This window comes from Echiichthys vipera, assembly GCF_963691815.1.
Source record: "Echiichthys vipera genome assembly, chromosome: 6".
Lineage (NCBI taxonomy): Eukaryota > Metazoa > Chordata > Actinopteri > Perciformes > Trachinidae > Echiichthys > Echiichthys vipera.
In genome coordinates this window covers 14,268,533-14,340,621 of record NC_139831.1, presented here as the reverse complement: position 1 = coordinate 14,340,621, position 72,089 = coordinate 14,268,533, and the positions used below count along the sequence as shown (strand labels likewise).

Below are 72,089 nucleotides of genomic sequence, written 5' to 3'. Positions count from 1 at the left end.
TGACAGACACAGAAAGTAAACAGGAAGCAGATAAAAAAAAACTGCTGAGCTCCAGGGTTGACATCATCATCTGCTTTTCCACCTCTTTTCAAAGTTAAGATGTGTGGAGATGTTTCATCTGTTACAGCAGTCAAAGAGGAGGCTTGATAAACAAAAAGCTGTATTGCTCAGCAGAATGGGCCTGTGATTGAAGAATGAGCATATCCTTTCTCTTTCTTTCTCTTTATGTGTTTATTTTCGTAGCCCATAAGATTGTCATCAAAACATTTGTGGCAGAGGTTGCCGGCTCACATTACAATCAGCAGAATGTGTTCCTACAAAATGTACGTATGAATGCTGAGCTCGCTTTCATGTTCATACCTGTATTTTTGGATTTCTACTAGAACAAGCTTTAATGTTTTCATAATGTCTGTCTGAGTTTTTGTCTTAGGGCGACACGGTGGGGTGGTGGTTAGCACTGTCGCCTCACAGCAAGGGGGTTCCTGGTTCGAGTCCCTTCTGTGTGGAGTTTGCATGTTCTCACCGTGTCTGCGTGGGTTTTCTCCAGGTTCTCCGGTTTCCTCTGACAGTCCAAAGATATGCTTGTGTTAGGTTCATTGATGACTCTAAATTGCCTGTAGGTGTGAATGGTTGTCTGTCTCCGTTTGTCTCTATGTGCCCTGCGATAGACTGACGTCCTGTCCAGGGTGGACCCCGCCTCACGCCCAATGTCAGCTGGGAATGACTTCAGCCCCCCGTGACCCCAACAGGGACAAGCGGTTAAAGATGAATGAATTAATTAATATTTGTCTTCACCCTCCGTCTAAAGAACTCAATTTTAGCTCAATTTTAGCTTCTGACTCTTTAAACCAAATCAAACTGTGAGATCACAACTGTACAGAAATGTAAAGGCACAGTTTCTGAATACAGGGTGTGCATTTCTCTTTAAATTGAGAGTTTTGATACTTTTGTATGTATTTATATAGCACCTCGACTTGCTTTATAGTCGTAAAAGATAAGGAAATCTCACATTTTATAATATAGGACCTTAAGTTACCTAACACATGATATTACTTGTTGTTTTACAAAATGCGGATAAGGAGTTGTATATGTCTAAACATGACTAAACATTAGTCTCAATATCCATTTAGATTGTTTATAATTCAATGTATCAGAGATCTCCCAAATTCCCAGGCTTTTACAGGTTTTTCACTCATTGAATGTTACCATTGTTGTCCAGTCTAGCTTTGCAAAGTTACATTCCTGGGATTTTCATTAGGTGTTGAGGGGAAAACTGCCTTGTAAATTCTTCCAGAATATTAACTCTCTCTTTTACTCTTAGCTTACCTTGTTTGATGAGCACTAATAGATCCACTGAAAATGAAAGAGATACTGACAATATGAGATGTTAATGAGAAAAACTCTTTAGATTGTAGGTGGTTTTACTGATGCACATTTTCTCTTGTCTTGGATTTGTGGATTTATTTTTAAAAGAGAGACCAGTTTCAGATAGGACAATATCACATCAGGCACAAAAATAATACAATGCTAAAAACTAGGTAATAATGTCATGAAGGCTACAGAGAACAGGAAAAACTACTATACAATAACACAATCTCACACATAACAAGGTATATAATCTCTCAAGGGACGTTTTTCAGTCAAGTCCTCATGGTCAAACTTGTCTTTCTTAAATCAGACACACGTGCCTGCAATGTAATGAATATTGCCAGGCGTCCCATATATCTAAGTGTACAAGAACCCCTGGGAAATCCCTTGATTCCCCCTCAATTATCTTTGATCTGTTCCCCTGTGGTACTATGATGTGCTAAGGAAAAGATGAAAGGATTTCCTAATCTATTATAATAAAAAGAAAAGCCACACAGAGGATTTGACCTTCTCTCATGGAGGGGAATGACATCTCAGACAGCTGATGAAAGCAACATTCACTTTGAGGCATCCTCCAGTAGGATGCCTCAAACTGAATGTGAGGCAAAGAGAATTGGGGCATTCAAAAATGTATTAGAAAAGCAAACAGGAAAATGGAAAAAAGAGAGGGCGGGGTATTGAGTTGAAGAGGGGTGGAGTTGTGAGAGTGAGATAAGTGTAAGAAAGGAGAGCCATGGGAATTTAGTCTCAGGATGCTGAACAGATATGATAAGAGGATGCTTGAGTCGCGTTTCACAGTGACAGTGACTGATTTCTTGGAGGTTGTGTCTCCTATTCTTTTTCAGAGACTACGGTGCCTCCTTACATTTGCAATGTAAACTCACAACACCCTGGGTACACACAGTTACCATGGAGCAGCATTTTTGTTGGTATTGGTAACCGGGTGTAGAAGGAGAGTACAACACCGGCTGTGTGACTCATACAGAGAGTGACTATTCGCCTATTCTTCACTGCCTACAAAATGCTGATAGACAGTAGAGATGATGCACAAGACGTTGTATCAGTGTACACATCACAGTTTCTGCCATAATATCCAACTTAAGTTACCATAGTGACAAGCAGTAATACATATTGCGGTTGTATGGAAATTCTGCGGTTCCTTTGAAATAGGATGTCTGACAACTTACTTACTGTTCGATTTCATTATGCAATAAATAATCTTGCCTAAATCGTAGTAAATTGTGTCTACTTGTCTGAGTAACTCGACTAAATTACTAACCAGAGGAAAGAACAAACCAACAAATTTGAACAATATATAGTACCTCAGTGTTATTATAAGTAATTTATGGATGTCACACAGGAACATACGCTTATGAAAGAAAAACAAACATAACACACTTGTGGATGTCACCTACCAATGCTGAGCAGAGTAAACAGTTCCAGATGGCTCTGACATGCTACCGGCGTGGGCAACGACCGGCACTTAGAACACTTACAACAAAATTAGACGTGACCAGGAAACAGACTCTTAAACCCACGGCGAGGTCAACTTGTCATGCTGTGTTACCGCTGCTGCAATGCTGCATCCACAAGACATCAACACATGCTGCTTAGCTCTGCTATTATGTCTCTACATTTACTCCTGGAGTTTGTTCTGCCTGTGTTTACGGAGGAGTAATTGGAGTGCCGCCTTGCATTATGTAGCGGTGAGGGCTATATGCTGCATAGTGACACATATGACACTGCTGCAGTAACAGCCTCACAGTGTACTACCTACATAATCGCAATGTTATCTGTCACAATGTTCCACTTCAAGTAAGCTTATCAGAGTGGTTGAACGATGCGGTCTGCTTAGGTCAGCCACAATATAGGGCATTATGCTATAAGCTGTTGTATTAATGAAGAAGAGAGCTCATATTATGTAGTAGCCTAAACCACGACTGGAATGTTTCATTTTGTCTTGCAACCCACAGAAGAAAACATTTTCTGCAATTTCCTTTTTAGTATTTTTTTCTTGCCAGCACAGTTACATAACATTGTATCTGCTGCATATGTTTGCATTTTTATTTCATGTTCTATTTGAATCTTCTGTCTCGATTATGTCTCGGCACAGGGCCTTTGTGTTATACACCACATAACTGCAGGTTTCATAAGGCATGGGAAAGGATAAATAAACAATGTTCTGTTGTGTGTGTGAATGATAAAAAAAAAAATAAAACACAAAGGAAGGGAAAGTTTTGTGTCAGTTGTGCAAGTAAACATGCCTGTGATCTATCTGAGCTGGGTATGAGGCTAGCTGCTTCTCTGCTTGTGAGGTTGTCATTACCTAATTACCCATTCATTCCTCCAAAAACTAAAGGGGCTGAAACCGCAACCTCTTTCACAAACCCTGTGTTTTTCTCAAGCCAGCCACAGTAATCCTGTTGTGTGTTTAGTGTTAGACATTACCCTTGTGTGTTTACATTCCCATCTGTTTGCAGTCAGACACACCACACACAGGCATAGACCAGCTCAAGGCCATGTACTTTGACAAGTTTGTCAGTTGCATAACTAATGGCATGCCAAGCAGCAGTGACACATATTCATGCTCATCTTACTGGAGCAGGTGTATTTTCGCTTATTTACGAAAATGCCTTTCACATCATTGTTGTCTGTTTAAATTCTGTTAGGTAATGTCACAGCTTATATAAGGTGATTCACAAGGGAAGAAAACAGTACTGATAATCCTGATAATAAAGAGCATACACATACACACAGACAGCATGAAGCATGAAGGTCAACTGATAAAAGGAGAGAAATATCATTAATTATTTCTAACGTGATTAGCCTTCGGTCTTTGGAGGGAACTGTTATATAAAATGTGTTTTGCCCCCGTACCCAGCTGAGATATCTGAAGCTTCATGTTACTAATAACCTTAGCATGTGGGTCAAACTCAAACGTTGTTTAGGTGCTGACAGTAACTATGCAATCAGAATCAACAAACAGCAGAATCGACTGTTTGCAGATTACGATTACACTAATTCATTATCACTGTCATACTTCGGTTGCTGATGAGCCCACTTTGCATGGAGATCATATGACTGGAGCATGGTTAAGGGAATGAACTGAAGAGTGGCAGTTTGTGAATTCAACTAGCGTAATGATGCAAGCCATTACACTGAATACTCGCTGCATCACCAGCTGTGGTTTTTCTACTTGGTAGCCAGTCGTGTGTGTGTGTGTGTGTGTGTGTGTGTGTGTGTGTGTGTGTGTGTGTGTGTGTGTGTGTGTGTGTGTGTGTGTGTGAGAGAGAGAGAGAGAGAGAGAGAGAGAGAGAGAGAGAGAGAGAGAGAGAGAGAGAGAGAGAGAGCGCTTTGATTAAACATCCTTTGAAGGGGAACCACACCCATTTTCAAATGTATAAAGGGTATGTTATTCTTATGGTCTAACAAAGTCCAACAACTCTCATATCACAAGTCTCTCCCCAAATCCAAAAATCTGAAGTGCTAAAACTCAGTATAAAGTGTGGAGCTGCTCTGTAGGCAATGAATTGAGAAAGACGTTTTAGATTAAACTGAGAGGGCCCAGGGGAATGTTCTGTGTACATGGGGACATTGCTGCAAAACTGAGAACACTACAAGATAATACATCTCATTTGGGTACTATATAAAAATAAATCAAACACACCCACTGTCTGTGGAGCAGCTCCTGACTCTATAGTTGATGACATCTCAAGTTTGAGACTTACTTCTCTGGTTTCTGGTTTTAAAGAATTTCTTACCTTTCTTGCATGTCTCACAGCGGTTCCCTCCAAAATCCCACCCTCTTCCTCCTGCCTGACCTCTGACACTCCCTCCTTCCCTGAAACGTAGGGTGAGAGAAAAACGCTGCGTTCCAGTGCCATGGGAAGTTCGAAGTTTCAGACCTAAAAGTAGGCAAAGTGCACTGGAATGCCTGTCAAAGTGGAACCTCCTATCGGATTTGGAGGAGCTCGACCAAACCCCAAATTTTCTAGTTGGAGGTTCTACTTTGACAGGCATTCCAGTGCACTTTGCCTAGTTGGAGGTCCGAAGCTTCGGACTTCCCATAGCATTGGAACACAGCATTAGCAGCACAAGTGAAAAGGAGCGACGGATGACAGGCAGGAATAAAATAATTGGTCAATGTCATGCTTTAATGTTGTTCATACAATGGGTCTGTGCTTCACATTAAATAATTATGTCAAACTACTCATGAAATGCCATTCAGAGCACATGTTTATATGACTGTATAAGGATATGTGTAGTATTTTGAGTGGGTGCTTTGTAATGTCCGTAGAAGCAGCTACTGACCCAACATGAATGTAACATTGGTTTACATTTAGAAATGAGCTCATTGCTCTTCCTGTTTAGTAATAGGCAGCCATCCTCCTATCTGTAGAGCAGATCATCCCAGGGGAGCACTTGAAGTGGAGCTGTGGTTTACTTCGCTCTGTGTGTCTGTCTATAGAGCCCAGTTGTTGACGAAACACACCCAGGGAAAAGAGCAATCCTCCTGGGATGAAAACATGTGTTTGGGTTCCTTTCCTTCATCCACACCTAGTTTCAGCGTGTGACGGCGAAAACTCATTCTGAGCTATTTTAAGACTAATGACTCTGACAAGGATGAGGCGCAATTTCCTTTTATTTCTCACAACGCCAACCTTGTTTATATGTCTCGGCTTGCTTCGATCTCCATGGTAATGGTGGTAGAGGGAAACCCATAATCAACACTCAAAATATGACTAAGAAATTCCTCCACGGCTCATGACGGCAAACCAGCAGTATCCAAGAATAGAATCTACTGAGGCCCCTAAGGCTTGGTTTGTTCTCTCGTGTACTGAAGTACAGAGTGGGAAGGGAGCAAGTGGATGTGCTTAGCTCTTGTATTTAACAATGACATGATTAAATCAAACACTTTTTCCCCCAGGCCTTGAGCACAGGGAGACATAAAAAAAAAAGAGAAGGAAGTGGGTCACACCCTGGTCAGCTGTGTAAATCCAACTGAGCACAGATGTGTGTCACTGGGAGTCCTGGCACGGCTTCTTTCGGTAGAAAAGCTGGACACACACTCAGTGCCTGGTGGCTATTGTCCAAAGTGTGTCGGTAAGGCTTTTTCTGGTGAGTAATTCCACTTAGGCTCATTGAAACAAGCAGATGGATTATCTCCATTACCACAATGAACCTATGATAAATAAAACCTGCCTCAAACTGTGCCCATGATCAGGTGTCTGTTATGCAATAAGCTATGAAAATGAAGTGGATTTATTTAATCTGCTATAACCCTGGAGTATCGTTAAGACCAGGCTGATGTGTGCAGCTGTCTAAATAGCCGGTGAGGCCTTGAAGCAGTCAGGGAGGGCAATTTCCCTCTGTGTGCCACTGCAGGGGAATGTACAAAGCTGCAGTGTGCATGGGAAAAAGAGATGTAACCGTACAAAGTACATAAATGGAGCACCATTTTTGCTTGTGGAAGCTTACACGAAATCCACACAGTGACCGTTAAATCCACAAATAACAATTTAGAGACAACGCGACCTCTTTTGGTACTTACACTGCTTCTATTCCACTAACTGATTTCAGATACTGAAATGAAAACAAAAACATGCATAGGTGTATTAGTGAGCTTCACTTTTGTTTTACACAAACTTATTTTTTAGTACTTATTAAGCAACAAAAAACAGTTATTAAGATGCCAACTGGCTTTATTTGTATAAACAAAGCTGTCAGGTGTGGATGCTTCACTCCCTGTGAAAAATTAAAACTTGTGCAATTGCTAAACTGGATCATGCAGCGTTACATCACCATGGTGTAATTCATAAAAAGATTAAAGACCGGCAGTTTGTTAAACAGGAGGTGCACTTTACTGTACTGGTGTCACAGTGCATGATTTGGGGGGTTTTAAAGGCCTTAAATTTCAAACAATTAACCTGTCACTCTTGTTTTGGGCCACCAACATGCAAAACACGAGTGAAGTTTAAAATGAAACTATACCATTTTCCTTGATTACAGATCATTACGTTTCTTAATAGAACTTTTATCCCCGCAAGATCCGAAGATCCAAAAGATTTTGTTTTGAAAAAATATGAACCAAAAATAACATGCTGTCCTACTGCTGTGTATGTGTGAAAAGATCATCAGAGCCACAGAGACAAGGTGTCTGCTTTCTTCCTTAAAAGTTGTCGATTCATTCTCCCCATTCTCACTCCTAAAACCCCCTGAAGGGAAAAGAAGATAGAGCGCAGCAAGACCTCTGCATTTTATATTGTGTTTATTTGGGTTTTGGTCTTCTTAGTTTAAGAGTTTCTGAAATTTGCAACACTACACAGAATGGAAACTTCAAGCTCAAGTGTTACCTGAGTTCAGTGATGGGGACTCGAGTTTGAGACCCGGACTTGAGTTGCACAGAAATGTGACTTGAGACTTAACTTGGACTTGCCCCCAAAGGCTATTTCTGTTCTTTTTTTAGCATTTACATCAGGACTAGAAAGTCATTCTCTCCCACAGAGATGCGCGAGCGGCCACACTCTGCGATGACACGGAGAGTACATCACCTGCAGCTGCTGCTGGGGCGAAGTTAGTTTCACTCCGGTCTGCTGCTGCAGTTTCATTACCGTGTCCTATTGTTTGGCTTTAATAAGTCTGTGTATGTCTAGCTGTACCATAGCTGCTATTGCCGACTCATCATTGATCATGTTTGTCATAAGTATTATCATTTTTATATTCTATCACCTTAGCTGTGCTTGTTCCTACTATTCTGCTGTATTACCTTCCATAACATATGAGTCGTATTCACATTACTATAGATATTATTATAGTTACAGTTACTCTTTGGTTGCTTGCATTTCTGGAAGTGTCTCTTTCACTGTCTCTCTGTCTTTTGTCTGTCTTTGTCTTTCCATCTTTCTCTCTCCTTTTCTTCGTACCCAACTGGTCAAGACAGATGGCCGTCCTCCATAGAGCTGGGTCTGTCTGACGTTCCTGCCTGTTATAGGGTTTTTGTTGCCAACATACTCTACGGGGGAATTGTTGGGTCTATGTTAATCTTAAATAAGTCATAGAGTGTGGTCTATACCTACTCTGTAAAGTGTCCTGAGATAACTTTTGTTATGATTTGGCACTATAAATAAAATTGAATTGAATTGAATTGAGTTTAATAACTTCAGGCACAGCCGAAACAAAATAATCGGGAATCCAACGTCTGTGTTAAGCTCAGCTGCAAACTATCAGCGTATAACTAATAAACTAATGTTAGCTTTGTGAGAGATTCATTTTTAGATTGGCGTTCATTAAATTACATATTTTTGAAAAGTGATTTCTTGACGGTGCTGCCTACGTTTGCTGGTTAACGCCGTTAAACTGGGAAAAATAGTCGTTCATTTTAATGTCAGCTAAAGGAAAATTTACGTTACAGGTTTATTATTGACCATGTAACGTTAATGTTACTGCATTTTTAGCTTCAACCATTATACTGCGTTAGAGAGGCTGGAGAGGATTTTTCTGACAACGTTACTGACAGACATAATGCAACGAGCAACGAAACAACATAGCACTGAGCAACACATGCAAGTTGAGGGGATGCTTGGTCCATTTTGAAACAGGAAAAGAAAATGGTTGGGTCATAAACTTAATCGAATTACAGCAAAGCACTAGACTAAAATTTGTTTCTGAAAACATTTTAGGAGAGAAATAGGCAATACAGTAACATAATCTTGATTCATATTTGATCAGTGCTTCCTAGTTTAACAGTTTGATCAGTTTCGTGAGCCTCTCTTAGTCGTTGTCTTAAACCCTCGTGAGATAGACCGCTGTGATTGGCTCCCCGAGGATCTTTCCAGCTGGAAATCAGAGCTGTATGTGCCAGAGCAAATTAAACACACAACACAAAAGATTTGTCTGGTTCTCTGGGTAAAATGTTACATTCAATAAAGCCACATTCACAATTTCATAATGGATTATGTTTGTCTGTGACGTATCCCAAATAACGTCCCTAATCAAAATCCATGAAAGCCAAGAAAAATCCACATTGAGAGAAGGTTGGGGTAAATGGATGGGTAAAACAAACACGACTTTCATCCAGGAGACTGCAATTCATGTCCCATGTGAAAACAAAAATAAACAGCATAGACTTGTTTACATAACATTTATCAGCAGGACAATGTACTTAATTTACACAGGTAAAAATCTGTAAATCACGTAAAAAAAAAAAAAACATACTTATTTGAACCCAGACCATTTTCTTTTTCTAAACATATTCAAATACATTGGATTCGATTCCCCATGTTCACCATATGACAATGTGTGCTGGTCAGATAGTTCTTTCAGCCAGAAAGTCCTAAAGAATAATTTCTCTCAGCAGCCTGGAAAATATGTTTCCCTTACAACTTCATTTTAAATACAATTATGTTGCATGGGAATATATTTTTTGCTCATTTTGAGAGAAAATAGAACACATTTTTGATTATAATAGCAATGAATCTCCACGCTTATCCAAATCCATCTGGCCCTGGCAGTCATTTTTGGGCCAAGCAGGTTGAACTTATCCAGCTGGTGGTGAGGCAAGCCTTCAGTGGCCGCACACGAAAGAGTGAGCACAAAAACCCTGACACCACCAGCCACTGACAAACACCCAACTAGTATGAGAGAACAAATTAAAAGATTTGCTTGTTTGACTAATCCTCACTGCTTCAAAGGTAGAAATACAAGCTATTATATAATTGAACAAGGTTATATTCTACACTGAGCCACATTTGAGAATAAAGTAAACCTCCTAAAATTGTCAAGAATCAATGTAAAAAGGTATGTTGAAGCCTAATTCGGGTGTAAAATCATCGTACAGTCTTTTTCGTCAAATTCGGTCATCAAATCAGCCATCGAAACAAATTATTTCGTGTATGAACGATTAACGGAGATATCACGAAGAGTCGCTAACAGCCGGCCGTGGCTAACACTATTTAGCTCAGGGCAGCACGGTGGACGCATTAACATTTATTTTTTAACCACTAATATTGCTCCGAATAACACCAAACCTCTGCAGTAGCATGATAAGTCTCCTTACACATAAAACGAAGCACCAACAACGAAGTTGGTGAACCCGGAGTTTATTAAAATAGTGTAAATCTGAGAACTGCAGTTTTGGGCACTTCCGTATTGGATCAACCAGGAAGTTGCTGTGGTGGGGGCTTCGGGCCCAAGCTAATTAGTCTTAGCCATGGCCGGCTGTTACCAACTCTCCGGGATATCTCCATTAATCGTTTATACGTGAAAAAAAGTCTCAATGGCTTATTTAGTGACTGAATTTACCGAAAAATACCCTGGAATGATTTTACCTAGGAATTATGCTTTAATGTGGCACTACAATGTTTCAGCAACATGCCAACCAGCCTGCTGAAGTTTGTTTTCTCTGACTTTTTAAGATGCCCTTTGTCCTGTTACAAAATCCTATTTGTTGATATTGTGACCAAAGCAAATGCTTCCCTTGTTCATTGTATTGCCTTTTTGTTTGTTTATTTGTTTGATAAGATAAAGCTATTTCATGCATGGTCGACCAGTAACTCATCCTGACTGACGCAATGGGATACTTGACCCATCCTTTGACATTATCAGACCACTATCTCTGCCTCCCGATGATGCAGTTGCAGACACTATGAACAAGCGCCTGTACTGTTGTATTATAAAGCCCCCCCATATATGGGTAGAGACATTTTCCATCAAGTATGACATTGTCTGTCTGTGCACACTATGAACACATTTGGTCTTTAGCGTGACAACTTTGCATCAAATCCCATCAGCATCTTCGATGTAGGTCACGGTAGGAGTTTAACAAGGATATTTTTTGCACTGCAGCAGAGTTGGATTCTCCATCTCAATTTAGATTCGGCAATTAGTTATATGGTGGATAGTAAAAGAGCTGTAAATTGGATGAGAAATTACACTTTCACCACTGCTTAGACTTACACACAAACCCTTTATACTGTGCACGTGTTTTATCCAAGATCCATTAAAAATGCTTTCTGCCAGTTCAGCAGCTGTTTTCATTGACTAGCTTTATAGCTATATAAATGGGATGCATATCAGTGTGTTTAGGGCTTTGAAACTTTGAGGTTGTTTGAGTTAAATCCAAAAGGCATGATGTCATCTTTTAACGTCTGTTGTGTTTCTCTTCACAACCAGTAAAATAATTAAATGGAGGTATAAAACTCCCCATGCATTCTATGCCAAATTAAACCAGAACGTTTTCCCCTTTCATAGTAGCATTTGTTATGCGTATAAACAGAGTCCATTAACTGAAGAAGTCTTCAGGACATGCTTTTAAATGTGAAATATTTTCAACGGTTTCATCATCGGGGTGTTTGTTTTAAAACAGATCCTTCTTCAAGTAAAACCAACAGAATACAGACAAGTGTAGAACTACCAGATCAACAGTATTATGCATATTATGCAAGTGTGTGTACATGCTTGTGAAGGTCAGAATGTTTGGTCTGAACTGCAGAGAAAATGAAGTGCTGCACAGAACTCATAAGCACCGCAGGAAAGTGTCACAATTATTTACAAATGACTCTATTTGCAGTGATAAGCACATTTGAGCATCTTGCACAAGGTCTTAGAAAGCAGAAACATTGTTCTGATCCGCTTTCAAGCTTTGGATCAGATTATGCACAGAAGCACATAATATAGGGAATAAACTCCTAACCCTAACCCATGCTGGTATATGCCAGCATATAAGTGCAGTCCCCAGCAGCAGTGAAGCTCAAATCCATATCAGCTGCTTAACATCAAGTCAAAATGTTTGTTTTAACTGAAATGAACTAGTTTTACCAAGCAAAATCTGGATCTGGAACAAAGTCAACATACAGTATAATTTGTCCATAAAGTGTACTAGCAATATACAGTATCAGGCCGTTCTCGTGAATTTTTTGTAGGGATAACAATGAAAAGTATTATTTTACATATTTATGTCGTAGGTATTCAACATATTAAAAGCAGGGAACGTAAAAAGCAAAGATCATAACTCAAACCCTTGGTTTACAGTTGAAAGCAACCAATGCTCAAAGGTGCCTTGTGTGTTGGTATCAAGGAGGCATAACAGCTGTATATATGCCCTGGGAATGAGAACGGGCTGGAAAAGGTGGCTGCAGAGCAGGTATAAAAGGCTGTAAAGTATGAAATATTCAGTGAGTTTGATGATACATAGGCTTGATATGTTAAGCCTTCTGTCATCAGTTATGAGTCAAGAATGAGTAAACTGTCCAGACATTTTGTCTGTTTTCACACATAAAGTGTAGTGGGATAAGAGATTCTGACCTCAGCTCTGGTAAATGGATTATTATAGTCCGGAGGCCAAGACTGGGCAAGCATCAATTCTAAATCCAATTACTGAAAAAGTTTGACCAGAGCAATGGAGTGAAGAAATAATGTAGGGACACTGGAGGAAGACAAAAAAGAGCAACTTATGAAACCATGACCTTAATCTGTCTTTTGTATTTGTTCCATACATAAGAAATCCACTCACCCAGTCTACACTGCATTGGCGCCCTTCAAGCACATTTCACCTAACGATGGTCAGCAGGAATGTTCTCTCATCTGTGATCCAACGCCACAGAATGTCACGTGCCATAACTTTAAGTGGAAGGGTAAATGTTTTTTTCTGGGATCCTGTTTGGATTCATGCTTACTAGAATTGACTTGCTACAGCTGTGAGTATATAGCTCACATGTGTTAAATACATAATGTCCAAGCTCCATTAAGTCACTGCTTCTAGCCAAGAAATAGGCTAACACATGACACAATCATAACTTGTCAGTTTTACTCTTTGGTTTTTGTACAAGTCAACAAACAAGGTATAAACTTCTAAGATTGACTGCGTTACATTTGGGAAGAGCCAAGCTCTCTGTTTTCCCTCTGGTTCCAGTCCTTATGCTCTTGAGAAAATATACAATTTCAGCAATAATTTAATTTTGCCCATCTAAAGTCTGGTTAGTCCTTTCCTGCCCCCAGAGGTTTTCCCAGCCAATCAGCCCCCTGCCTGTACTCCCGTCTAATTACCTAATTTCTCTCACCTGAGCTTCTCTGGCCTTCTCTCCGCCTGCACTTCACTCCCTTTCAGATTAGTTTGTATTTAAGTCTTCATTTTCAGAACAGTTTTTGCTCTATCCTTTGATTCTTTTGAGACCAGTTTGGTTTTGCCTGTTTGAAACCTTGAATAAATAAATAGTTTCCTTCAATTTCCTGTTGTCAGCTGTCTCCTGCATTCATAACAAAATGAATCTGGCCAAAAATGTGTCAGATGCGTTCTCACTTACTGTGGTTGGTTAAGGGGAGAGGTGGCACCTGGGCAGGACATGACATGGATTAAATCAGTGTCATTTAGCCAGTTCATAATTTGGACCTAGACAACCGAGTTTCTTGCCGTGCCTGGTGGGATCACAAGCATTGACTGGAATGGCCGTAATTTGCCCCGGCAGCCATGGCATTGCTGAAACGTGGCGTCCTCGCATCTGGTGGAATTTCTGCTTGAGGCTCCATCTGCAGAAGATACAGGAAAGAGCTGGATCCTAAGCACAACTCTACATCTGCATAACTTCACATAATGTATATATATATATATATATATATATATATATTTATATACAGTAAACCCACTCTTCAGGTGCCTTGACAGATGAGAGGAAATTATTCTGAACTTGGCCAGTAATCCTTCCTGTTCAACTTACAAGAGAGAGAGAGAGAGAGAGAGAGAGAGAGAGAGAGAGAGAGAGAGAGAGAGAGAGAGAGAGAGAGAGAGGAGAGAGAATGTTTGTCTTGTCAGTCGGCCAGAACAGCTTCCCTCAGGAAACTCCTTTAAAAATCCAAAGTCAGGCCTGAATAGTGCTTTGTGAGTCCAATACCACGGCTGAGGCAGCACCAGGAAAAGACAGGAGGATTTCAAACCCTTCCTCAGTTTATTTTCATCAGTGACACTGTGGAAACCTGTTATTAGTGGATAGCTTAAATAGGAGGGAATAACATGAATAACAAGCAATGGAAACATAGTTATCCAGCACTGAGGACACCATTGCTTTATATTGGCTACAAAAGTGTTCTGGTTAAAATGTGTCTTTTATTTGAACACCGACAGTTACAAGAAGGCTACAACTCAATTAGGGCACAGATGTTGGCTATTGGAGTTCATCCATACATAAAGTATGGTTGTTACTAAAAACAAGCATGAAAAAATATATCCCCAGATATGTGTGGGCCACCAAAACAAAGAGCAGGAAGCAATAACATTCCCTTGACCTTCTTTGACTCTGGAACAAACACATCCTATTCCTCAGGGTATATGACCAGCTATTGTATCTCCCCTTATGTTGTTTTTGCTGCACATGCAATCTTTTATTGTGTGTTAATGCTTAACAAACATTACAAACTTGACTTTCCTTCATTCTATTTTTGTATGAAACCCTCAGCTCTCACCCACATAGAGTAGAAACACCTGAAGTGTTGTCATATGGTACTTCATGTTGTGGTTTGGGTTTCTGCAACTGACTGTCTGTTTTCACTGACACTGGCACCTCCAGTAAATGATAAAGAAAAGATTCCACACACTCATCCAATGAAAATGCTATCCCGTGGTCACTGAATTAACGAAAGTATTTATTAACGGCCTCTGACATTAGTCAGGAGGGGGAAGGTGTTGTTTTTAATAGATTAGTACAGGGTGTTAACTAAGGGTCTACTCAAGCATGATTTATGCCTAAAGTCTAGTTCGTTTGTAAGTACAACTGGCCGCAGTCCGGCTGAGAGAGGCTGGCTTTAGTAAAGATGTATGAGCATGCGCACATGTACAAGCACCAGGGTGAGCATTGACGGCGGTCCTGAGACTATTTATATACGACTGTTCCCCATGATGTACATGTAAAAAGATGTCGCCGAAGGGTTTGCGGTGGTCTAATGCGGAGGTGTAGTGTTTACTGCAGATTTGGTCAGATGAAAATATTTAAAAGCAGTTGGACAACAAAAACACTCTGAGGGGTGATGACAAACAATCAAGACGCACTCATGCTGCAGCCTGGATCTTTTCAAGTAATGTGAGTGCAAGCGGGTCTGGGCCGTGGGGGGAGGAGGGATGAGGAACAATCACGCTAAAGCACGGCTTGGATCATCTGGACCAAGTGTGAGTGCACCATAAGATGCACTGGTCTAATGCTTTTGGGTCTGGGCAGGGGGCTAAAGTGTTTTGTGGGTTGAACTTTATTTTGTGTTCTCTTACCAACTGCAGTGGTTGCTTTGTTAGTTCATTTAAGTGACCAGATATCCTTTTTTGTTTGTTTTCGTCGTTTTGTTGTGTGTGTTTTGCTTTTCCTTTGTTTGGTAAGTGCTGTGATTTTAAGTTAACAGAGGAGTGACCTGAAGGTAATGTAGCACTTTTTGCATTTTATGTAGCACTTTATATTTTCCATATTTCTACATTACTTTAGTTAGTTACTGTCAAGCCAATTAAACCCAGCTGTCAGAATGTTGTGAATAAAAAACATCAACCATAACTTAAAAATGGCCTCTCTACTGTTTTTATTCCTCTCTTATACAAAGTTAATATTATCACTTCTTAATAAGAAAAACAGGTTTGAAACATGCTAAAGATTGATGGCTAAAAAATGATAATATCAAATATTATTATAATGCACACACACACACACACACACACACACACACGCACACACAAACGTATGTACACACTAACCCTTTACTTGGGGAGTGTTGCGTGTGAAGCTTGTTGAGTCTGCAGGGCTAGACAGCTCTGTCTGCCTCTGTTAGAAGTTATGCAACATCAACTGGGTCACACCACACTCAGCTTCTCATTGGCTCGGTGGAAGTCACTGATTTGAATACCCTTCCCCCAAAACGGTTTCTGTCTGAAGTTCAATAGGGCTGCTTTGAATGCCCTAGAACACCCATGACCCTGAAAAATATTTCTTCTAAAGACCTGCTATTTCTTCTCTTATAGCAGTTGGAAATAAAGGAGATTTTCAGAAAAAAAAAAAAGGAAATACGGAAAGAAGGAAAAAGGAGGAGAAATATAAATCAACAAATCAACCCTCCTCTGGGTTACAGTTTCAGTGGTGTAATCAAATAAGCACGGATACTGCATGTCCAAAGCGTGCCGAGTCAAAAATGAAAATGCTGCCTTACATAAGAATCTGAATTCCACGTATGCCTGCTATGAGACACATGCAGTATATTATCTTTCAGTTTGACCCCCTCGTCCAAGAGCAAAAAATAGAGTGACCAAAGATAAGACCTTAGCCTGAGGAGAGTCCTCAACAATGACAAAAAAACAAAACATAATCTCATTCTAGTTACAGTTTATAAACAACATGGACCACCAGAGATGAAACAATCTACACTGGCTATTTCATGCTGCATTTCCCCTGACAGTGCTGCAGGCAAGACTAACACTCCTAGAAAATGATTTTTGGTGCTGCAGACATGATGTCTCTCAGAAGTCGTGCAATGGATCCCGGGAGGCAGTTAATATTCTTGCTGCTGTCTTTCGTTCACTTCTAATTCTATTTCACATGGTTGCCGTTCATATGTCGTGAAAAAAAGAATATGGTTTCAGTCTTCACATACTTGGACTCTGGCGCATGTTATGCTAACCGCATCGAGAAGTGAAATGAAGAAGTGTGAGCAAGTATTTTTTGCTTGCTTGTACTTTGGCACCTGCACATACGTACATGCTGTGTCATGTAGTTTATTTTTTCACCCTTTACTCCTTTACCAAAACTGCAGGTGTTGCATAAACAAATGGCAACAGTGTCAGCAGATCGCCTCGTTATCACTGCAATACTACCACAGAAACAGAGATAAACACAAGAGAAGGAAAACCAGATGTGACCCAGTATTGCCTCTCCTTCCATCCTGCCTGACCTTCTTGTCCTTCTGTTGGTCCACATGTCAGTGTCAGTCAGTGCCGTTAAACTGCCTGGCCTTGGCCTGTATCGGAGCAAGTAGAACAATAAATCAGATAAAACAACCTGTCACTTTTCTGTGTCTCTCTGGTCCAGAGGTTAGTCACCGTCTAAAACAAATCTACCTCATGCCAAATACAGCTGTCAATCTCTCAGGGCAGTGGCCTGCCTGGCATTACCCCCTGTACAGCTTGTAGAGGAGGCTGCATTCTTAGAAACGTTTGAAAATTACAGCAAGTATTGATTTTTGATAAGGACTTATGGGGCCATTTGAGAAATTCTTTATTTTTTTCTTAGGTTGTCTGGTTCTCTTTTCTGATAACTTGGGAAGTCTGTCTTGTCATAACTTAGTCTAGCTGGTGATTAATGTTCATTTTAATTATCAAGTAATCTTTTGTTAATAGGCAGTATGATTATGGGCACAAGTTAAACATTTGAAACTTTGCGCCACAAACATAAATTTTCGGAAAACTCGTAAAACAAAAAATAATTGTCTTAACGAAAGCAATCAACTAGGGAAGTTTATTGGTGATATCTGAGTCAATCTTTTTACCGTACACCTGAAGTGTTTAGCTCAACAGTAATGTACTATTTTGTACTGTTTCCGTTTCCTTTTAAGATAGTCAGTCATTTGAAGTATCTGTTGAAGATCGAGTTAAACCACTTCAACTTATTGTTTATTTGTTTGTTTTGTTTATTTATTCATTTCAGGCACACATTAAACATTGGGCACAAGTCACCTCTTGTCCATCATAGATTCCAACTAAAAATAAATAAAATTTTGCTAACATTCATAAGAGGAAAAAAATAAAAAATAAACCAAAATAGTTGCCTGAAAGAAGAAGAAAACTTATTTAATCCTACCCCCATAATACATATTAAACAAAAAATCAGCTTCACTGTGACACAGGGCTATCAACAACTTTCGACTTATTTCATACAAAGTTGTGCACTATATTAAGCATAGAAAGTAACAGTTTGATTATTCACATATTGGAGTTACCATAGGTAACACATTAGAGTTACATAGTAACAACAATTACCAACAATGGTAATGAATAAACAGTACCAACAATGGTAAGAGACAAATACCAATAATGGTAAGAGACAATACCAGCAATGGTAAGCTACAATACCAGCAATGGTAAGAGACAATACCAGCAATGGTACTTAAAACATGTTTGATGTAATTCACAAAAAGGCTCCAGAATATATGAACTGTCACATACTGTAAGTACAACACAGGAGCAAGCATTATGTGATGCAGTGTTAAAGGTAAAATAGAAAAAATAAAAGTAAAATTCTATGAAAAAAGAATTGAATTAATAATAAATTCAAATCCAGTCACTTGGAATAGCCACTGGAACTTTTTATTTTGACAATTATTTACACACTTTACATTTGTATCCCTTATATGAACTACTGAACCTGTCCTCATATCCCCTCCATCTCCCTCAGGGAATCTTGGCATCATCGTGAAATCCCTCTTCCGCTTCATACTGCTAAAAATTTTCTTCTACGGTTTTTGTGTCCTCTTTTATCCCATTCAGACATTCTTTGATTTCCTGTTTCTCTCTTTTGCCCCCAGTTTTGTCTATTTTTATGTGTCTCCTGTCCTGTCCTCCTGTACTGTATTCAAACCTGACATCTCAACAACAATACACAGGAGATACGGATCTTAAGGATATTGTGGCATGCGTTACATCATCTGGGGTTTAGTAACTTTATTTCAGTCTTTTTTCTGGCATTTCCTGAATTGACTTGTCTGCATGGTTTGTTTTTCCTGGCCTGTGTTAGTAGGATACCATCCACCTGGTAAAAATGATTTGTGCATTCAACATAGGCATGGATATATTTAGTTAGATAATAATTTAATAATATTAATAATAATTCTAATATAGTATATGTGAATTGTAGTTCTGATATCACATGTTATTCTTTTTTCAATATTTTATGCGGAGGATTACAGACATGTAAATAAAATTATATTTATTTTTCTATAAAATAATGTATTTATTTGACAGAAGAAGACAAATTTCTTAAAAGTTAAAAACACAAGCAGCTGTACAAGAACTGTGTCCAAATGAAATTATACCATAATGATTTCAAGCAGGAATTATCTGATCATAGATTAAAACCAATTCACAGTTATTATTAAAGTAACTGTCAATTCATATGCATAATCATAATAGCTCCCATTTCCTCCCCTCATACACTTGAGGAGCTTAAGATCAATGTATTCAAATCTGACATACTAATTATTTCCTTTTATTAATCCCACATGTAAAATATTCCAGTGTTTTTAGATGAGTCTTCTGGCATTGTCCATAGAAACTGTAGAGAGAGAGAGAGAGAGAGAGAGAGAGAGAGAGAGAGAGAGAGAGAGAGATGAAGGGGGGGAAGAGAGAGAGAGAGAGAGATGGTGGGGGAGCAGTAGACTTACAGTGTTGTTACAGTAAGATTAATGAAGTCAGACTTGTATTAGCAGAGTTTGTGCTCACTTCCAAAAATGAAATGCGGGAAGAGAGGGATGGATGTACTGTGCGCAGTGGTGGTTGTATCCAAACACACAAAAACAAAGGTCTGCTTCACCCAAGGTCAAAAGACGGGAAGCTTAATGTTTTCTGTCCACCAATGTCTCTAAATCTACCTTTTATTGTGGTAATTATTTGTAATCGTTTTCAGTCATTCAACCTGCTGAGGTGGCACATTGACTCACCTAAAGTGGTTAAATAAGAGTCCTGTGTTAGAAGGCAGAGCGATATGTTAGAAGAAAAAAAAAATTCCATCTGACTGCTATACCTTACACAACTTGTTCAGTATGAACAGCGAGCTCTGGAACACTCACGAACGCTCAGGGAGTATACACTTTAAATCATCAATCATATTCTCATACTCAGGCGTCACTTTTATGCCCCTGGCTAGAGTGGTCCAATTCATTAGTCGGTACCAAGGTTATCTCTGTGGACTTATTTATGAGGTGACTAAACTTCAGCATGCTATTAAGCACTGTATACGGTGTGCAGAAAGTTAGTTGACCCAGCAGAGAAAGAGAAAGCTGATAGAAGTGTCAAGAGTGTGTATGCATGCATGCCGTGCTTTACTCGAATGTCTTCACTGTGTGTGCAGTGTATGTTGGCTCAAGAGCCTGTGTACATAACTTTGTGTGTGTGGTGTGTGTAAAATACATTATGAATATTGTTTGCTCTGAACAGTGTCTTCCTGGGAGCATACAGCCTAAATATAGAAAGCAAGGTCTGACCTGCCAATGCCCTCTACATTAAGACTGAAGCAAAAACAGATATGGCAATCAAATTGCAATTGATCACAATTGCAGCAACTGCAGGAATCATGATGATTCACAAATAATTTCTTATCATAACAGAAAATTTGACACAATAAATATTAACTTAAATTCAATTGTTTTTCACAAATGATTTAACATCTGTATTCTTGTATGATTTATAATGAATAAATTATTATTATTATCATCAATAAACAATGCATCATTTATATTAAATGAGGCCTTCTTGAAGAACAGTTCCAGTGTGATTTGAGCTTTGTGCTTTGCAGACATTTTAGGCTCCTTTGTAAATCTAGGGGGTCTAGAGGGTGTTGCATTATTTACAGATTGTAAAACCTCTGAGCATTTCAGAGCTTTTCTTTTGGCTGTATAAACCATATGGTATAATGTTTTATACAATATAAACTTACCTTGAATTTACATTAAGTTCCCAGCGTGCTTAAGTGACCTATCTATGTTTAAGCGAGATGAAGTGCAAGGTGCAAACCAAAATAAACAGATATTACTTACTTCAACTCAATTACAATAGTTTATTAAGAGAAGGGAAAACATAGTAATACGTTTCACAACATGACAAAACAGTGACAAACTATTTTCAGTAAAGGATTATAATAACATGAGTAAATATACTGAAACTGTCCTTTGACACAGCTGTTGGGGAACAAGGATTAAGAGAAACACGAAACCCTTTATTTCAGTTTTAATCTCATGTCACCACTTGAAAGCGCGTTGACAGGTTGGTTAACTCTTGCTATAAATCTGCATTCACGGTGGGAAGTAGTTTGGCATGCTGCTTACATAAAAGTTCTGTTACTGACAGCAACAATGAGGTGTGGTAAGGAACATCTTTGTGTTATATAAAAGTGTGCTGCAGGGAATAATCTCACATATTTATGTAACTCTTGCCTAAAGCCTAAAATGTTAATAGAGAATGTGTGTGTGTGTGTGTGTGTGTGTGTGTGTGTGTGTGTGTGTGTGTGTGTGTGTGTGTGTGTGTGTGTGTGTGTGTGTGTGTGTGTGTGTGTGTGTGTGTGTGTGTTTGTGTGTGTGTGTGTGTGTGTGTGTGTGTGTGGTGTGTGTATGTGAGCACTTTTGAATCTTGTGTTCTTCAGAGTTCCAGGGGAAAGTGTTTGGCGGTTGAAAGAGTTCGTTTGTCAGTCTGATCTAATGGTCAGAGGTGGAGGTCAACTCTAGATGCTATAGAAAATGAGCTGCATGTTTTTAAACCCTCTGCATAAATAACCATTGCATAAGCCTCAGCGTGAGCGCACAAGATAATGTGCACCAGCAGCGTTGTTACATACAAGCATAGAAGCAGGTGTGTGTGTGTGTGTGTGTGTGTGTGTGTGTGTGTGTGTGTGTGTGTGTGTGTGTGTGTGTGTGTTTGTGTGTGTGGTTTGCATGTGGTGGGACATTTGTGTTTGAGCCGATGTCGAAAAAGACTTACAGTTTATTTTTAATGTGTGCATGTGTGTGAGTGTTACCCCCTTTTTCCCCATACCATAGCAATGCCGTTGCCTCGGACGCAGTGGGGCGGCGCTGCTTGAATCACGGCCAAGTTATGTTTAGCCTCCTTTTAACCTTATCGTGTGCAACTGTGGCTTCCACTGAACCCAAGAGTTAGATCACAATGTTCGGCACTTCTTCGAATGCAATGTCAGTTTGAGAGGGTAAGGGATGACCAGAATACTGCCTAAATAGGCAATGATACTAAATCAGGCGAAGGGAATGAAGTCATAAGACGAAACACATTATTGCTGAATAAGACACATTGTTGCAGATTCTGTACATTCCTCCCATAAAACACTTCTTCATGTGGTATTGTTCCGTCAAAGAATGTTTTGTCCTGCATATGATGCATTGCAATCCGGCTTTTAGTGATTGCTTGTCGTGAATGGATTTTATCCTCTGGGGGAGTTCAGGTTCCACTCATCTTAAACCCAGTGACTCGTTTTCATTTTGTAATGCCTGGTTGTTTATTTTTTTTTACTTTCTGGAGCATGCACAATGTGCTTCTTGCGTGAGGGTGAACATTGGCTCCCAGAATCCTATCATACCCATCATACCCAGCGCTGTGAGCATCTCAGACTCTCCTCTGGTAACAGTTTATTATCTGTCTGGCCGTCTCTCTATCAGGCTGTCAGTCACCTGAACTAGAGCAGCTGGGAATGCTGTTTGCTGATGTGCCTCCTCTGCAAGTCGACACCTCGTAGCCTCAAAGCTCACCAACACCACTTGATGACATGTCTATTAAAGCTATATTTTATTTATTAAGTTTTGTTTGTTTTTTAAATTATTTTCACAAACACTAAGACACATGGACACACTAAGAAATGTGGTCTTTTCCATTCTTCATGCAAATTTGTCTGTTGACAATGCTAAATGCAAAATGCAGATGTTATCACCTACAAACTGATATATGGCATTTTCAATTCAGCTGTAAGCATTGAGGTGCACAGACATCTTAAGGGCTGTTTAACTAACATGAAAAGAGACAACTTTGAAATTAAATTAATTTCATTTAAATTCAACTTTTTTCCTCTCAGAGGGACAATTGGGGAAAGTGTTGGCATACATTAGATTGGCTCATGTGATAGCATAATAAAGTAAAATTCCACAATGTGATGCATATGTGACTAGCTACGCATTGGTAGGAAACGTGTTGAAATATTTATTCACAGGACATCTGACTGGTTATACCATTTGCCGTTAATCAACAACTAAACTGTTGATATGATTTGATTGTTGGTATGATTTGGTATTACTTCAGCAATTATGGGCATCTCTTACCTATGCAATCACAACAAAAAACTGTTGCTGCCTGTAAGCGCTAGGCAGATGTTGTATTTTGCAGCAAAATATCAATGTAATTGCTCTGAAGGGTCTAATGTGTGTTTACATGTTCTCGGTTCAGAATCTGCGTTAATTGGTGTGGATGGCAATAAAATGTGTTAATGTGTTAATAAACGCAAGGTGTGAACTGCTCTGCGGAAACACAGTCACTTCACCTGTACAAATTAGTTAATTGTATTCCGTGCACATACTTTTTTAAACCTTTATTACGTTTAAGTATTCAACTGTAAATTAAATATAACTGAAAGTATGCTAGAGAGAAGTTTGTAGAAGGTAGTTTAAATGCAAAGTCAACTAACCTGTACACACAGCCACCATTCATTCATCTCATATTACATCACACTGACACATGTTCAGTTCAGTCTTTTTCCCTTTTCTCCCCATAGGAAGGATCTGTACTCTGATGGGACTGAATATTAAAAATTGCATCGAACAGTGACAACTCCCTGTCTGTGTGCAGGATGACAAAAGTAGCTCTAAGGCAAAACGATAACAAGTATGTCATTCTTCATCAGGAGACACATAGACGGCTGTCAAAATGTTCTGCTTCCATGATTGATTATCATTCATGAATGGGAGTGTTTAAAATGTGAATACAAAGGCTCAGGAGGAGGCCTACACACATGGTCCTTTGATTTCCTCAGATGTAAATTCTGAAGTGTGAAGTGCAAAATAAAAAGAAGGATCATGACATGCCAGGGTTCTGAAAATCAAGAAAGCCTTAATTTGGATTATTTGTTTCAACGTTATATGAGGGCATCTGAGGTGAATAGCCACTAGAATGCAGCAGCAGCCAAAAAAAAAAAAGAAACAGAGGTTGTCTGACTTAATTTGAAAAAAATATAATCATGTAGCTGCCAATATGTGAACATAAAGATTTTTGCCCACTAGCAAACAATCCTTTTTTGATCCACAACAGCTCCACGCAGCTGGAGACAGGTGAAACGGCTGTAAAGCAACCCTCATAAAGTTCACAACCCCGGAAAACCGCAGGAAGGCAATAAAGCATTAGAGAACACGCTGTTCTGCACTCCAAAAGGAGCTGAAAGGAGGCGGTGTGCCTGTTGCAGGACAGGACAGGTGTGAACTTTTAGGATACGTCAGACTCAGTTAGTTACCCAGTGTCAAATTAAATGATTTCATTAAATATGTTCAGTTATGGGATTCAATTATACTGTATGATTAAAGGAAGTGCAGCAGGAGTGTAAACAAATAGTTTTTGTTTAGATTTTATTCTTCCTTTGGAGTTTGATATACATTATAGCTGCAAGCTAACTTTGGGAATACAAAATATTGAAATTAAATTCAAAATCAACAACAATTATTTATGTCCTGGGATGTTCCACCGTTTTCCATCCATCCGTCATCTTCAACCGCTTGTCCTTAACGGTGTCACTGGGTTTTGTATTGTATAATTATTAAAAGAAGATTGACAACAGCAAAAACAATGATTCTGCTAATCTTAAAATTGTAATAATTTTACTTGAACTAATGTTTTTAAATGTCATTTGATGTGCATTTCTTTCCAATGCATTTAATGTTTTATGTAAAGCACTTTGAATGACCTTGTTGTTGAATTTTGCTATACAAATAGACTTGCCTTGCCTTGCCTAATAATGCTGATAATAATAATCATAATACATTCAACTGAGTTCTGAACAGATGTGTGGTGCTGTGGTGAGCCTATCAGGTTCATGGAATGACTGGGACCAGCTTAAACAGGTTCATTAAGTATTTTCTTTACAATGTTGTTTGTGTAGAGGTGTCAGACACAATGTTGTGCAAGGTTTTGGCATCCCCTGTTTGACACGCAAGTTGACTCACATTCATTTTTGAGCCATCAACCTGTCAGACATGAGTCTGAAATGTTTTTCTTTTCTCCATGTTGTCCGTCTTCAGCCTGTTTTGTAGCAAATGACACCGCACAATTTTTCATTATGTAGCTTTTGAGACTTATTTGCGCAAGATGAGAAATTGGAAAGCACCGGACAAAGGGGAACTTCTGCTGTGCCAGCCTGGTTCTTTCCACAACATCTCCCTCATGAATTTCCAAGAATTCAATGTGGACACTGTCAGTGCTCACAAGACTGCCATCTGAGAGGACACTCTCAAACTTAAACCATGAGAACAAGGGCACCAACAGATCATGTGACACACCAAGCACATATTTGAAAGCTGTTTTCTTATCGAACATAAATGAATTCCACAGATGTTTTGTAGCAAGGACAATGTGTTACTTTGAAAGAAAAATAATAGGCTCCTACTCCAACCTGTCTCAGCTGCTTAATCGTTTATTGTGTTGTTTTTAACACAGAGCCAAAACATTATGTGAGCATTCACGGGACCGAATGAAATCTTATTAATAACTGGGAATTTTTCAGTATTGCGTTAGAAGAACACTTGCGATTTTGATCAGACACACTCCTCTGTCAGCACATACAACTTTTTCAAGGCAGACATGTCATAGCAGGAAAAGCACAGGTGTAACAGGTGTATTGACATTACTAACACTAACAATTTAATTCGATTTTGGTGAGCCAAATCAAAATGTCAAGAGGTCAGTGTTGACTCATGTTCATCTTTGGCATTTCAGCCCTTTCATGTGTAGCATTGCAACTGTTTCAGAGCTGTTACAATGTGTTTGCTTTGGTTTGATGGTTTTGGTATTGTGCTCCCTGGCTCATTGTCACTCTGCCATGACTTACTGGGCCACTTTTATAAAACAGAGCCATTATTAAAGGTACTATATAGTAAAAAGACTGAATTCCATATCTCTTTTGATTATAAAGCAGGTTGCGGTACTGTACAAATACTGTGGAAGTATCAAAACACCCAATCCACAGAGAAATGCACACAGCCCATATTCAGTAACTGTGCCATTAAATCAGCCGTCAGGACTTGTTTTGTTACAACTTTAATGTATAAGTAGAAAGGTCCTATGGGGAAAATAAATGTGTTTGTGTTCGTTTTTCGTTCATCTAAAGGATGTAAAGATGTTCTAGTTCAAACCCAAAATACAGTATAAACATAATATGGGACAGTTAATGTTACACCTGGGCTTTTGCCATAATGTGAAAATGGCTTGTGTTCAGTTTTTATTTCTGTTTGTTTTAAACTTTGTGCAAACCAGCAAAGATGTCAAAATATGTCAGAAAAATAATGCTTGTAACAGAGAAGCATATATTTATAATTCAAAATCTCCCATTGACTAAATTTATACAATAGAATAATGGTCAAATAAATCAAAAAAAGTGTTGAAGGAGTTAATGTTAAAACAGAGTACATAACAGAAGAAACTTTTACTCTGCTAGTTTTCCATGCAGTTGTCTATATTTAATTTCTCTGAGTTCTTTGTGTTTTTCCTGCCGTGAACGTCACAACAAAGAAATATGTTTTTCCCCCTTCTAAATAATCATAAATAGGAAAGTCACAGTGTGATGATAATTATCTGTTTTCCTATTTTGATATGCGAGCCTTGTCCTGCCATGACTTGCTTCTGTGGCCACCCAGCCAGCTCCACCCAACAGCACATAATTAAAACAGACTAAACCTCGTTTTGAGAACATTGTGTTCCGCAAGAAGGTATTGTGGTTCATACTTTCAATGAAGGATATAACATCCCTTAAGCCTGCACATTCAAAAGTATCAAATATCTTAATTGATGCTGTCACAATGTAAAAGTCTGTCTACACCTAAGATTATGATCTACAATCTTTTCACACGAGGCAGATATTATTCAAACTTTTATTTCACGTTATTGATTTATAAATTAAACCGTTTTTCTTTTCATCATGTATGTACAGTATAAGTAGCACAAAGGGAAACCCTCTTCCAGCTCTTTCTAACACAGATCTATTCCCAAAGTTGTCTGAAGTTCATTCCCTTCCCTTTTTACTTCCTGTGTACATGCACAAGCCATATCAGTACAGAGAATGATGGATGTTTACCACGCAAAGAGCACAGTCCCACAAATAGACCACAATGGAGGAGGGAGTGTTGCATAATCCCTCGAAAAACTCCACCAAATAACTGCTGCGGTCGAAAGTACAGTAGTGTGATCATAAACATGCTGCTGTAAACCCAACACTGTCTTTGTACCTTTGTAGAGGCGTACTGACGTCTGAGCAGTTGCCTTCATCTTTAAGTATCACCACAAAAAAAAAACAACAAACATCATTCTTCTTTTTCTACGTTCACCTGTATTCTTGTTGCTTGTGTCACATACTGTATAAAACCTGTTAAATATAGATCAAGACACTGCCTCTCCAGAATTACAGCTGCACAGCACATCAGTGCACTGTAGTGTGCAAAACTACAATGTGGCCCTTCTGTGGGTTTTAAGTGATCTTGCAAATACGAGTCAACCTTACACTATTTGTTTTCAGCCTTCTTCATTTCAGCTACCGACAAACCGCACAGCCCTGTTTTTGTTTTTTTTTGAAGTAGAAGATTTCTGGTCTGCTTTTAAATTAAATGATTATTCTACAGAAAGGATCTTGCCAATAGTGTCTTAATATGTTAAACAATCATGTGATTGGTGACTGTTGTTATGAAGGAACAGAGCTTGAGACATTGTACTTTTTTCAGCATTGCACAGCTTATGCAACCATCTCCCCTTTGACCCTGCATGTGTCACATGGTGGTGTGGAGGTCAGCGGGGCTTTGAATTATGTGCAGGCTCTTGCTGCGCAGCGGTGCCATGAACCAAGGTATCACCGTAAATCCGAAACCAGTGCCTCCTGACCTTTCGTCTTTATGAATAAGATGTCCTGAGCCGGCCACATTCCTTTAGCGGCTTTGATCAGTTGGAATACAAACACAGCCGACACCACCGAGAAGAATAACAAGAGGTTCTCAAGTGATCACTGAAATTTATAACTGTACTATTTTAATTCAGTTGTCTTAAATGTTCTGTGTTTCTAAATAAAAACAAACATCCAAATCAGATTGAATATGATTTCTCACAGGAATGTAGTAAAAAGACACCATAGAATACATTTTGGGTTTTAATGATTCAGTCAAAGATTCTAAAATACAACTTGTTATCACAGATGAAGTGTTAAGAACCCAAGCATCATTTCAGGAATGGCTTGTTCATGTTTATCACTAGACAGACAGGGACTAACCACATTTAGTCAATATAATAAAGCAAACCAGCAGTTGGCTTAAAGGGGAACACCACCAATAAGAAATGAATGTTATTTCCATGTCCTAGGAATTAATTTGTGAACTTGAGCTACTCTCTCTCAAAGAAACCAGAGAAGTAAGTCTCAAACGTATGATCTAATCAAGCACAAAGTCTGCAGCTGTAGAAAATTAATGACACTGGTTTTGGTTTTGTTTTGTTTTTATATGCCCAAATGAGCTTTATTGTATTGTAGTGTCCTCTGTTCTGAAACAGAAAATATACTCAGAAAATTCCGCTGGGTGCTCTCAGTGTCATCTATAACATATTTTGAGTATTTGCTTGCTCATATTTTTGGACTTTGACCCTAGGATTAACATATATGAATTTTGCAAACAGGCGTACTTCCCCTTTAAAGTCAGGCTCTCCAACATCCTCTTGTATAAATCATATTTTCCATTTCTCTCACTCTTGACCCAAAGACTCCCTTGTGTGTGCTTGAGGTTAACAAGGTTAAAATAAGGGTTTGTCCTCCGAATAGCATTAGCAATGCCATTCATTTAACATTCAAGCGGTATGTCTCAAAATATTAAGAAGTAGTGACCTTTAAAAGGAGCTATATGCAAAATAGTGAGGGAAAAGAAGTAGGGTGGGAATTGCCTACACACAGCTCTCACACCAATATGTGGAATAAAAAAATGTCACGGCCATATTCACTAACAAGCACGCTTGGCTGGACCGTCTATCACAACAAACAACAGTACAACTCAGATGAAAACACACACAAAGAGAGAGTGACTTTATTTTCTCAGGACACCATTACTCATCTATACTGTATATTTCTATAGGAAATAGTTGTTTGCTGCTTTATTAATGTTGTGAATAACAAGTACAGTGGCTATAAATAAAAATAGTTACAGTTTAACAGTTAATTTCCAAATAATTCAGTATACAAGTTTAAATATCTTGACAACAAACTGTCAGGGAGACTATTGCATTCAAGATGAGCTTTACAAAGATTGCTACATTTTTGTCTTTACCAGAGAGAGAGAAAGATACATGACTGTTGCAAAAACTATGCAGGTCAAGAATCCAAATACATCAACCCTCTGACCTCATTTCTAATGTTGAGGACTTTGAGAGATTGTTGTTTGGCCTATATTTGTTTTGTTCATGTGAACAAAAAAATAATAAAATGTGTAAGAGGACAAAGGTACGTCTATAGACATACTAAACTAACAAACGTAATCATATTTGGGTCAAGGCATCGTCTGCATCTGTCTGCGGTGCAACAACTTTGCCTGTGTGGCTGGACTTTGTACTTTTTGAGGAGGTTGCAGAGGCAAGAACTGTGTCTTTTGTACATCATATCGGTGAAGCAGTTACTGACACACAGTCATGACAGAACTGCAATAAATACATAAATCTGGCTCTTACCGATTATAACCAACCCCTGAATGAACTTGTGTATCGTTAGTTTTTTGTTCTTTGACCGTGTCTCCTTCAGAAGTCAACGTTAGCACTAACTTTGAAGAGGTTAGTTTAGCTTATTGTTTATTTGACAGGGACAATGTAACAATTGCACCGGATTTAGCTAACAGCTCATTTAAATCTGCAGTCCCACATTGCCCTTGTAAGCAGATAAAATTAGTGGTGTGAAGGAAATTATCAATTAAGTTGTGTCTTTTAAGTTGCATAAAGTGTTGTGTCCCTGCAGCTAGTAATCAGGTTTTTTATTTTTATGTGAGAGAGCATTAAGGGCACATTTTTCATATTGCATAACCGTATGTCATCAACAGTTTGCAACTCTTTTGAACTACTTTTGGAAAAAAGCAGTGACTTCTTGTTGACATTGCAGGATATGGACAATGCACGACACTGCATTACAGTGTGGCACACGCCTACAGTCGGCTCATTCAGCTCTGACTTTAATGTTGCCATGATGAATATGCTGACATTCAGAGGACACACAAGTTGTATATGTCTCCATGAAAAGCAGTCAGACTAAATTATTCCCCTGCATGCGATCCAACCGCATTGAGGCAGAGCTCGCTTATCCCAGCACAACCCCTAAATTTCCATCCGAAACAGATGTTTTTTTTTTCTCTCGCTCTCTTTTTTTCATTGCATAACACTCGTAATCCAACACAAACTCTTCTCTCGGCTGCCTGGTTTCAAGCTAACTCCAATCTTAAATTTCATTCCACACCTAAGGCTTTTCCCACATGTTTAATTATTGAACTGCACTTCAGGGGAAGTGATGTGGAATCACTGATGCTTCCACTCAAATCTGTGTTCTCGCCTTTTTTTTTTTTTGAAAATCCGGCGGAAGCCAAAAATGAGTGCAGGTCTTCAGTCGTTAACAAATGAATGAATGTGAACACGTCCTGCACATCAGCTAGTGAGCTTTTTACCAGGGGGGAGATCAATGTTTGATTGAATATTCTAAGAGTGTTAACATCTTGGTTTGAAGTGTTGCAATGCCATATTTAGTGCATGGTGAATAGTACAACCAAATCATGTACGTTTAGATGAAAAGCTCAAAAGATTTAAAGCAACTTGACTTTTAGAGGTGGAAGTCAACAAAAAGGTGTTGCCAACCTATTGTTAATAAAGGGACAAATGTCCTATTTTCCTGATTGGGCTCCGGGACCACCACTGAAAAGTTGGTTGATCGGTTTCAAATAAAAAGCCACATGCACTGAAAGATTCTTGAATACACTGTTCCTAAACCACTCCCAAAATAGAATGATAAAACAAGTGTTAAAGCAAAATAGTAAATCAACTCAAATCCCTAACTGTCTTCAGGCGTTTTTCTAAGCATCTGTAGCCTTAAGCGCTTACATGCTAACTGTGGAGCCAGATGATTTTGGGCTACATTAGCCACATTATCACAAGTATGATTAAACTGTAGAAGCCCTCCCTGCTGTAGCCGACCCCGCAGCCTCTTTTCATTTACATGCACAAGGTGTTTAGGTATTTGGGTGAGAAGTAGAAAGACTGACTCTAATTTAGCTCTCAAAAGAGCCATTAAACACCTGTCCCTCTCCTCTTTGCTACATTTAACACATATCCTCTGCAGTCAATACACCCCGCCTGCCACTAATTCAATTCACAATGCATTTCAGAGCAGCCCTATTGATCACATAGAAACAGTTTTTTGACACAAAACACTGTGAGGGATCAGTTTCATGGGGTAAAAGTGAGCCATGAGGAAGGCACCGTGTTTACACTGGTGCTATTTGATCTGTGGTGGTTATGTTGGGCCCGAGCTGAGGCTCTCTGTTCTCAGGGATGGATGGATGTGAGCCTGGTCTGCACACACCAGGGAAGCCACAGCATATCTAGTTACACACAAGCTGAACCGACTGGCTGCCAAACTGTCTGAAGGGAAATGCTACTAGGACAAACTGTTTTTTCACTCTGGCAGATTCCAATCCTCTGGCAACCAGCTATTATTACTTCACTGTCGTTTAGTGGTTGCACAGTTTTTTTTTTACTATGAGGGAGCACAAAAGTTAAAAGTTGTTTTGTTTTTCTGAAAAGGTCTCAATGAGCATGACAATGTACCAAAGTCCCTCTGTCTGAAGTAAGAGCCTTGTGGCTCACTGCGACTTTGTGCTGAATTTCACGTTTAATGTGAATGTAATGTCACTGAAATCACATGCTGCTACTCTGACCGTGTAAACACAAACAGGGCTCACAAAGCTGAACAGAAATCACTGTCGACATCACAAATAGGATGCTGTAGCTCCAATTCCCAAGAAGTTAGTTTTGCGAACAGCCGTGTTGTTTACTCTGAAATGAGAGGGATTTCCACATTTATGGTAACCTCCTTTGGTGGAATTATATTACAGCTCCTGCAAAAAAACATGTGAACTAGCATTCATTCCACCTGCTTAAAATTGTCTGCTGTTTAGTTAAAAGGTATGAAATAATAATACTGTAAAATCACAATGAATTTAACTTTCCTATCAGGAGTCTGTGATGGTGTCACATATCAAATCAGTTTCACTTTCCATTCATACGTGGACAGGGTTCATGAACAAAAGACAAGTGCGTCAACGCATCGTATTATGTAAACATAAGGTTTATTGCAAATGTGCAGTTGTATCCAAACACCATAGTGAACAACCTTTTTGGAGGATACTTTACAGCAACAATACCGTTATCTTTACAAAACGCATACAAACTTTAGCACTAGCTACAAACACTTCCTGTGAAGTTTTACACATGGTCCTGGTTTTCTCAGCTTCTGTTGTTGTGAGAGAAAAAAAAGGCAAAAAGTCTTTGGTAGCTAGAAAAAAAACAACAGAGCTCAGTGTGGAAATGTGTTCCTCTCTTACTAAGAACAGGCACTGTTGTCATGCCATCGTTTTCAAGTTGGCATCCGAGCGAGAAACGGACCAGATACTGGACGACGCTGCTAAAAGTCAGGAGTGCATCTGCAGCAAAAAAATCTGTATGCTAATCATCTCTGCAATGTTTACCTCAGGACATTTCAACTTTATATACATTGTAGTTATCCTTTACTGTGAAGAACTAGGCAGATATGGTGGGGCAGATATGGCTGCCCCCCCCCCATGATTACAAAAAAATATTTTAAGACCAATGCACCTATTTTTATAACAAGCAACTGATTTTTGTTCAGAATCACAAACAAAAAAACAGAAGATAGAGCACGATTAAATTCCCCCATAAGCAGCAAGCCCCAACTGCAGGCGACACAAGATTAGATTTTAGGAATCATGACAGTATTCTGATCAGTCTACTGCAGCAGTCCACCAGCTCTAATAGGCTATACTGTGTTAACCTCCACCTCTGTTGCCATAGCTTATCCTGTTGATTATTCTTGTTATGCTTAAATGTGCATGAAGACATGAGCAATACATTGTAGGTTCAGGAAAAGTCTAAGTTACGTGGCTGAAATGTGTGGCTTGAAAATTGTATTTTTAAGATCGGAAAAATCCACATTGTGGGGCTCTTCTCGTTGAGACACGGAGGACCATCTCGGATGAGTCTCCTCTGGGTGAGCGGGTAGCTACGTTCCCCCATCACTTTCCAAGTTAGCACCTGCAGGGCCAGCCCGATCAACGCCTCCTCGCCCCTTCTCTCTAGAGCGAAGGGTGTTTTGTCGGAAGGGTTTCGGCTAGGCGGGGAAAGACCCCTGCCGTCTGAAAGCAAGCGGTCAACCCTCTCTCTATTCTTAGCGCTTTTGTCTACACAGAGAGACTATGACAAAGAGTTGGACGGTATCAGAGGACGGGCCCGACACCGCACCAGTCAGAGCGTCTTTCTGTTTTATGCTCATCAGTGTCAACAGTTCTTATGTGTCCCATCGATCATTTACAGCCCCGATGCTTCTCCCTTCACTGTTACGAAGGGTTCTCGGCGGCGGCGATTTTGTAACACTTAGGTTCAAAATGGAGGTCCATTACTGTAAAGAGACAGTGGCTCTGCCCGCCCCAAGGCAGAGCCACTTATACAGCAGAGCCAGTGCTGAGGACGCAGGGTTGATGCTGCTGCTGGTGGTGGTGGTCCGGGGTCACCTGGACGCTCATATTGTCCAGGGGCAACAACGCGTCCGTCGGGATGCGAGACTGGAACTTCTCCATCTGCTCCGGACTGGCCAGGTTCTTCAGCAGGTAGTTTTCCCGCTCCAGCTGGTTGTTCTTCTCTGCCAGCTCTTTGATCTGCTCTTTGAGGACCTCCACTTCCTCACGCACCGCATACATCAAGTGGTTCTTGACAAGATCCTGTCATAATAAAGAAGAAGAAGATGGATCAGTTTAGATACAAAAACAGAGAAATGTTAAGGCTGATGTGCTTGGCTGCACAGCTGATGTGTGTGCTAAAGAAATGATGGGGTTTGCTGTCAGAGAATCTCTTCTGCACCACTTTGTCCATTGACTGGGACAGATCTCTTGTGAGATACAGTATACAGCAATGTATAAATCTTACAACTTTGACTCAGGGGTGTTTTCAATAATTCTGTGTTGCAAAAGTGTTATCAGTCTGTGGGTTTTTTGGAGTTCCTGCAGTCTTCTTCAGTTGTTTTCTACTTTGACCCATGAATAAAGCATGAGTAGCCTGGGTAGGTAACAGAGCATTTATAGAGAGCTGCTTATGTGCAGAATGCATAGGGGAAACTGCATTTTGAAGAGGTCAGTGGGTCACAGCTATCCTATCCTGTACATGCTGACGTACACAACAGTTTCTTTTAGGACAAAATCTGATCCATCAACTGAACTGAACACGTGTACTGTATTAGTGCAACCTATTTTCATGTCTTTGTGTGGTGTTTGAGTTTCTCTCATCTTACCATCGCCTGTTCAATCTTGTTGTCGATGGCCACAACGCTAGCACCAGAGGCACTGCAGAAGAGAGGGGGAAAGAGGGCATAAATTAACGGTTCAAAATCCACAACTGCCTTTAACTTTTAATGCCAACTCAACCCCAAAAAAACATCTCGCTGCTTCCTTAATCTGTTGGTCTTTGACAGTGAAACAGAAAGGAAAACTTTTCACCCTGCTGTTGTGCAATTCTTTTTTTAAAGGTATAAATTGTAGGTTAACTGCTTTGAGAGTAAGATCAGACTTTTATTTAGGTGTTGTTAGAAGAGCACAGAATGAATGAGGAAGTGGCCTGTAGTGAAATAGCTCCATGCAGTTGTCTGTTCAAAGTCCAAATAAACAGAAACAGCAGAGAAAGACAGCTGAGCACACAGCATTTTAGGTTTACAAATTATATCACACATTGCACACGAGCCTTTTTCCTTTTGACCCGCTAAACGAATACACATTAGATGCTGGAGGCCTGCAGTAACTTTAGAAGCCTCATCCTCAGATTTATAACTAAGTCTTTCTTATTATTCTCATTATTAATTATTGACGAAATTATGTATTACAACCAAGCACATGTGGCAACCGTGTCGCATATTTACCTGTTGTCAAGTTTGACCGATACAACGTCTCCTCCGACTAACGAGGAGAAGAACGAGATGGAGAAGTTATGCAACTGGTAGACGGCCACCTCCATGGTTGTTTTGCCGAACATCTCCGTGCTCATGTTGAGTACCAGACTCGTTTGGATTACGCTTCTCGCCACGTTTGCGACTGGTTGGTAACCTAAATGTATATCCGGATTTGTTTTCGTTTCTCGTAGCGATGCACTAATAAGTCGCTGCTGAGTGACTCGAGCGCAGTGCTGTGTCGGTGTGTGTGAGCTTCGCCGGTTTAAACAAGCGACTGTCTGATGCTATTTCTGCCACCGGCCGCTATTTCAACGGCTTGCCCCCTGACGTCATCTGACGCCCGCATATATTAGTCAAATGAGTTGGCGGGTCAAATTTTGTGGTGCGTTCCCGTGTCGTAGGAAATATTGCATTCAATAAACCCCCACCTCTTTTTTTTTTACACAATAAACCTCGAGAAAGGGGAGATAAAGTACGACAAGTACAATACCGGCTCTAGTAGAATATTGCTGTTTTATGAGACTTTGACTTTTACACTACTAGTCAGGGGAATGTTGTTTTTTTTACTCTGTGGTGATGCTTTTGTGCAGAATCGAGAGTAAAATGTAAGATAAGATAAGATAATCCTTTATTAGTCCCACAGAGAGGAAATTTACAGTGCTACAGCAGCAAAAGAAGAAAGTGCAAATAACAAAAGCATCAATAACAGATGCAAAATACAACATATAATAATAGCCACATGTACACAGTAAAAACCAAAACAAATTAACAGTTAAAAAAGGGTGGGGGGCAAGTGACAGTAACACATACAGCCATTAAATATGAAGTTGAGTAAACATATTGCATGTTGTTAAAGTAGTTTAAAGATAATAATAACTTTATGCATACATCACCTTTAAAAACAAACGTTTTTGCATTGCTTTAACAGACAGAGCAAAGGCAAAAGCACATAAAAAGCCATACACAGATACATATATCCACATCAACAAGGCAAGATAAATTAAAATATTCATGTTTTTTTAAAGTATGGTATTTTTAATTTCGATTTCTGGTTGTTTATGGCAGGCAGAAGGATGGATCCCATCAAAAACCAATGGAAGCCAAAACAACTTAGTTTTAAAATACACCTCTCAACCAGTTGCTTTATTAAACAAAACAAACGCCATAAAAAAAACAATGAATTTTAGGTTGCATTGCCGTTTACGAGTAGTAAACAAAGTTGACAATCGAAAAAAACGAGTTTCAGAGGAGCATTTGAATGCAGCAATAGGCTGCATATGCCCTGCTTCTGAACTTCACCTCGTCTGCAGTTAACCCACAGACCGAAATACCTAAGCTGCTCAGTGCAACTAACAACATCATAACAACCACTGGAACAAATGTAGAACTAATCATATCTCTGGGTAAATAAGACACTCATGCAGCTAATAAATAAAAACTCGATTTGTCCACAGAAAGGTTGCATCAGGATTCGTATCATCTGATGATCACGTGAATCAATGAATTTAGGCCTCTTTAACAAGAGATTTTTGAGTGTCCTTAGAGTCTATGTGTCCTTTAAAAAGGAGTCATTTGGCCTATTAGTTCTCGATTTGCCAAGTATACACTTAAAATACATAGGCTACCCATTTTGTCTTGATAGCTTTTACTCTAATGACAACAATAACATTTTGTTCCCATCACTTATTGTTGTTTGTTGGTCTTCATACTAGCCTATAACGGAATGTCCTGTACCATCCGAACATATGTGGGCCTCTTCATTGCATGTATGTACTTTTCCACCCTCTCTCCCGGTAAATTTCCCTCTTCACTCTATCGGTCTCTAGTGGTGAATGTGCAGAATACATCGGCCTGTAGGGGACATTGAATTACAAAGGCTCTGCCGGGCACATTGTTTATCACGGAATTTTCCATGCAACTTTTCCTGCTTCCATAAATAAATGATGCCAGGTTGTTTTTTCCTGCTTGGAAAACATGTGAAATTATCAAAGGGCATTCTTCATTCATTCATCCAGTAATTTAGAAATAATCACATGCCATAGTCTAATAGTTTATATCACACTGCAGTTAACTCTAATGTGTGGACTAAACAACAAAGCAGTCAGTGATTTAGGATAACATATGGTAATGCATGTGTTCTGTGTACTACCACTTGTGTTTAATTGTATGAATAATTTGTTGAATGTATATACTTCGCAATCGTTTGAACTTGCATGTTACAACGTGAGGCAAACTGTGATGCATCCTGCAAAGTATAATAAACGACTTGTGGCTGCAGCCAACCACAGAAGACACAGAGAAAAAACAAACCTGCAGTTATCTGTTATCTGTCTTTTCACGGCATTTTCCACTGAGTACTGGCAGGTCTATTGAGCAATAGACCTTGTTTTCAGTGAGGCGTCCAGGTTTTAATAGCCTCAATGTAATTGCTCTGTGTCTCTCAGCTGACACATTACATTCCCCTTTGCTGTTTCAATTATCTGATACGATACTGATAATAAGCCAATTAAATTAAATTAAATGTCTACTGGAGAGCCTTTGTTGTCACCAGCTAGTCAAAATAACTAGCTGCTGAGTGGGTCTTAAGTTCAAAACAGCCATTAAAAGTGGTTCATGTGTATCCCATGAAATCCACATTTTATATGTATAATAACACTATAAAAAAACATTCCGTACACACTTCCTTGAAGGTTGCACTGCACAGGAAAATAACAAATGATCCGTAGCGGTGGACTTTTTGATCTCTGCATAGCAAACTAAGGTCTGCCACGTATTTTGGAGAAAAAAGGAGTTGTGTTATGTAACAAAATAATTTGAGAGGAAAAGCTGACTTCTGGTACGCCTAACAAGGCTAGGCAGAAAGCACATTGACTGGGTATTAGTGCTCATAGTGGTTGTCGTCTCAGATTTTGTGCTGTGACAGTACAGCTGCCAGGTTTAATATCAGGCCTTGTTGTGGCAATGAGGGGCTGGTGAATTACCTAGCCCCGCTGTGATAGTCCCATTTAGAAGGGGGGAGTCACACCGATTGCCTGTGGCTCTGCCAAGATGCACGGATAGAAGCAACAGACACTGGGGAGTATTTGTGCACGGTTCAAGTAAAATATACCTACAGTAATGAGTCACATGCAGTAAGATGACAACAGTGCAAACGAGATGCTCGTAAACCTTCCTGTTTTGCCTGCTTTATTCACAGTTTAATAACTGCTCCTACACAAAACTTGAAAGTTTAAAGGTACCTTATTGTGCTCATTTTCAGCTTCAAACTTGTATTTTGGGTTTCTATTAGAACATGTTTGAATGCTTTAATGTTCAGAAAACACAGTATTTATTTATCATACTGTCTAACTAAACATCTCTGTATTCACCCTCTGTCTGAAAGAGGTTTTAGCACCAGAGCGTTTCTGAAATGTCCCATTTCACACTATGGAACCCGAAGTGCCACAGATATTAACCTATACTGCCTTTTCCAGAAATAAAACCCCTTCATATTTCTGTGGAACTCTTACTGCCTGACCATGTTTGGTGCATGCCAAATCCAGTGAGTCACTCTACATCTAGGCGATGGGCCACAGTTTCCATCAGATGTCCCTTGTGCAAGAGCCAACCGCGCATTATATAATACTGTGATTCATCTGCACCCATGGCTGAAGAAGAGTGGGGCTGAGACATGCCGCCAGCATCCCGGCTTTTGTTTTTGACGCACCAAATTCAAGATGAACACAACACAGCCCAATAAGAAACACTGCTGGTCAAAGCCACAGATAAAACAAGTTTGAGATCACTTCTTGCTCAAAATTGAGCCTTTCTGTTCTTTTTACTGTGTCCCATCTGCACTCTCGTAATTAGGAATGCATGGCGTGAATGAGTGTGTGGCCTAAGAACACACAGCCCTGCCATAGGCTGCAGCCAGAGGCTGTCTCAGAGGAAGCAGTCAGTGTGGGCACGAGCAGCTACAACCATGAATACTGATCACTCTACATACACCAGGACACCCAGGGGCACTCATTATTATCACATCACCTTCTAGTCTCTTGAGTCATGAATAGAAAAAGAAACAAGGCACATGGCCTTGGCCTTGCACATGAGGTTTTTCAATAAATTTAACAGGCTGTCAATTTCTGCCCTTGAATTGCATCTAATATAACTTAATGTGACAGCTTGTATCAAACATGCACTACATTCAGAAGGTGACAACGGGACTGACATTGTTATCCGAGGGTTAGTAGAGATATCACTTTCAACACCAAACATTAGAGAGAAAATACAGAAGATGACTTTCAACAACACGATCACAAAGGTTTATTTCAAATACTTAATTAGTTAGGGTGGCACAACAACTTGTTAAACAAAGAAGATGTTGCAGTGTCATTTCCGGTTCTGTTATATCCTCTATTTGGTACGATTGAGCAGTAGAAAAACTGTTCCACTGAATTCCAATCCATTTCATGACAAATACTGCATCCACAACTCTCCATCATTTACTGGCACACTGCCGTTATCACCCATCTTCTCCTGAACCGTCTGTGCACATCTGTCACTGACACACTTCACTTCACTGTCATGTCAGATATCCTCTCACACAAGTCAAATTCTCTGACTATGCTGTGCCCCCTTCCCCCACTTACCGCGGATCTGGCCTCTTGAACAGACTCGGTGAGTAAGGGGGCGAGTAGCTCATAGCTCTCTCAGGATAGCTGAAGTGCTGGTAGTGGCAGCAGAATCTGTGGGACGGTTCAGCCAGGTGTAGGGGTAGGGCGCACACCGTCCTGGGAGAGGGCGGCATAGCCCAAGCAGGTGCGATTTCAGTGGGACGCGTCTGAGAGTGTCCCATTTTGGCTTCCAAATGGAGGGGCTGCTCACGAGGTAGGCTCCCTTTGACTGTTCGCTCACTGTTCTGCTGTCGTTTGTTCTCAACAACTGTGTTTTCACAGCACAAAGAGACAATTGACAAGCTCTGGCAATACCCCTGGATATGTAGCCATGACTGTGAGTGCCACGCTCCGACTGGCACTCATACTCTATGGTGTGTCTCCAATCTAGTGGAACACAATGCCCAAGAGTCACAATGAAAATTATAGTTTCCTGAAACGGTGACAATTGTTTCATCTCTACACCGCCAGAGCATCTGTTTCAGGCAGACAAAGCAAAAGATCTTTCTCTGAGTGTACCTGAACAATCTTCATGCCTATCTGTATAACTCATTCATTCAGTAGATGTAATAAAACACATAGTTAGGCCATTGTTCCATGATGTGAAACAAACTTGTTCTCCATATAATGACCTTATCCAGCACCGGACATTCCAGGACACTAAAGGCAGCCAAATAAGTGTTGCTGTCTTATATGATCACTTATATGAAATGGCTTTGGAGGGAAATTGTTACGCCACTGCTCAAAATTTGTTTGTATATCCATCTGAGGCCAATGAATTAGCTGGGTGGTACTTTATGTAACATTTCAGATTGCATGTCTGGCCTTCACAATCCTCTAAACACTTTTAAACTGTGATTAAGTGGGTTTGTCAGTTTCCGTAATCTAGCAATGTTACAAGAGCTATTGCCACTGGTAAAGGTGTAGCAGCAAAGGTAAGCCGCTCCCATCATGATTAATTGCATGCTGCTTTCAGGTTTGACAGTTCTGTGTTAAAGTCTCACACCTCTGTCTGGATTTAATCCATCTTTCTGACAAGTGGAGGGCTTCAACATTTGATATTGTATACCGATTGTGATGCCCAGACAAGTGTTGTGTTACAAGACAAACAGTCGTGTATAACTAGTATTCTGCATGTTGTCAAAGATGTTTCTTTGGTTTGCAACCTTTGTATATTGCCATTTATCAGTAGATAGGTTTTAATGGAACCTTTTGTGACACTGAAGTGCCAGCAGGTACTTTTTCTTCCCCCTATTTCTTATCACTCTCCCTTTTCCTACGTCCGTGGGCCTGTTTTTCTTTTACCGGTATCGTTTGTCGGCATCCGTCATTCATACTACCTTATGACAGCAACGGCAAGCTATTTTGTTGAGTTGTAAGCTTTTTTATTGCTTTGCCTCTTAGCAAAATTCTCTCTGGTAAGCAGTGATGCAGTGTAACAATTACTTTATTTGTATAGGGCTTGTATTGTGAAAGGTAAGAACAAAGGAGAGAAGCTGTAAGCTGTGGAGGGCAAGAAAGAGTTTTCTGTCTTGGTTCAGACTACGATGCCTCCGTGTTATTATTTGATTACCTTCATAAGTACAGGCGCAACTCAAACACTTACTTTGTGCAAACAACGAAAGCGAGGCTTATGGATAACCGATCTAAACGCCGGTGGTGTCATTATTCTATAGGCATTATATTGTGCAATTAACATTTACTTCATAATTAGTTAATAAGTTATTAAGTTATATAATACTGTGATTCATCTGCACCCATGGCTGAAGAAAAGTGGGGCTGAGACTTTTAAGTTATTAAAAGTTATCTGTTGCCACTTATATATACTTATATGCAGAGGAAAAGTCAAGCGGTTACATTGAGGTGCTTCAGAAATGGGATTCTACAGTGTACCTTTAGAAGAATAAGAATATTAATTAAAGAATTGGATTGAAAAGATAACCTTCTGAAGAGAATATTACCACACACCCTCCAAGTCAACAAGATGATATTTATATTTCCTTGAAGCGTTGGAATTTCAGGTTCACTCAGTTCACTTTCTAGCAGTCACTGATCACAATCATAACTCAGCAGTTCAGCTGTGTGTGAATGGGCTTGCACAGCATCAGCAGAGGGAATGGATGGCTTGCACTGGGTATGTTTACACCCATCATGTCAGGAGCTATTCACTTAAACAAGAGCGAGCACATTTAATCCTTTTATATTCGGCTCATTCAAACTCAGGTGGAGGGTTTTTCTTTTCTTTCTTTTTTTCCCTCCTCGTCTCCAATTTCTTGAGGTTTTACATTGCAATTACATTTACATTTATTCGTGTTAATGTAGTACTTGTTTTTATACTTTCCAAATATACATGTATTTTATTTATTTTTCTGCCTCCAGCAGATGACATCATGCTGTTGTTTCTTTACAGTCTTTTGCAAAACATAGGGAGCTTCTTGTTTTTGTTTTTTCTGGCACACAAATGACAATTATCTTCTAACACATATGACCAATACCGTCTCTTTCTCTCTCTCACACACACACACACACACACACACAAACACCTGCCATAATAAGAGTGACTGATAAGGCAATTCATCATAATGACAGTGGTGGTTTCGGGCCTGATTATATATTAGTTTAAAAGTCAAAACCTTATGTCATGAATTGAGCATTGCTGTGAGTCCAAGCTGCTGTGTAAAGCAGTTTGGCTAAATGTTGGTTACAGGCGCCAAAACACCAACTTTTTAATAGGCTGTACTTAGCTACAGAATGGTTTTAATTACAGTATGATTATGGTAGGAAACATAGACGCATTTCCTTCTCTGTATATCCTGAAAGGCAGCTGGGACATACGTGTGTGTGTGTGTGTGTGTGTGTGTGTGTGTGTGTGTGTGTGTGTGTGTGTGTGTGTGTGTGTGTGTGTGTGTGTGTGTGTGTGTGTGTGTGTGTGTGTGTGTCCATTTGTACTCAGAATCTGCTAGGAGCTGTGATATATCAGTCCTGGATAACATGCTATTATTACCACCAAGACGAGGAGGAAGGAACCGCTCCTCGCCATGTTTCTCGAGACAACACTAAGGGCCACTTTAATGCTTAATTTCTGCTTAATTTCAGTTCATACAAAGTGATAATAAGTTCATTACAGTAGCCTTCAGCTGCAACTAATAGCAGTTTACAGCAGGACACGCAATACTAGCTAATGGTGTTGTGTGCAGTATATTGCAGTTAACAAGCTTGGGGACTTGGCAGCATCTGGCACCAGGCTGTGATTCAGCAGACAGCCTCAGGGCCATAAGGTAAAGATTTACCTTGTGCCATAAGTGGGAGAATGTCGTGGCTAAATTTACTGCGTAAATGCATGAAATATAGCCAAGATCCTTAGGAGCGTGTTACGGGAATATCAAAGTATGGTGAACCCCTGTCATACCACATTCTTCCCCCAACCTGCCTTTAACAGAAATAACAGTGTGTTCTAGCCTGTAGCCCATAGGATTCCCATCTGTGTTTCAGTGCATACACACACACGCACACACACACACACACACACACACAAACACACAATTGTCTGCTGTGGAAGATAAGGGATTAGACTGTCAAGAGCTAAGTGTTCTCACTAATGGCTCTGTGAATGCTTTACAAAAGGCCAAAGGTTGTTGACGAATTGGCCATACAGTATTGCATAGGAGTGGATGTTGTTTTTAGCTATGTCAAAGCCGTTTGACGCAATATATGTCGCTTAGATTACCAGAAACTCTTATGAGGAAACTGTTGAATTGCTTTTTCTTTTTGTCCAGTGTAATTAGATACACACCAGTACAATTTATTTACATTTCTCATCTAAAATATCCTGACTCTATATTTCTGGAATAATAAGAAAAAAAAAACAGAGTAAAGCATGCTTTGTTTACTCTTACAAAACATTAAAAGATACTTAGAAGACTGGTTTAAAAACACACTGAGTGGCAGTGGCTGGCACTTTGCATGACACCTTTGATAAACACACTGTATGCTGGATCATGTCCCAGAACCAAAGTTTACAGAGTTCATCGCCATCTGTCCATATTCATCTGCCCATGTTACTTAAGTGAATTGTATACCTCAGCTGTCGTAGTTGGTGTGGTTATGTGTATCTATGTCTAATCTGAGTCACTTTCAGCCACTGCATGCTGACACCCCACTCATGAGTACAGTACATACTGCACTCAAATCCATAAGACTGTGGTGACGCTGGAAAATAGAAATCTATTTGCGGTGATACACACAGAATCGCTCTGAGGCAAAGCAGTGTGTAATGCATACTGCACTATCACCTCTAACTTGGCAGGTTTTCTTTTTATTGAACAATCTTAAGCTACAGTGTGCTACATGTGAAATTCTAACATCAGTAAGTCATTACAAAAAACTATTTTGGAGCTGTATGTTCATCAGAAGCAAAACTAATGTCACCAAGGAGGTTGGCAGCATTTGCGCTGTATGTAAATTTGTCTACTAAATGATGGCTGAGCATCTTTTTATGGCACCATCTGTTTCTATAAGTAAATATGTGCTAAATGATGGCTGGTTAGTTATGGCCCTACCACCTAGTTGCTTTACAGCGCAAAACAGTGAAAAGTCTCCATGAGTTTTTCAAATTATTTTTTGCTTCCTGTGAATTGCCTCTTCTTGTGCCTTATGTCTGTAACTGTTTGTCCTTGTGCTGCTGGTCTCCCTTGAAAAAGAGATTCTTAATTTAAATGGAACTCTGCATTTTAATAAAAGTTTAATAATAAATAAAAGTAGGGCATATGATGTAAGAAACGTATGAAAAAACTGACTTTGAGAGTATTTTTTGTAGGGAAACAACAGAATGAGGGATGATGAGAAGTAACTGTGTCCTCATAATAAATAATGAGTAATTTTACTGATTCAGTCAGGCTGAAAACAAGTAATAAAATCACCTAGAGCAGCCTTTGGTCCAAGTTTGACAGATGAAAAAAGTGTCCCTTGTTTACTGATAACATCCTTGGTAAATGATCTTGCACTATATGTGCCTCTAGTCTAAATACTCAAAGTTCCACATTCACTCCTTCATATTGCTGCCATGCAAGGTTCCATCTGCTCCTCAATCTTCCTTTTCCGTTCCTTTTTCCTTTTCTTTTTTACATTTTTCCTTCTTCTCTAAAGTATCCCTCACTCTAATTTTCCCACCTTTTTTTTAAATCCATTCCTCCTTCTCAACCTCAACCTCAGCCCCTTTCCATCTCCTCACTTTCCTCATCGTTTTCTGGCCGTGTCTGGCTGAGCTTGCAGCTGTGTGACCCAAGTCAACAACAACTAGGACAACACTGGAGGGGGGAGGGGGCAGGGCCCTCAATGAGCTGTCCCCTGATGGGTGCTTGTGTGCTTGCTCGTGTTTTTGTTTTGCCCGCGTGTATGTCGATGCGTGCGGTTCACCACACGCTTGTATACGTGCATTCTCATACACGCCTGGCCTTATCAGCATGATCTGGATTTAACTGGATGATAGGCACCCTGCTAACTATCACTGTCAGCATCATCCAAACACAGATCTATTCCCACAGACTCCAGCAGGCTTCTCTGCGGAGCATTAAAGCGAATCCTTTGTCACCTGCGAGATGACAATGGAGAAACGACTAATTTCCCACGGATGATTTGAGACAAGTCATTGGCGGTCATTGCTGAACGAAAGTGAATTTACAGCTTTAGCAGCTACATGAATGATAATCAAATATTCTTACATGTGACTAGGCATTTAAAACAGACAAACATATTTCATGTTTTATTTTTGTCAAATATTTCCTAAAACAGTTGGCACTAGACATTTTTTAATTTTTTGCCATCTGTCAAGCTCTTTCTGCCCTGGAGTGAATCACATCTTTAAAGCTTTATTTTAGGATTCTTATGATGAATCAACTAGGACAAATAATCTGCTTGAAAGAGTTGTAAAAGAAAGTTATATCAATATACCAATATGTCAGTCATTTCCTTGTAATGTCACTTGCACAATCATAGTATTTTTTAAATCTGTGTACCAAGTCAGAGAAAACCAGTGACCAGGGCTGCGTTTCTACCACGTTGCTCATATTTCCCTGAGGAAGTTTAATCAGCCTACCTTCCTTCGATCTCTTCAAGCCCAACAAATTATATTATTCTCCTTCAACGAGACCACAGGAATGACTCGGATCATAATTCAATCAGCTTTCCTATTTCCAAACACGACATTCTCTGACGAGCCCCCAGGCAAGAGGGCTGTAAATTTAAAAGGTGATGACAGAATAACAATTGATCTCCTGGTGGTATATGGTATATAGCAACTTCGTATATAGAACCACACTGTAGTAAACAGATACTGGGGGGAGATGAAACCATAGAGCACCCTGAAAACGAAGCAAATACTTAAATTGTTATCTGATCTGATGAACTATAGGCGCAAATACAGGGCACTATGTTCAAAGCAGGAATAGGAAAATGAATAGAAGCAGGACATTGACCACTTCTACTTGGTACTGAATGTACTCTCCAGATATTTAACGTCCACTCCAGGGATTCCAACCCCCCCGTTTCTGTTTTTTAACTTTGGGCAACACTATTGAAAACTTGAATTGCTGCAGACAATCTGTGCGGTCTGACATCAAGCTACACTGCATTCATATGTAAATATGCACATAAATTTAGCCAAGCTATACTGTTGTATTAAAAGCATTCTCAGGCCACTTTTTACTGTGTCTCAAAGGGGGACCTGATATAACTCAAAGTGCAGCTGTGAAGTGGTGCAACGGGGAACTCATGTATATTCAGCGCCTCGTCTAATTCTCCCTTACAAATAGCCTCACAAATTAAAACCATTCAACGTTTGAGAAACCACAGGGGCAATAGGTCTACGCAGTCCCACAGAGGTACAGTGTGGATCACATGCAAACGGAATGGAGGGCTGACGAACAAGAGAACATGATGTACGCACTGTTTCTTCAGCCTGTCTGCATGGTGAGGATCCCCCACCGACAGAGGACAGGCAGAGACAGACGAGGACACGGCCAGATGTGCGGGCCCCATTCTACTGAGTCTTGAAAGGAAATATGTTAGACTTTAATAGAAGAAAGCTTCAAGAATCGTTAATGAGTGCAATTATAGCAGCTACATCTCATACAGGAGGAAAACTGCAATGTATGTCCAGATGTCGGCCACCCGCGTGAAGACTATAAAACAAATATGTTCACACTATAAACACACTTATTACATCACCATTCTCACTGCTAAATTCTGGAAAGTCAATGAGGACTTATCTGTGTTTATTACAATAGAAATAACAGCAGCCTTCAAATGCTTTATCTGTTCGAAAGTCTTAATCTAAGTTTTAAATGGTTAAAAAAATGTAAAAACATAGCATCACATTTTTCAGGCAGAGTTAATTGTATGTTTGTTGTCACAGGTTGTTTTTTTTTAATTTGTCAAACTAATTTAAATTTGTATACCTTTGTATTCTTTTTTTGACATGCCTGAAAAAAATTCAGAAATAAACATTACATTATATGTGATCATTAGGCATATATGTTAACTAATATTTTCTTATGAAGCAGTAATCACTGGGTAATGTGATTACATAACATGTACATGTATGTAATGTATGTATACACTTTCTTACAAAGGATGAATCCAGTCCAATCCCCCACAGCATCCACAATTAACTTTTTTCTTTTACAATATTCAGTCAAATAATTCAAACGTGTCATTCTGATGTGCTTCATTTGTGTGTAACCTACATCATTGTTTCTATCTATAACTGATCTTGAGCAATGTGTTACACTGCATGGCTGTCCATTACTCACATGCTGCATTTAATATGTTTAATGGTTTACGTCTTTACTTGATGATATGCAATTATACAACAAACTATAGGGCTTCCTAAGAGTGTTATATAACAGTACATCAATCACTGCACAGACTTGTAGGTCAGATTCTACTGTGGAGATGCCTATGTGGCTATTGATTAACTAAGAGCTATGTAAGTGTCTCCGCTCTAAGGTGCTGTGGGACTGTGTATTGCATCATGTCAATGGCACTACGTCCTTGTTGTAATTAGACTTTGATTGACAGTGTCGTTAGGTCGAAGTTATATGGAATTTCACACATACAGTATTTTAATTTAATGTGGTTAATGTGGATATTTCTATTACCACTAGCCAACACTTACGGGTATGTCTCAGCTCTGCTTTTTGAAGGGAATTAATAAAAACCTCTCCACACCTCAAATTTTCAACTTTTGTTTTTGCTCGACTGATATCAGTTCAGCACAATTTAAAGTGTAACACAAGAGCACTATTTCAGGATGTGACTCAGCCAAGGGGAAGGATCAGCATCAAAAGCCGCTGCATGATCCAAATAAACTGGGAACATAGTGATATCTGAGCTGAAAGGTTGTTTGGGAGTTTACAGGAACCCCAGCCTTTCCTGCCTTCAAAAAGCCAAAAGGCCTGCCTCGTGCACAAAGACGCAAGTCTTGTAAGCTTCACTGATTGGTCATTTGAGGGATTTTTTGGGTTTGTTTTTCGTGGTCACGCTCCATTTGCAGACATTCATCGCAGTCGAGGAGAAGGGAACAGATAGGAACTTGATTTTGGGATATTTGATGACATCTGAAAATCTGCCAAGTGCATTGTGAGGTAACACCTGACCTCACATAAAATTATATGGGAAAAAAACATATTAGTATCCTCAGTATCACAACAGATTAAATTCAAATAGTCTAGAGATTATGCTTTCATCAGTGCGGTTTAGGCTACTTTGAGTGTTATTGTGACAAAACAAATGAGGAGAGCTTGTCTTTTTCTAATGAGATTCTCCTTGAAAACACTTCTTAGCAACAGCTCATTGAGCTCGCAGCTTTGTAATGGATGCAAATGTTTGAGCTAAGTAAGTACATTACACTGTAGCTGCTGAATAATCACACTCATGGTGCACTAATGGTTTTGAATAATTGCTAAATTGTTGCGGGGTCTCGACAAGTTTCACAGGGAACATTTTATTCATCGCTTTTGCATGTGTAACTGTGAGAGATTGCCATTGAGAATAAAACCAACATTATTTTCCCCATAGTTGGATTTCCACAAATACTGTAAAACGTTGTCTTCAAATCTGATGATTTTGCAGCAGATGATTGGCTGACCGCAAAGTTAAGGTTCAAGCTCTCCTCCAAGAAACAAACAGGAAATACTTCCACTTAAAGTGACTCTTGGAGTCGGTCGGAGTACACAAGATAAATTGTCTTTTTTGAGATGTCATTTTCCCGGTTTCGAAGCTGCACAGAAGAGTGAGTAAATACGTCCTGCTGTCCCAGTTATTATATAAAGGTTTGGGTAAACAATGTAGTCTAAATTGGCCCCCCTCCGACGTGTACCCAAGAGGTCCAAAGTTCACTTATAAAACACAGAACACTCCCATCTCTGTTTACACACGCACACCACACAGGTACACACTCCCATGCAAGTGAAGGAGTGCATTTAAGCGTGGAATCTTACAACACAGGGATTCATATTCATGTATGCATGCAAAAAGGACAACCATGCACCGAGGCACGTAGACACACATGCACAGAAAAGGACATGCATATGCACACAAATTTGAGCTCATTGACATATGCAGATAAAGCACACACACACACACACACACACACACACACACACACACACACTCAAAAGCAGACAAGCATGCATGCACAAGTCGAACAAACTCTGTTTTTGTCTATGCCTGGACGTGTAGATTTATAGCGTTTGGCGGGCGGCCGCTTACATTCTTAAGACACTAAAATAGAGAGATCCTTTACCAGCTTGACACCTTTCAGAGAACTGAGCTCTTTTTACACAAGATTAAATACACTTCAGAGAGCAATGTCCCTGCAGATTTAAGGATTTACATTAAATTCTGAAAATGTCATTCTCCGGCATCAATCAAACAGCACGTCTTGAGAAGAACAAGCAGAAGATGACAGCTGTCCTTGTGATTTCCTTGGCACGAAAGCCGTTGCTGACATAAAATCTCTAATCAGATCTGGCTTGTTGGCAAACTGCGTAAGAGCTCTTTATTGTTTTGAAGATGGACAGATTTGTCCACATATGCAGTGTGTCTGGAAGCCCATTATATGTCACCTTATCTTCATACCTAAATCACGGACGGTATTTTGGCTTTTAGTTCCCACCAGATTGGTGTGGAAGTAACAAGCAGAAAGCAATCGAATGTGTTCTCTGGAAAGTCATTAAAAGTTTTCAGAGAAGCTATTAGAAAAAGGAAAGGGAAGAGGAGAGGTCAGGGTCAAGGCACGGCACGCCAGAGCAGGGCATTGATCTGGGGTTGTCTTTGGCTTCAATCCTGCAATAACACGAAAGCACGCTGCTGTGTCTTTTCTTTTTGTTGCAGAATTATTGCACACAAGAGCAGGTACGTGCCAGTGCGTTTGCCAGAGCTATATCTTAATTTCTGCAATCAAACTGTCTATCCATCATTCAGTCCATCCAACTGCGTAATAATGGAGTCAAAGTATACAGCCAATTGCATTTTAATTGCCACATTTCTTTTCATCCAGTCATACGGCACAGATCTTGTGGCCTTTCCGTGTCTCAGTTTAGTGTAAGATTTTGTGGCGTCTCTCTAGATTATAATGAAAATAATTGATTTTTTTTTAAATAATTTCAAGCATCTGGCCTTCATTGTTATTACGGTAAATTAACCTGTGAATTGTGAATGAAACAAATGTAAGTTGATTTATACCAACAATCACAAGGGACTTTTTCAGTATTTGAAGAACTGAAACAAAATCGGATATTTCGCGGGTTCCCACACCGACTGCATAACTCCTGACCTACACACACCACACACATAGACACACACACACAGGCAGACAGAAAGTACATGAACACATCCAAAAACAGCAAGCGATTATCTTTATTTTGCAGCCTCTCTGACTGATTGTCTTTTTCACACTAGTTTAATGACTGGTGTGCTTTCTGGGTGAGACTGTAATTACAGAACTGACCGCAAAGAGAAGTAGCATGGTGTGGCGCCTGCAAGGTAACTGGCAACCTTTACAAATCATAACAGTAATAGTTACAGTATGTGCCTCTTGAGTTGATAAATATTGTTTGCCGGAGTGGCAATGTGTCTTGTTAATGATGTGTCTTGATGCAGCCATGTCACTTCTGTATCTTGCCTGCCACCTTGCGCACAGTTGTTTGTCCTGCTGTCTGTGTCTGTTGCTTGTTTGTTTGGGTTTTTCTTCTTCACCTCTCCTCCTCCTCCTCCTCCTCCTCCTCCTCCTCCTCCAACAGTTGTTATTCCTGTTCTTTCACACGCAGTAAATCCTATCTGACTGACTGGCATGCTTCAGGACAGCGTAACCCAGACTCAAGGTTATTATCCTGTCTCTGACCTGTCTCGTCATATCCCTAGTTGTTGTCTGGAACACGCTTAGCTATTTTTGGCATAAGTTGCACCATGCGTGTTCATCTGACAGAGGCAAGGAGTGTGCGAGACTGGGCTGCATATGGATGCAAGGTTTGAGAGGTCACGTGGTGAAATAACATCAGCCTTGAGCATAATGGATTTAGATTCTTAAGTTTGTTTTAACCCGTAAGTGTAACAAGTCTGAGCTGAGCAGTGAGTGCACAGTGATGTTGCTTGATCATACCCTTTCATCCTGTTATTTAACATGAAAAAGATTTAGGAACAAAATATCACACACACACACACACACTCACACACACACACACACACTACTTGACTGGCAGGTATGGAAGTGCTGCAAGATATGCAAAGTGAAGATATAGCGAACCACATTTTGAGGCAATGTTTACTCCATTTGGCTAAACAATATTACCGATGATGTTTCTAGTTATTTTGATTTCTGTTGTCTCTCAGCTTTTCTTTCAAAGCTGACTTTCTGCATGAAAAAGAAAAATAACAGTCAGACACGTATATTAGTGCAACAACAACATTCCACGGTATCGCCTTTCTCCGGTTCACCAGATACTGCTTGTCTGCGCTATGCAGCCCGAGGACAGCCCCTTGCTTTGTATCAAAGACTGAGCAAAGAGCTACCAAACACCAAAACAGGAAAATGCAAAAATGAGGAAGAGAAACGGAGAGGAGGAGAAAGAGGGAGGGAGGAGAGGGCTTTCACAGCTGTTGTTAGGCAGTGTTTCCTCTGATAGCGAACTTTGGCTGTACTCCCAGTTCTTTAGGTAAACTGTCAAAAAACATGGTTACCTTGAGATATGAGGCAGGGGTTATGCTGGTGTGTTTGCAAAAGAGAAAGATTGATAGAGTCTTAATATGGCAAAGACAAGATCTAAATGCTACAATGACACGCTATCTGCTTTGGGTTTACTCAATCAGCAAAAAGTTTTACCCAACACTGTATTTGACCTGGGTGTGTTGGAAAAATTCTGCCATATGTGATGTGGTGAAAACCTCAGACATACACTGTTGTCCCGTTTAGACACTAATTTTGAAGGTACATTTTATGTGATAGCGACAATATAGAAAGAACAAAGGAATCCATCATTGTATTATGACTGTAGAAAAGATTAGTAACAGCTGGGTAGACCTACAGTATGTCAGATCCTCAAACCTCCACCTGTATTTATAAGATGACATACAGAGCTTGTTCAGTAGGATGTTATGCAGGAGTAACAGTGCAGACATCTGCAAAACGTGTTAGCCTCTTATCATGGGGTGATGATAAGCTGAATCTAAGTCTTTAATCTGTTCTACTGCATGTCTCATTGTGGAGCTGACAGCAGGTTCCATTGACCCTTCGGACTATCACTGCAGGGAAACAGTGTTTAGAATGGATTTACTCCATTGTTGATATCATTACAGCCTTGGATAATGCAGAAATGTGTTTTAAATATCCAACGCTTTTGACAAAGAAAATAACCACAAAGTGAAACTTTATTATTTGTTCATGTTTTGTATCTAAGTGACCAATGGAGACAACAATTTTTAGAATTGGTCAAGTATTGAGCAACAGTTCTGCAGCCAGCAGTCGCTAAACAGCTGCCATATAGCCCTGTGGGGCAATACCATAGACTGTATAAAAAATGGACGTAGCCTCTCCATCAAGGTCCGTTCTCTCAACTTGATCTCAATCTTACCTATGGGAGTCGCCATCTTGTCAGACTTTAATTCTGCCTCATTTGCTCTTACAAAAAAAAAGCACGGATGTGATGATGGGGAGGGAGATACGTCCCTCTGGCTGACGTTTACCTCTGAGGCGAAGTGAGGGCCAGCGGCTAGATGTCACTCAAGAGGCCACGCCCCTAATTATTCATAAACCTTCAATAAAATAAAAAGTAGCCTGCTACAACCCCCCCCCCAACCCCCCACCCCCCATGTTCTCATGGAGATATGACCTAAACATACAGACTCAAATGTTTTTTTGTAGCAGGCCTTAAATAGGTTTGATTATACTGTGAAAAATGGCCTATATAACATGGGGGTCAATGAGAAATTGCACTATTATGAAACCTGCCCCTAGTGGCCACTCGGACATCTGCAATTTGTGGTATTGGATCAACCAGGCTTGGGCAATATGACCCGTCAATGTACGTCCAATAAAGGTGACAGGCTCGGATTGTTATTTTAAGTGTTCAAACAAAAGAAGTCTCATTAGTCTTAGGAGTAAAATGGGTGCCGACCCAAAAATCATACAACAGGAAAATTAAGTCCTCAGCACTCACTTGTAGGTATACAATATTTTTATGTGCGAAAGGTCAAGAAAAACCTTTATTTAGGGTAATTTTCAGAATGTTGTCAGACACTAATTCTACAATACTAATCAGAAAAATCTGTATCATTGTCCAAGCATGGGAAAATAGGGTCCAGGTTTGGCTCCACTCTCACAGGAACAAAAATCTGATTATCATGGCAATTACAAAATGATGTATAAAATTATCTGCAATAGCTGCTCTTTTCACATCATAAATCTAAAGATGAGGATTCCCAAAAGATTTTACAATAAATTGTGGCTGCGTTGCCCATCCAAGTTGAACCATTGCATCTGTTTCCACAGGTACCATAAAATGCAAATGCCAGTTAAGATGCCAACGTGAGAGGACAATTGATAGTGTCACCTAAAAAGACAGGCGCCAGGGGAGGCGCTGAGTGATGCTGATTTCAATGCAGTGGCCTAGATATTATTGCACTCACAGGGACAAGTACCACCTTGTCTGAATCTGATATCTACTTCTAGAAAGCATGTTTGAATATAAATAGGAGGAAGTATCTTGCTTGTCTTTCAAGTTTTTTCAATCCTTTGCATCCACCCCTTGTCACAAAATAACAGCAAAGGGCTTTGTTTTTTTTATTATCAGGGTGTTTCTCTGAATTTCCCACTGATATGAGCTACAATAGCATCCTCTCCCTCTAGACAGCTAGGAAGTGGGCCCATGAACAAATAGCGCCCTAGAAATACTAAGTCAAGCCACTAAATGGATCTGATAACAACGATTCAAAGGAATGATTCTGCTGGGAAAAGCATGGAAAGGATTGCCAGTGTTTTGCCAACATTTCCACACCGCTGTGTCTGTCTGTTTGTTATGTAACCTTCGGTGAGAACAGAACTCTGCCTTGGAATCAGGAGGAGCACTCAGTCATTACAGTAGACCTACAGATTATTCATGGTTGGAGTGTCAGAACATTCACCTATTGCCCCGACCCAAAAACGACCCTCATCAGTCATCACCCATATGTTAACCGGATTTACCCTGATCCATGCATCATTTGGCCAATACTTTGATAAAATTGTATAAGTTGCAGTTTGTGTTATATATTTAAGAAAGTGTCTTTTTAAATTGAAAAATAAACCCTAAATGTCAGCTCTTACTGTTTCATTTGCTGTAAATGTCTGTATATATGTGAATATCTTGCTGTAAATATCTTTGCTTAGATAAATATGCCTTTCTTGCGTGCAGTGCAGCAATTTCTTTCAGATGCATACAATGAACCTCAAAGCTGCTGTATGCTAAAAAAAACTTCAGTTGTTTAAACTTACATTATGGGTCAACAATCCTTGCAGCAACATGCAAAGGAAAAAGCTAGTTGTGTAACATCATTATTGTGTTTGTTTCCCTCCCACGCACCGTGCCCTGCATGCCTATAGCAAAGCAACAATTAAATTATGGTAAACAAGCATCAAAAGGGTGACACATCAGATAAATGTGTTGAACTGACAGATGGGAAATGTGAAGGAGAAGGAGAGAGAATGCACCTTACAGATGATGACGATTACCTGTCAAAATTCCTGCAGACGTGAGCTACTACTGGAGATATGGAGATAAGGATTAAGAAGTGAGCTGTTTTCTTGACTTGATTAAGGTGACCCGAGCTGTTACTTATTTTTAGGTGAAGAAGGGGTCAACTGTCAGTCTCTTATGCAGCGAAAGATGTCCCTGCTGACGCGAGAAAAACCTCCTGACCCCGGCCGACTTCCGCACAGTCGGTTCACAAGTTCTGAAAGGTTGCGACCTCAAGTGTTACATAAACTCCCATCTTTTCTGTCTCTCCGTCTCTGCCAGAGTAGTGCAGGGTCCACTTCCCTTTATATGACACCTCGTATGCAGGCTAGTAATAAATAGGCCTTTGTGTGCATTTCAGGCCCCTTGAAAGACTTGTGCCAGGGACCGGGATGGCAGCCCGGATGGAATCTGTGTGTGTGTGTGTTTGTGGTGCGTGTGTGTGTGTGTGTGTGTGTGTGTGTGTGTGTGTGTGTGTGTGTGTGTGTGTGTGTGTGTGTGTGTGTGTGTGTGTGTGTGTGTGTGTGTGTGTGTGTGTGTGTGTGTGTGTGTGCCTGTGTGCACAAAAAAAGGAGTGAGAGAAAGTTGGGAGGAATACATGAAGAAAGGGAGGGAATGGGAGTTTCAGCATTTGTCAACATTCCTCCCGCAGTCCCACATTTTCTTGGCATTAGCCTCACCGGTTGCTGAGTTCAGAGTCTATTACTTCACTGCAGAAGCTCACATGCTTTCAGAGGGTCGTTGTTTAGCCTCATCCCAGACTGTGTAAACACCACACCGTGCAAACATAAAGATGATCTATGACTCATTCCTCTCCATGACAGTATACTGGAAGGAATGCAGAAAGAGGTCATTTAATGTCACTGGTGCTAATTGCTCCTTAGGATGGCATAGATACAGGTATAGATGGCATGGAACTGAGGCACAATGCCCCATCAGATACAACAGGCCCGGGACGCTTCATGGTGCAACGACCTTCTTTTAAACACAGTGACACAAAGACAGAAGTGAGCTTTTGGAAAAGGATGCATCTTGTTATTTTGAGTCTGATAGTATCTCTCTCTCTCTCTCTCTCTCTCTCTCTCTCTCTCTCTCTCTCTCTCTCTCTCTCTCTCTCTCTCTCTCTCTCTCTCTCTCTGGGAATGGCCAGAAACAAATCACTGAAACTTGGCACATGCATCTATTTTTCTCCTTTTTCTCCCGCAGGCTCTTGTCTGCCAGAAAGGCATTCGCATAAAGAAAAAAAGAGCTTGGCAGAACAGCTCCACGTTTTCAGCCTACCACTGGGACCAAATTGGTCCTCAGTCCAGGGCGAGCCTCTCCTTTCTTCTGTTGAAGTTACAGGGAGGGGAACTGACTTGATTTTAAGAGCCACAGTCCTACACAATAAACTGCTGATATAAACAGCTTTATGTTTTCAATGTCTGCGACTCACCCTGATAACTGCATTGTCATCCCCCCAAAGACAACTGGTACATTTAGAGGTTTCCGCTGCATCACATTTCTTTGTTTTCTTTTTTTTTTCTTATGCAAGTTACTTTAGGTTTTTCTGTCTGTCTTTTCCTTTCTTTCTCACAGAGCCCCTCTCTTGTTATGCAGCCACTCAAAGCCAATGAGAGTTTGGAAATTTGGACACAGCAGTAACAAACAGGAAACCATATTCATTTCACTTAAGTCAGAGTTTGATTATGGTTCATGGGGATTTGCCAGTCATTTGGCCTTTTTTGGAGGGCATGTATACTGTAAACTCTAACTCAGAGTGGCAGTTATATTACATTTCATTTCTGCCAAGCTCTGCCTCTGCCCACGGAAAAAAAAATGTTTTCTTGATTTAGCAAGTTTATTGCATACTCAGATTCATCTGATGAAACAAACTCATTGCACCAAGGCATGAGCAGGTTGCCTAAGATGTTCTCCACTTAGTTTCCCAGCTAGACAGTTGTGTGAAGTATCTCGCTTGTTTGTTTTTTGCTTATCCTCTCAATGTTGTGCAAAAGCACGATTTAATGATGCAATTATGGATGACAGCACAGTGCGGGAATGTTAAGGTGACACATCTTTTGAAAATGAGGCAAACACTTCAGAAAGCTTTAATTGCACAAAATGTTAAAAACCCACTCAGGTACTGTAGATTCAATTACAGATATGATTGTGTGATGGGAAGCAGGTGTCAGAGTATAAATCTAATTAAACATTTACTTTGAAACACCCACGTTTTTTTAATATGCAAACAGGCCAAAAAACTGCTTAACTGAGTCTGACATATGCTTCCTGTGTTCTTTTAAGTTTCTTAATGCCAAACTCATTACCATTTTTCCCATTGCATGACAGGAGAGTGGTGTTTTGGATACTTTTGGCTCTTAAATTACACATCCACCCATAGAGCTCAAAACTGTTTATAAGAGCACACAGAAGAACATTTTGCCAAACTGCAGATGTCCAGCAACTTCAAAAATAGAACATGTGTTTGGCCCTTGTGCTGTAACCTTTCCTGTGTTCTAGAAAGCATGTCTTCATGACCTGCAGAGGTTCACAGAAGTTATTGTTTTCTTTCCCAGAGACTCTTCTCACTTCTCGGTAATGGGCTGTGGCAACACCGTTGCTAAAGCGCTGTATGTCTAATACTTGCTCTGTGCCCTGCAGGAGAAAAGACATCATAAGAGTGTTTGTTGTGTGTGTGTGTGTGTGTGTGTGTGTGTGTGTGTGTGTGTGTGTGTGTGTGTGTGTGTGTGTGTGTGTGTGTGTGTGTGTGTGTGCGTGTGCGTGTGCGTGTGCGTGTGCGTGTGCGTGTGCGTGTTTGTGTGCGTGTGCGTGTATGTGTGTGTGCATACCCTGGGTACATCATGTACCCATCCTGCGTGTGAATAGTGCCCAGGGAGAATAAGACAGGCTAATGACAGGCCTGGCTCAGGGCCGCTCCACAAAAGCACTGTCTGGCTGCATTGTGTAGCAGACTTTTGTGGTAAGAAAAAAAAGTGACTTGGTGTGGGACAAAAGCGCATGGGATTATGAAACAGGCGTCCAGAGAGAAACAGATGGAGTTAGCATCAGAATGAATCTGGAATGATGTCTGGTTATACCAGTTCTTTGGTGCAAAAAAAGTTAAATTTAGTTGTTGAGTTGTTGTTGTTTTTTACAAACTCTTTCATCAAAGCTCTTACATCTTCAGGCGGCTAGATTGCTTTTTCCTAGCAGATCTGGACACAGTTTGCTCTTGAAAAAAAATGTTTCCACTCCAGATCTACTGTTCCTCACCTCAGCCAAACTTTAACTTGGCCCAGAGTAGAAGGGTGGGTTACCACATTCTCACTTCTCATGCAGAGTTAGAGGGCCAGAATGGGAATCCCAAGCCTTCCCAATAAAAATAGCACATGAATGAAAGCCTGGGTGGTATGGAGAGTGCAAGTAATAATAATTTTAAGCTTCCCTGCATCTACACTTAAACTTCACTAGAAACAATACACATATTAACTGTTGTCAGATTTTATACCTGGTTTATGCCATTTTAAATGGTTTTCCCCTCCTCCACTCACTCATTAAATTCTATTAGATTCTCTTAGATATTAGATATAAAAATATCCTCTATACAAGATTGTACCATACTGCATTTGGTCAATCAGATTTTTCTGTAAAAGCCACAAATCAGTGGAACACCCTGCCTGATGACGTGAGGAGCTGAAGCTCTATCAGCACTTTCAAAGCCAACTTTAATAGGCTGTTAAAAGCTGCTCAGCTCTGTATCCCTCTATCATTGCTCTTCATGACTTGCTATAAATTGATAAATATACATCGTGTGCAGCCTTGTGTTTTGTCGTGCGTTCTATTCTTTAAAACTTGCACCACTTATTGTGCTGTTTCTTAGTTTTGACCTGCTAAGGGACTAAAGATGTGAAACAGCTTAAAGCTACAATCTGCTGCATCAAATAGTGACATATATGTAAAGTGTACAAAGTCCATTTTAAATAAAATAAATTAATAGATAAGAAGTGTGTGAGCAGCAGTCTGATGAAAAGAGCAAACCACAGTGCACTATAACCCCTAAAACCAAGTGTTATGCAAGCTGTATTACTAATTCCTATTTAAAGAGCCTAATTATAACGTATTGACTGTTTGACACTATTACTCACTCTTAATTGCAGGGCTGTTTGTGTGTGTGTGGGAGTGTGTGTGACGGCAAGTGTTGACAGGCTGCTTTATTATCTAAATAGGCGCCATAGCCATGGTCCAAACAGATAAGGCAACTAGCACACGCCACGGTCACTCCAACCCCCCCCCCCCCCCCCCCTCCACACACACATACACACACCACCACCACCTTCCTTCAAACTTATATAAGTCTGACATCTGCCAACTAGAACAACTGACTTAAAGGAAGAAGAAGGATAAAGAGAAAAGGACGAGATGTGGCATTAGGAGGAGAGGACAAAGAGAGTTACACAAACATGAAGCATTAAAGATGAAAGGATTTTAAGGGATGGGTGGTACTGCTTCCCTGTTTTGAAGTATTTGTGGAATCTTTTTTTTTAAGAATGCTTCCTTCTTGTAGTTCTGTAACATTAGTGCCCGATTTTGCACTTTCCAAAGCCATCTTACAGGAATCATCACTCAGCTGTGCTGTCGGGGGGAGAGATCCTTGTATTTATGTAGTCTCCATACTTTTGTATGGACTTGTTTCAGGAATTCTTCCTAAATTTTTGAATATAGTTATGTGTCGAAATCGATCATCGTGGGAATTCAGTACAAGGAGCTTTCAACAGAAACCGCAACATTAATCTGGACTAAATGTTTTTGCTGCGTGACCTCTCGACACTTGGATGTTGGACATTTATGATTTAGAACAGCAGTGTGATAACAATGATCCAATAGGCACTAAGCAATCAGAAACCTTTCATTTTCACTTTCATTTAACTGCTTTTGCTTCAGGTTTGTTTTAGCTGCCAAATGAATTAAGTTTTAAAGATTTACTGACTAAATTTCTATATACTATATTTTATGAACATAGATTCATACATGCATGCAGTAGCAGCAACTGTAAAACAAGTAGATTCAAAGCACATTTATCAACCATGTCTCTTTTTCGTACATTTTCATAAAATTGTCCGAATCACTTTTGACTAATTTTTTCCTAATGAGGTTGTGACAAATGAATCACGTCTTAAAGAATTTAAAGTCTGATGTTGAGGATTTGACGGACGGGTGGAAAATTTGATGTTACTTATAGATTTCTAATCCATCTCTGGTATATAGTATGTCTCTACTCTGCAGGACAAAAGAGCTTAGCTGGATTCTGATGTGGTGACGTGTCAACAACGGTATATTGTATACTGTACTGTGAAGTGTGTTCATATTTGTGTGTGTGTTTGCGTTGCCAAGGAGTGTGTCTTATGTCTTCCAGACATACATGAATTATTCATTCCTGAACCTTGCAGCTGTCACCGAGGACAGGTTTGTTGGATTAACAGATTACAGGGACTTTATTTTATGCTAACAAATTCAAGGTCATTATGGAGTCTTAAGTTTCTAACCAATAACCAATCCTTAAGGAGTAATTGTAGCTATATTTGTTTTGTTCCAACGAACAATTCCAACGAAAAGACAAAACAACGAAAACAAACACAACTTGTGTGTGCTGTCATCCGCACGCCCAGTTGTTCGTACTGAAATCATTTATATAATCAGGTCATGAATACAGTTTAATTTTTAAGAAAGGCTGAATCATTTCTTAAAGTAGATGGGCACTGTAGCAAAAAGGTTCTCAAACAAAGTGTACTATTTCAGGGGAGGTTCCAGTAATGCTAGCAAGTATTTACAGCATAAGGATGGTGTCTGTGATTATCTGAAAATAAATGTTAATGTAGTGTAGTCCATTGTAGTGAAGGAACATATCACCCAGTGCAACAGTGTGGCCTGTTGTGTTTATGTATCAGGTTTTAGTGTTATAGGTGATATTCAGATCCACTGCTGTTTTTGGTTGGGTTTTTTCAGAGGATTTGTTGACAATAAAGAAAATATTGAATATAGCCAGACCTGTACGTGCTAGAAATCTTAAAGAAGGGCAGTTTTAAAAATTGCACCAATATTTGTTTAATTCAATTATAAGAAACACTTTATGTAACTTGTTATACATTTGGTTGGTCTATTGTATTGTAAACTTTTTTTGAGCAAAACAAATTGCACAGAAACTCAAAGGTGCTAAAACAGAGCATTTTGGACAGAGGGTGAATACAGGTGACAGACAGTATGAGAAATATAATGTGTTTTTGAGCATTAAAGCATGTAAACATGTTCTTTTAGAAACCCACAATACAAGTATGAACCTGAAAATTAACCTGATATGTCCCCTTGAACACTCTAACTGCAATCTGCTCAGTTTACCGTGTTGCTAGGTGCATCTGAACGCGGAACCACAGCGGTGTTGGTAAAGACAAGGTCAGTACGCAGGAGGTTGCATCAACCTGCGGTACAGGGTGTGTAGGTGGATTTCTGAGGTGACACCATGATCTCTCCCTGCTGAAGTGGATGGTGTGTGTTTTGGGAGGTAAATGTACACATGCTAAAACTGTGAGCATAGACAGAAGGCAGCGTCTAGTCTAGTAGTGGAGTACAGTAGAGTACTCAACATACACACATACAGAAAAATATACACGCAAACCATTCACAGTGGCTCCAGACATCTACTGGCACGGCAACAAGGGCAGCCTATTCACACTAGTCCCAACACAACAAAGCACTAACTCAAGAGGTCCATAATAAAGCCATTATTGTTACATCCTTCTTTAAATTGCTCCCTCAGTGATAAAATCAAGCACAGGGCTAATTTTTGGTGCAAACACATCAAATAAGCCAACGTCTCTTCTAGATCTAAAATCTAGTCTATTTTGTGAATCGACCTCTTGGTCCCCTAATGCCTTTTTGCAACACAGGAGTGGTGAAAGCCTCTGTTACTAAGGAAACCCATAAAAACTGTAAAACAAACACCTTTTACATTTTACTTCCTGTCGCCACAAAAGAATGACTTCCTTTAGCTATAGAAAATGTTGTGACTTTTACCACAGTTGTCTGAAGTCTACTTGCATATTATGTCAACAGCACCCTATTTTTGGCAAGCCCTGTCTATGTTTTGTCTTTGTACCCGCCTCTTGTCTGGCTGTTTGTCTACCTCTGATTCTCTCTCTCCAGCTATCTTTCCCCGTTTCTCCCTTGACATTGCTCAGACCTCGCTTCAGGGCCTTTTGTTTGTTAGGGATTGGCTCCTTAGACTTTCCCGGCCATGAATTTGTTCTTCCACCCCCGATATCCTTCCTTTTTTCCTTCTTGCCGCTAATCATTGTTTTTTGTTTACATCTGTCCGTGTTCCCCGGCCACCTGAAACCCACTATGTTATGTAACGACGCATAGTTTTTCCTTTTTACGGGACACACCGAGTCATAAGCTGTTTTGTTTTGTTGCAAAAGAGAGCTCAAACACAATGTAATTTGATTTGAACTGTGAGACATCAGCAATGAGAAGAATACTTTCAAACTCAGCAGATTTCACCTCCCATATATTGTATCGTGTTATATCAATGCGAGACTTCATATCACACTGCCCTCTCCCATGGATTGCTTAGTAACAGTAGAAGGGATGTGAAATTTGAATTTTAACTCTGGTGCAGATTCACTCTGATCCCTACAGCTGTTATAGAAAGTAACATCTTTTGATAATTAAGAGACAATGGTCTTGTAATTGTGCTGTGTATTTGTTATGGGTGTAGGTTTTTTTTCTCCATTCTTCATAATACACAGGAAGTAGTGTTGTGTTTACCTTATCTTTCCATTCCTGACTAGTTTGTCTGCTTCTTAAAAGCCACAGTGTTTTCTGCAGAACTGAGTCTGAATACATATTGTTAAATCTAAAAGTCTGCGGCCATTGTACACCACAAAAACATCCAGAGGCATGGATGGCACAGTGTGCACAATGATCTCTGTGACTTCTCCAAAAGTGTGTATCTCTTTTTTAACAAGTCTTCTATGCAAATGATTTGCCCTCAAAGACTCAGCAGGCAGAACTGCCAGGTAATTTCAGCTTCAGATAATTTTGCAGACATGACCTGCATGTAAATTAGCTCACTCTACAATCAAATCAGTAAGAAAGAAGATATTTACTTCTCATCATATTCTATGGTAGAGAACTGATCCACTGTCAGGAACCAAAAACTATGATTAAACTGATGTTTATTGCTGGGTTAAAAATGCTCCTACAGTAGTCTCACAGACACGTATTTTTCCTTTGGAAGTTATTAGAATTGTTTAAATATACATTTGCATGGATTTCTGGATGGCTTATACATGGCAAAGACACTTTCTATAACCTCCACAGTGGATCACTAGATGTAGGTCTGGGTCGTCCAGCAGCAAAGCTATTTCATGGTTTATATTTTGATCAAATAGTAGAGATCTAAAGCGCAGTGGGTTCTCTGACACAGCTGGATCCTGTCTCCACTCCATTGTGGGAGGGCTAGGTCATGTTCAGTAGTCACCTGGCCCGAAATCAAAGGCCAGTGATCATCTCAGGCTAAAGTGAGGAACTTTTACTACTGGCACAAAAGCGTTAGAAGGATGAATAGTTATGAGCAGAAAATCTCCAAACCTTTTTCATCTGACAGGAAAAGTGCTGTCTTTCCTAGCCAGACAATTATTGTTCAATCACAGGACTTGAACCGAGAAATACATTTTTTTGCAACTTCTGCGTTGAGCACATCCAAATGGAATTTTTTTAACCACTAATATTGCTCAAAATAGCACCAACAAAGTAGGAAGCACCAACAACGTAGGAAGCGAATCCGGAGTTTATTAAAAAAAAGACATTCTGGCATTCTCTTTACATGTTTGCTCAACAAAAAAGAACTGTCTCGATAACTTATTCGATGTATTTTAGTTTTTTCTCACTTCAAATCGACTGTTATCTTGTCTATATACCTGGAGGGGAGCTCTGTAGACTGAAGGGTGCAAACTCCACTTCAACCCTGTCATGTGGTCACGTAAGTGGCTGCTGCAGAGAAAAACTCTTTTATGAGGTCTTTGACACTCTGTGACATCCTTTGTGCCGCTGCTAAGCTCTTTACCCTTTGTATTTTGACTGCTTACTGACTGTCTGACTGGTCACAGACCCAAACTCCTGTGATAAACGTTTCTGTCATTGCTACAGACTCTTCACCCCTCTTCACTCTGCTATGTGATGGTGTTTAGTGGCTGTTAAGTAGTGATTGACTGCAGTGTTGCTCTCTAAGCCACAAATTAAATCAACACATTTGCCCTGGTTTTATCCTGTGAAAATCACAGATCCTGTGCCACCCACCACTCCACCACCACTGTTAGGGCTCCCTGGCTCTGTCCCAACACCAACCATGACTTGTGAGTTCAAATCCTCCTCTCAGCACATTTCTGTGACCCTCGAATCATTTACATAACAAGTTTCCTGGCCACTGCTGCTGCCTCTTACTGATATTCAACAAGTCCAAAAGATGCCCTGGCGTGCTTCCACAGGCTATACTGAACATTTTTATTCTCTTAATAAGTGGTGAACAAGAAGGCTGACCACCCAGGGTGAGGTCACACTATAAACCAGGCTTTCATCAGAAGCCGGGCCCTCTCGAAGGGAGCACTCGAGAAATGTATGAACTTGTGCAAACCTCGGCTTAGCAAGGCAGCTTTCTTGTTTAAAGGATTAGACTGTGGGTACATGCGTGTGTGAATGAATGAGTCGGTTTGTGTTTGTGCATTAAAAAAAACTAAAGGGTGCACATTTGAAATCATTATTTTAATCCTGTGAAAAAAGCCTATCCACGAAAGCCACATGATCCGTGTCTGTGATTCCCTCCTCAGGAGGGAAGGTTCAGGAACAAAGCGTTGTACCTAAAGACTCAGAGCTGGTACAGACAGATACACGGTCACACAGGCCAATGGCGTGAGTGAACACATCACTTCTGGGCCAGAAATATCAAAAATATCGGCACTTATAACCTGATTTTTCTCTCCTAGTTGGAAATGCCAGCATCTGAACTCTAGATTTCACAGAAATAAATAATAAGACCAAGATTTCTATATCGAATCATATCCTAATGACTTAATTGATGTTTAATTTCAATTAATATTCCAATAAATTGTACAACTCTTTAGTTTGTGAAGCAATGCATGAATTTCCCAAAGTGCAGCTGTGTCATTATAACTAAGTTTGAATAGCAGGTATTATGATACTGTGAGCACTGCAGTGAATTATAACTCACCTGAGCATATCCAAGTATAAGGACATGTTCTGAGTACGGCCCCAAAATTAGATAATCTTGTGTGAAAAGTACTATTTGTTCAAAAAAGTCCATGGGCCAAAAAGGGAGTACAGGCTGAAGCTGGAGCTGCAGTCCAAATCTGAAGTTTCTTCACCCCATTTTTTTTCATCCTCAGTATCGTAACAACACGCCCTCGTTATCATAAATACATCCAGGACAGACTGTTCCTTCATTGTATAATGCAGCTCAACAGCATGAATAAACCTTAAAAGGTATCAAATGAATGAGAATTTGAAAAGCTGTTATGTAACAGATGGTAAAATAAAGTGAGCATGTGGACGTTCGGCCTATATGTGATGTTTTATTCAGAGAGAGGTAACCTCTGCTGTATACTGTAGAGTTACGGAGAGAGTTTGGCACTATAAATAACTTTAAATCTAGTTCAGGTGTAATTATCATCAGCCCCATCAGCTGCAGTGTACAGTAATGGTTTAACTTCCATTGTACTGTCTGTACTAATACAGTATCAGTCATGACCACAGGCGATAAGAACAGTCTGTACTAACAGCTGTAGCATATAGAAAAGTTAAGCCAGGTTAAAGTTTAACTTATTTGGATATTCTTTGGCAGTTTAGGTCGCGGAGAATTTTGATAGTACTGATAATGCTTCTTAGCCAGGGAACATTGCTGATATGATAACATCTGCAAATAACCAAATCAATGATAACAAACGCCATTACCATGTTCATTCCAGGCACATCTTATCAGAATAAACATTTCTACAGATAATCTATCTGACCAAACATGGGAAAAAATCTGGTTCTGAAATAATAGGTTAATTAATAGCACTCGATATAAGTGTTATTTTTTACAAGAATTCACATGCAAGAGGGCAACTTATGTTGGAAAATTGCATGCTGTGTATGCTGCCAAAAAAAGAAATGTATTAGTAGTACACACTGTGTAGTGTAGTGAGAGGGGACTTATTAACTTATACACCACTGAGGGTTGGTACAACAGATGAAGAGAGACCAGAGAGACCGGAGGTGCTACATCCTAGCAAACTCAAACATTTCAAGTGATGTAACTTTCAGAATGCCTTTCTTCGCAGAAATAGCCTGGTCCCAAATAACTGAAAGCAAATGATGCATATACTCTGACATTGTAAGGGTACACAACAATGTCATGGCATGTGTATAGCTCAGAACCCAAGAAAGCGTAGTGTTGAGAGTGATGTTGTTTGTATGAGCTTTTTTCGAGAAACATTCTGGGGGCCTAGCTTTCGGCCCATTCCGAACAGGCAAGTTTTCAAAAGACTATGTACAGTAGTAGCTAGAATGAATGTAATTCAATGGACTTGCTTTTGACTTGAAGTTTTTCCTCTTATATTTGGTTCTAAAACCACAGCAACTATCAATGTTTCCCCTAAAATGTTAATGAAACAAGAAGTTAGTTGTCTGTGTATTTCATAATTGGGTTTGAGGAAAAAAATAAAATGGCACAGCATCATCAAGAGTTGTAAGGTATAAAAGTCTGTCTGTAGGTTTGAATACACAGTGGTGGTTTAGAGAAAACACCTCCTAAGAAGAAAAGTGATAAGAGTGGGGGCAAAGGACAATTCCGACATCAAGATTCCTTACGTACACCACCATAAACAACAAAGAAAAGCCCTTTTGCAAATTCCTCAGATAAATGTTATCTTAGGACATACGTACGTCTGACATATATGTCATGATCCTATAACACGTATCGCTGTTTTACTGACACAAATGACGACAACTTCAGAGTATATGACATTCAAAGGTGGCTCTTGATAACAAGTTTGTGAAGTGTATTTTCCAGTAGATCTCAACATTTTATTGCTCTTGTGACCAGACAGGACGACATGTAAATTTACAGCTTTTCCAAGTGAGCACTGTACAGTAACTTTTGACTGGGGTAGGGAGTTAAGCAATGGTAAGTGTTCATTTAAGGCTGAAGTCATTGAAGAGAAGTGGCCAAACAAACTATCCAACTGGAAGCAACTTTTGTAGCAAGATATTCTCTTCCTCACAAACAGTGTGCGGTGACCTGCCAAACACTGTTTTATAAACACTGTTTGGCAGCGACGGAGAAGGTGTCAAGCCAGTTTTAATTGACCTCTACCAATAAAAGATTGTTTGAATTGAATCAATGTGACAGCATACTGTTGCTTTGGAATAACCTTGTGTATTTGTAAGACATTCTTTTTAAATAAGATTTAGTTCGCTTCTATTCTCTGGATTTTTTTTTTTTTTTAATATTTACAAATATTAAATAACGATTGTCCTTAAACTGAATAGCCTCACTGAAGGAATCACATTACAAAGCAAATATACAGCTCATGCACCTACCATTGTCAGTGTCATGTTTTGTAACATATTGAATATGGTCCTGTTTATACCTGGCATTAATAAATGTCTTAGGTGATCCGACCCCAAGTGGACAGCTTTAAGTGAGTCAGTTCACTCCAACCATTAGAATGCATCTCCACATGCGTCTCAAGTGACCTCTTGTGATCGGATGTGGATGCAAATAAACATGTACATCTTTTCCGTTTGCAAAGACCAAATGTGTTGTTTTTGTTGTTGTTGAGCCTAGTCTGTCAGAAATTAAAAGAAGAAGAAAAACATGCAGACTCTCTCTATTCGTCGGTGGGTTCCAGGCAAACCAAATCGCCCAAGATGTTTTACTCACTTGTAATATATCTCTATAGGCTTTTTGAAAATTTCAGATGTTGTTAATAGGATGTCATTGATTTGCAAACGAATATGTACTCCCAATTACTCAGAGGATATCAATTGAGTAGGCAGTCCTTCAATAGAGGGCTGCAGGAATTAGTCCTAAATGTGTTTATATTTTTTGCACTTATGGTTCCCTTATCTCAAAGTCATTTGTAATATTATATGGGTCGTATGTAGATACCTTAATTATGGTCTGTGGTTACCGCAGGTTTAATAGATTTTAACATCTTGTTCAATGAGATAAAATCAGTAAATAACCCACTCGTGGATTTTGAGGCTTGTACGCAACTTTAAAAAGGCAGTTGCTAACAAAACTTCAAAAAGTCATCCCGCTGTAAAATTGAAATCAGTCAGAAGAAAATGTATGTTGTAGCAGTGTGTCCATAGCCTAACATTAGCTTTTTAATTCTAGCGACTGTAGTTACACTTCAAAAATCATGATAGCGGTGTTCAGTTGTGACGATTATCTTGCAAAACAAAACCACAGAGCTTATTTTTTGTAATAATCAAAAATCCAAAGGAAAAATCCAGAGGGAACCCAGGGCGATGCATACACACTGCTTAAGACCACCTCAGAATGTGATCTGAGTGTTTGGATCTCAATGAGTGCTTAATGAGTCGTGGTGCATTTATACCTGTACTTAGAGAACAGGGCCTATGCTGCTTAAAAGACATGGAACTTGTAGCTGTAAATAGACACTGTGAGCTGCGTAAATATTCAGACATTCATGTATGTTTTGAATCCTTATTCCAATGTACTTTAGATATGAAGAACAAATAAGAAAAACATACAAAAAATAAAGTGCTTTGGACAAAGACAACCAAATTAAACCATATAATCTACATTTAAATCGTAATATGTTTCTCTACACTTCCTTGTGAAGTATGTAATAACAAGCTGCCATACGGTCTTATCTGAAATTCATTTCTGGAGCACAATTAAAATGTAGGCTCTTGTCCAATCCAATACTTAATCCATGACTGTAAACACTTATGTCAGCCATTTAAGAAGAAGTGCTGACCCAGGAAACCTGATTAGTCTCTGTTGGCCATCTGGTTTATTAAAGCAAAACTTGACTCTTAAGCAGCAATCATATTGTGATTGGATACATGCAGATCTAGAAGTAAAAATGTTGTACTGAATGTTCTGAAGAGGGGTAAAGGATCACTGTCACATTAAGTTGAAAGTTCATGTCCTAAAGAAAGATCCATATCAGATAAGAGTGTACCTGTCAGATAAGCAAACAGCAGACATACCTGTGAAAGAAGAGCAGTATAGAGAGCATGGTCTGATCGATGTTGCTGTTGCTGTTGCAGATCCCCTCATTGAGGAGGAAACAGGGGTCCCTCACCACCGATTCTAGGGAGTCCTGCCTCATGATGTTGTTCAGCTTGTCAGTGTTCAGGTTCTGGTACATCAGCTGGTTGCGGAGCTGGCGAAAGTGACTGACACTGGGGCTGGTGGGACTTCCTGGTAGGCCCCCAGTAGTACCAAGGCCCTGAGCTGGACTGCTGGCCATGGAGTCATCACAGCCGTTTGCCAGGTCCAGGCAGCAACTGCAACAGTCCAGGCCGATGGGCGAGCGGCAGTCATCATCTGCCATCTCGAAGGACAGGTGAATGAAAAGGAAAGACGCCCAGGTGAAGAAGGGCAGGTGCAGATATCTCAGTGAAGGATGACAGAGACTAAGGTGTGTGGATAAAAGACAAAGTGAAAGACAAAACAGGTAACAGGGTGTTTTCCTCAGCTCAGACTGACAGACTGGGCTGGTATAGTGTACAGTCCTGTCTTCACTCCGGTAACCAGGACAGCTAAATGGCAGGTTGAGGTTCCTCCCTGTGAGGTGCAGATTCGCTGGGCCACTCTGCCTGCTTTTTATCCCTGAGTTTTTCGTCCCGTGGCTGTGCTGCGTTGAGCCTTTTGTTCAGGGCCGACGGTGCTGCACAGTGTTGCTACTGTGGCAGGAGAAAGAGTAAACGCCCCACAGACACACAAATACACTCACTCACGCCGATTCAGCGGGAGTGCGCTTGAAAACAAAACCCAGAAGCTGCTAGCTGCTTATCACTTTTTTCCCCTGCACTTTTTTTTTTTTTTGGTGTGCCTAGAGACAGAGGGTGGGAGTGAAAAAGTAGGGAGGGAGAGAGACAGAAAGGGTGGGGAAACCCCTGTGATTGGTGAAAAGCATCGCCGGTTACACGCACCGGGTCCTCCTCTTTTCTTTTTTTCAGCTTAGCCATACAGCATTAAGGGGAAGTGAAACAGACAGAGAGGGAGGGGGCTTCAGAGCATGCTTGAAACATGTGCAGTTCTGCCAGCTCCACCCTGCCATGCTGACAGCACAAGAAGTGGCTGATTGAGGGAGACTGCAGACACAATAACATGTCTTTGTGAAAATGTCTTGTGGGAGTTCACAGCAGGGCAAATTAAGACTTTTTTTTTTTCGCCTCTATTGAATAAATAATAAAAAAAATAGTTCACGATTTCGTTGCACAGAAAAGGACTGTGAATAAGTCTGAAGAGTCAAAGTGAATATAAGTTAACATTTTTCCTTCAAATTACTAAATTGTTGGTGGTTCATTGGACTGCACTGCCATCTCACAGCAAGAAGGTTGCACGTTTGAATCCTCCAACCTGCAGGGGCCTTTCTGTGTGTTGTAGTGGTAGTTCATGAGGTGGAGGTACTGCTAGGTAGATGAGTATGTAACCTTGAAGGGAGTGGGTAAACTTACATTTCTTTATTGCAATTTTGTTTTGTGTCATGCAAAAATAATATGTCCAGCACAACTATTGGCAATTATTTTGAAAAAAAGATACTATGCTCCTACATATTCCAATGTTTTTTTGACTGATAGGTGGGTATACTGTAAACTGCCAGAATAAGAGGTGGGTATACTTTACATAACTGAGTATACCCTCTACTATACCACTGTGTGTATGGGACCTTTGATGTTCTCCTGTGTCTATGTGGGTTTTCTTTGGGTGCTCTGGCTAGTTAAATGTGAACCTCTAAATTGTAGGAGTTGATGGCTGTCAGTGTAAGCCCTGTGATAGACTGTTGATCTGTCCTGGATGTACCCTTGTCTCTCCCAAGGTGAGCTAGGATAAGCTTCGGCCCCCTGCAACCCTGCACAGGTTTACATCATTTAATGGATGGCAAACTGCAGTGTTTTTTTTTTATTACTTTATGATTCACAATAATGTGTTGTTGTTGTTGTTGTTTTACCAAGTAAAGTTAATATCATAATAAATGCATATTCTACACATTAGTTTAATTGCACTATTGTGCTTGTGTCTCAACTTGCATGGTAAGCATAAACATTATCTCATCAGTCCTCCCCAATGTTTGTTTATGATTTTGTCAATATCCATATCTGTTCCCAAACACTTTTGGATTGGGTAAGACAGTGTGCTGTGCAGTGTTCTTGTCCTTGTGCCGAGTGTTTCGCAAGCCCCTGTAAATAATAGGACAATCTCATTGTAGAGTCCTGCAAACGGCTCCAGGAGGACTGGACTGCTGAGCACCTGACCTCGGCCACTGACCAACAATTGAACTGCATGCTCTCCACAGATG

General features: G+C 39.9%; 1 protein-coding gene across 2 annotated transcripts; it reads right to left on the bottom strand.

Moving 5' to 3' along the window:
- Positions 1–32,680: 32,680 nt before the first annotated feature.
- On the bottom strand, positions 32,681–70,526 carry tsc22d3 (TSC22 domain family, member 3). Of its 2 annotated transcripts, none has more exons than XM_083915815.1 (3): positions 69,772–70,526; positions 34,920–34,971; positions 32,681–34,353 (listed from the first exon to the last, which is right to left on the bottom strand). In XM_083915815.1, the coding sequence occupies exons 1-3, from the start codon at positions 70,116–70,118 to the stop codon at positions 34,078–34,080; spliced, it is 675 nt and encodes a 224-aa protein (XP_083771941.1). In that variant the 5' UTR covers positions 70,119–70,526; the 3' UTR covers positions 32,681–34,077. The 2 variants fall into 2 exon arrangements, with proteins under 2 accessions (XP_083771941.1, XP_083771942.1); XM_083915816.1 differs by lacking the exon at positions 69,772–70,526 and adding an exon at positions 35,541–35,832.
- Positions 70,527–72,089: the final 1,563 nt, after the last annotated feature.

Bases quoted from the DNA above. Each gene is read 5' to 3' on its own strand.
- tsc22d3 (XM_083915815.1), bottom strand. From the start codon at position 70,118: ATGGCAGATGATGACTGCCGCTCGCCCATCGGCCTGGACTGTTGCAGT. The intron at 34,972-69,771 runs GTATGTCTGCTG...TCTCTTCTGCAG, and splicing joins ATACTGCTCTTCTTTCACAG to TGCCTCTGGTGCTAGCGTTG. The intron at 34,354-34,919 runs GTAAGATGAGAG...TTATTATGACAG, and splicing joins ACAAGATTGAACAGGCGATG to GATCTTGTCAAGAACCACTT.